Below are 72,089 nucleotides of genomic sequence, written 5' to 3'. Positions count from 1 at the left end.
TCCAGAGGGATCAGGGATGATCGGACTTCTGGTGTTGGAAAGTCCAAGTAGGTCAAAGGGATTGACCGGACACTGGGAGGAGTTCTAGCAGTCAAGGGAGTGACCGGATGCTTGGGATGAAGTACCAATAGGTCAAGGTTGACCGGATATTGGTTTGAAGTCTTGGAACTTGGTTTGGGCAAAACCAAGCTCGGATCGGTCACCGACCGATCGGTGTCTATGTTTGCTCGATCGGTCCGGTGACCGATCGATATCAACAAACTCTCGATCGGTTCTTGATCGATCGGTGACCGATCAGCAACAGAGGCGAAAAGAAAGGCGGTGATCGGACATGGCGATCGGTGCGGGACCGATCAGAGAGCGATGTCAGCGGGCGGATCGGTCGTGGACCGATCAGCTCGATCGGTCCACGATCGATCGAGTACGCTGAAGGTTCGTTCACTAACTGATCGGTCGGGGACCGATCAGGCCCGATCGGTCCGTAGACCGATCGAGGTTCTAGCCTGCGACGGCCTAGTTTCTTCATCTTCTTCGCGGTATAAAGGGGTGGAGGCTGCTGCGCGATAATTTTTCCTCTTCTCTTCGAAAAGAGCTGCGGTGCTTGAGCCGTTGAGCTCTTCTTCAAGCTTCGCGTGAGCTTCTCGACTGGGATATCCTGCTGTTGTAGGTGTTCTGAGGAGCTGCTGCTTCAACGAATCCAGTCGGCAAGGAGGCAAGAAAACCTGTGTTTTTACATTCATTGTTCTTGTCTTCTTGTATCTCTTGTTGTATTCCTTTCTTGCTGTTGCAAGAATATTGTGGCGAGGTTTCTCCACCCACAAGGAGTATATTGTATTAGCCGGTTTTCCGGGGACTCATCCACCGACGGATTGAGAGGCTTCGTCCACCTTACGGACACGCCGAGGAGTAGGAGTATCATCTCCGAACCTCGTTACATCGACGCGTTGAGGTTTGATCTTCTTGTTTTCGTTTCCTTGTTTGTTTTTCCGCTGCGCTGACAAATTGTAGGAAGAAACGCGAGAATTTGGGGTCGGCTATTCACACCCCCCCTCTCTAGCCGTACGAGAGATCCCAACACTTATCACTCACCTTCTCATCTTGCTTGAGTGTGGCATCAATACCCTTCCCCAAGCTGAATTTCAAGGCGATCCATTTACAAGGTTTCTTTATCACCAGCTAGGTGGACAGGCCAACCAGATAGCTGGCACGAAGTCCAAATGGGTCGACGGGCTGACCGGATAGCTGGCACGAAGTCCAGACGGGTCGAAGGGCTTACCAGACGTCTGGCAGGTAAGTGAAGGTAAGTCACTGGAGGGGAGTGACTGTGAGGACGCATTCCCGGGAAGGGAACTTAGGCGCAAATCCGACTTAGAACCATTTCAGAACTCTAAGTCGAGATCTTGACTAGATTCCGGTCTCAGAGAGATGGAATATAATTAATATTCTGTTTAATTTTAAACTGTGCTAATACTTTGTTTTGCAGGATATATATCTTATATTTGCCTCCGGACTAACATTTTCTTGCAGGAAGGAATTTGCTGGAAAATGAGGGTCCGGGCGCCCAGGAAGGTTCTGGGCACCTAGGAGGGTTTCGGGCGCTCGGAGTCAAATTTCTATCCTCAGCGTCACCTCGCCACGTGGAGTGCCCTGGTTGGCTCAGATATTCCATATTCAAGGCGCCCTGAAGGTTCCAAGTCCTGCTAACATTAAGAATCAATCTTAATGTTAGTAACCCCCATTCTTATCTTACCCTATAAATACATACTTTTTGTGTGAAGTATGATACTGTGAGAGAAAAAGAAAGAAAATGAGGGGAGTCTAAGCAAGAAGAGAGTGGTAGTCTCTATCTTGGTCACATAGATATTTAAGGTAACCAATTAGAAATACGGTCTGATTGGACAGAATGAATGTCTGGTCTGATTGAATTCTTTGACTAAAATAGATAGGCCGAGTGAGGGATGAGTCCTTGACAACATTCTATACGTACAATCGACTTGTCCTTATAAGCGATTGTCAATTCGGTCATGGGAAGAGCTCGTTCAGCTTGCCATATAAGCATATTGTAGTTCCCTCAACCTAATGGCCTCATATTCTTTTTTGGCATTTTATGCCACGAAAGACAAAGAATATTCTATATGCAAGTATACATCAAAAGCTTTCTCTCTACCAAATGCAGAGATTGTGAGTCCATTTTGAAAAAAGTGTCAGAGTATCTTTATGATCTATCTTCTTTTGAAAACACTTTGAAATTCATGTACTGATAAACATTAACATTATTAAAGAGGTCTCCATCTACATGTATATGTACGCTCACATTACACGAGACTATATCATTTGGCACATACATCCATTGTTCACTCTATTTACTGTTCATTATCTTCCACCAATCATTGACTTGAGCATCAGATTGTCTTCATCGGAGATCCCTTACCTGACCCAATTATTAACGCTTATTTTAACACACATAATCATTCAGAGTTATCTTTTCTAACAAAAATTGTTTATCTAATTAATATCAAAACTACCTTCTCAGTCAAGCATCTTCTTCGCTCCCACTTTCAGATAGGAGCAAAGTTGTTGTTGTTGGATTTCCGGAGAAAAGAAAGAAAAGATCGTGGTTTAGCTACAAGAAGCAGAGAAGAAGCTCAGAATGCAGCTTCGCAAAATCCAGGTAGCTTTAGGTTCTTAATTACTACGTATATATTATATGATAAATAATTATGTCCTTTGTGAATGCACAACCATGAAATATTACGGCGGAAACTGTTCCTGTTGGTTGTGTATATAAAGTAAAACACATCATTTATTTTTTACTTTGTGAAAATTAAATTTATATTTTGATAGGTGATATATCAATTGCTGACACTATAAATCTTTAAAATTATTATGGACTCTAGCTACAGACTGCTCGAAGTCGAGATGATAATTATGTATCTTAAATTATCAACGTTACGTCATAACACTTCAACTCTTAACCTGATAATATGTGATGACACCCTTCTTCTATTCTTCTCAATAAGATAGAGACTACCACTCTCTTCTTGCTTAAACTCCCCTCAATTTTCTTTCTTTTTCTTTCATAATTTCATATTTCACATAAAAAAATATGTATTTATAAGGTAAGATAAAAGTGGGGTTACTAACATTAATTATAGTGTTTTAATTAAGATTGATTCTTTCTTGATTTTGATCATCATATCAACCAATGTTCTGGACTTTGATCCGACTCGAAAAGCTCATCTCAATCACTGTATCAATAATTATTATTATTTTTTTCTTCTCGGCACTAATAGCAACCATCAGGAGCAGTCCTTTAATCTTTCTTTTCCATCAACAGCGCCAATAACAGCAGGTTTTCCCCTTTCCTCGTGTTAAGTATTGATTCAAAAATCCTTTCTTCTTCCCTTCCTATTTTTCTAATGACAGACCGCTCCAATAAACTAACTGGCTACTGACCTCCTCTACGTTTCTCCCCTGTGTGCATGAGAAGAGCACTAAGTGTCACCGTGGCTGTTGCAGCGTCGTCCCCGTCGCTGCATGGTTGTTGCAGCGTCACTGTCACTGGTTGTTGCTGGAGTCAATCACTGCCATCCCCTTGAGAGGGACACGGCTACCCGCTAGTCGCTGAGTCATCTTGTTCAACGATGCCGTCCAATTTAAGATAAGGATTGATAATTATTTATTTGTTGATATTAAAAATTAATTAATTAATTAGAATTAATTACGATGCACTTTATAGGTTCGAATCCCGAGCACGGTTACTTATTACGTTAATTTGAAATCTCTACTTGATGTATGATGTAACGATTGAACATTCAGATATGTTATAAGTACTTTTTAACTTATTTTAATGATCAATACAAAAATTTTCATAAAATTGAATCGACCATTTAAAATTCAACATTCAACGTTACTCAATCTAATTAATTATTTTTTAAAACTTGAAATCTATCGGAAAACAAAAACATTTATCCCTGAAAAGTCGAACGTTATGTAAGCAACATGAGGTAGAACTTCGAAAAGGCAAACAGCATATTAAAATGGAGCATCAATTTCCAAACTGAATGAAAAAAAAGGCGAATAAAGAGCGGTAACTCTCCAAAGGACAAACTGTTTATAGGAACCCGCTAAGGGAGTGTTGGGAAGAATTCTTATTTATTTAAAAATAATTTTTATAGAAATTATTTTAAAGTTGGTATAAAGTTAAAATATAAAGTGTTTGAAAATTGAAATTCAAAATTAATATAAGATAAAGTTTGTGTGTTTGATAAATAATTATTTTTAAATTTAATTTTAGTTTAAATGATAATAATATCCTTAAACTATATAACTATAATACTTCTAAATTTATTTTTTTTTAATTATCTAAATATAATTTTGATATACCAGAATGTATTTATATTATTATTATTATTATATTTAGAATATTGTATCAAAATTATTTTTTAAAAAACATGAATGTTTTAAAAAATATATAAAATTAGTAAAAATAAAATATTAAAAAAATATAAAATTTAAATAAATATATAAAAATATGTATAAACAATTTTGGAAATACAAGTTATACAAAATTATAAAATATTATTTGAAAAATAAATACTTATAATAAAATATGATCAAAATTTTATAAATGATTTGGAAAATGACATGAATGAGGAGAAAAATTAGTCAAAAGTGTGATGACAATTATATAAAACAATAAATTTATTAAGCACATTAATGTCAACTTTTAATTTTAGACCATAAAAAAAAAATAGAGGTAAAAAAAAGCATCAAATTTTTGTTTCTAATTTTTGAGTAAAAATTATAGAAGCTAAAGTAAAATTTGGCATTCATAAACACTCAAAAATATTTCTATATAGTTAGAATCTATAAAGTGCTTAGTATAAATTCTACCAAACACTTTCTAAGTGACAAGATCTTCCGTGAGCGTTAAATAGGCAAATAGCCAAAAGATATGATTGGAACTTTTAACGTGCTCGGTAAGTGGTTGGTGGAATGAGCCTATGCACTTGCATTGCCACTTAGGAGTATCCAAAATTTAGGATAAATAACTCACTTTATTAAATTTAGACAATCATTTTTCACTACACATTACATCAACTATCTTAAAATTTTCATCATCCTTAATTTTTTATTATTTTATTCTCTTTCTTCTATTTTTTATTATTATATTTATGGAATGAGTGGAAGGAGAGAGATTGAAAAGAATGAGTGGAAGGAGAGAGATTAAAAAAAATATTATTTTATTTTTAGGATAGAAGATTCATTTCCTAAATTTAGAAAATTACTATTCATCAAATCTAAATTTAGAGAATGGATAGGGTAGCTGATGCAAAGATTTTTTTAGCTATCCTATTCAAAATTTAGAATAAACTTTTAGATAAGTTAGCTGATGTGGTTGCTCTTATGATGCGACTTGAATAAGCATGCATGTCATTATGACAATTCCGAGCAAGGCTCTTGGTCGCGGCCACTATTAGAATAATACTCTTTAAAGGCAGATATAAATGTCCCTATAGTATTTTTTAATGACACTAAAGTAATGATGACATTATCGAAAAATATATTGAAATGCGATGTCATCTTAGTCATTCTGGTATTCTTCACATTTGTATAATATCATTATAAAATATCTATACTTACTTCAAAAGTGTCTTAATTCTAAAAATATACTGAGAATCAAAAATGTCAAATAATAATTTATAAAGTTATTTTAAAATGCCACCTTAACTAATTTATAACAACAATATTAAATGTCAATTATAATAATTTATCAAGATATTAAAAATTGTTACTAATATTTATTTAGAATATACAATCTTAATTAAAATTTACGCATCCACGATTCAACCAAAACATTCAATTCATCCACTACATCATCACAATTAATCATAATTCATCACAATTTATCCATCACATGTCACTGGATTTTTATACATCTAACAATCATTTGAGTCAAATTTACAAATGCAATACTAATGTAAAAGTATTGATTCTAAAACTGTAAGGATCTTATGCATAAAAATAACACATAAATGCAGTTAAAAAACGGAGATCCCTCCAGAGATCCATACGAATATAGTATACACGTTTTCTTTTCTACTCTATCAAGATAGAATAATTTCTTTTGTTGCGTAAACATGAACTCCTGACATCAACTTTGTCCTCGGTTGATCTCAGCACGATCAAGTATTCGATCCTCTATGATATCCATATGAACAAGCCCTTTGTTCATCACATGAACTCAGTATTCGGAGAAGAACAACCTTCGTCATGCTAGTGACTACCCAAGGTTGTTTCTTTGGCCAAGAGAAGAAGAGGAAAAAGAAGCAAAAGCCAAAAAGATGATCACCTAAAATGTTACTGTACCTATATAAGGTTACTTCACAAAAGGTTACTTTTCCAAAAGGATTAATTCATCAAAAGGTTACTTTACCAAAAACGGTTACTTCAGCTAAAGGTTACTTTTACAAATGACTTTTGTACTCATCCAATGAATACAAAAGGTTTATGCTTTTTGGTCTCCCTTTTCATAAATGCTTCATTAATCTCTATTAATGGATATTAATCCTCTTTAGTGGGTTGGATGTTAATATATTGGATTAACCATTAACCCAATAAGTCATTAACCAAATAAACCAATGAGTCTAACCCATTAATCTAATGAGTCTAAACCAAATTCATTTGAGTCTAACTCAATGAGTCAAATTCAGATTACACGTAATCCTATAATCTTAGGGTCCATCATATTTTAGTCAAACTAAAATAAACTTATATCCAAATTAACATGTTCTCTGTGTGTGACCCAATAGACTCTTGTAACATTGACAATGTATCTAATATCATTTTAGATATATAAGCAATGAGTGACATCTAGTAATGTATCATTGTTACTCAAGTGAGGAGAATGTCGAGATCCGACTTAACTTTTCTGTGTCTATTATCTTGTATGACTTGGTTCTTGTATCCTTAATATCTAGATTGATTTATGAGGCATAGACCCTATTATCCCCTTAACAATCTTTGTGTTTCTTGATCCCTAAGTAGACACACTCAATTAAATAAACTCAATATCTCATATTGACTAATTTGAGCATGGTCATATATTATTGTGTTCTACTTAATCAAGGGGCCCACAGATATTACTTCCATTATAGAAAGGGGATAGATCTCATCTACATTACTCACATTCCTCCGTAAAACTTATTGCATACCTAGTGATCGACTTTATAATTCACCTTGTTACAAGTGGCGTTTGCCGATACTAAAGTACACAACTCCTTATGTAGGGAACTTTAGTGATTTCAGGTCTAAGGACTATTCATACCAATATTCACTTTGAGAATGTTTATGACACTCATATGACGATCCATGAAACATTCTCATAGCGGGTCAATTCAGTACATATTCTTTAATATATATTCATGTGTCACATAATATCTCATATCCATAACTTGTGAGATTAAGTCATCAATTGGCATGTATGTTAGTTTCAATGCATTAATATTGTCCTTGCATATTAATACTTGACTAGAAATAGTTAAGAATAGTGTCTATATATATCTACAGTCTCCCACTATCAATTTAATCAATAGATATGTTGTAAACTAGAACCTATATCGTAGGACATTATTATACTTATTCATTTAGCATAGATCTAAAGTAAATATAATAACCATTGCATTTTATTAATAAAATATGATATAATATGTTCTAAGTCAATCAACTCTTAATTGACTTTTAGGGCTTACACTAATAATCTCCCACTAGCACTAAAGATAATCACTGAGATATCTAATACTCATTGACCTAGTGTGACCATCATGCTTTCTCTGTACCAAAGTCTTGGTCAAAGGATCTGCAATGTTAGCATCGATCGATACTCTGCATATCCTCACATCTCCTCTATCGATGATCTCTCGAATGAGATGGAACCACCGTAGCATGTGTTTGGATCGCTGATGAGAGCGAGGTTCCTTAGCCTGTGCAATAGCCCCATTGTTATCACAATAGTATTGGGGTTGCTATACTAGAAATTACACCAAGCTCTGTAATAATTTTTCTAATCCAAAGAGCCTCCTTTGCTGAATCTGAATCAGTAATATGCTTGGCCTCTGTATTAGAATCAACTACTATATCTTCCTTTGAATTCTTCTAGCTCACAACACCACTATTTAAGGAAAATACATACCCTGACTGTGATCTAGAATCATTCTTGTCAGTTTGGAAGATTACATCACTATAACCCTTTACAGCGAGCTCATTATTACCTCTAAATATCAAGAAATATTCTTTTATTCTTCTCAAGTACTTTACCTTTCTTCCTTAGAAGAGGGGCATTGAGTCTTCAAAAGACTTACACCACATGACATTGGCAGGAATCCCTTCTTGAAATTTTGTATGGTGAAACAATTAAACACCTTGTCAATATATGTACTTTAACTTAGACCAAGCTCTCTATAGATCTTGATGCCTAAAATATAGGATGATTCACCTAAGTCCTTCATTGAGAAATAATTCCCTAGCCAAGTCTTCAAAAACTATAGTGTAGGGTTATCATTTCCAATGAGAAGTATGTCATCTACATACAAGATGAGAAAGATGACTGTGCTCCCACTAACCCTTTTATAGGTACAAGGTTCATCTTCATTCTTTATGAAATCAAACATTTTGATTGCATCATCGAATCAAAGATTCTAGATTCTAAAAGCTTGCTTTAATCCATAAACGGACCTTTGTAACTTACATAACTTTCCAACATCCTTTGGATCTATAAAACCTTCAGGCAGTGTCATGTACACATCCTCGAGTATATTTCAATTCAGAAATATAGTTTTGATATCCATTTTCCAGATTTCATAATCATGGTAAGTTGCAATAGCAAGCATGATCTATAGACTTATAAGTATCGCAACTGGTGAAAAAATTTCATCATAGTTTATAACATAAATCCACTTGAATCCTTTAGCTACCAATCATCCCTTATAGGTATGCATATGACCATCCATGTCAATCTTTCTCTTAAAGACCCACTTACACCCAATAAATTTAATCCCTTCAAGTGGATCAACAAAAGTCTATACTTGGTTAGTTACATAGATTTCATTTCGAGCCATGAAATCTATAAATTAGGCTATAGATTTATAGGGTTACTTCGATATCTTGATTCTATATTTAAGGTTTTCACATAGATTTCATTGCCATATGTCAGTCTAGTGTCCTGGTCCTGGGTTACTTTGATATCTGCTGACTATGCCCTGGGCAAAACAGATATTCAGTCTCGTACATAGTATTACATACATTAGGCTTCCGATAGCCAAAGCATAAGGAACTGCCTTCATGTCCTTTATCTCCTTTGATGTCTTCGGAGACATTTTTTTAGATAAAGCTACTCCATGCCTAAAAGGTAGAAAACCTTTCTTGGAGTCTTGCATGCTAAAACGAGCAAGGATTGTTTCGATATATGAAGCTTGGAATAAGCACAATATTCTTTTCTTGTGATCCCTTATTACTTTGATCCCAAGAATATGTGCATTCTCCCAAGTCCTTTATATCGAATTTGTTTGGACAACCATACCCTTACTTCCGACAATATTTTGATATTGTTTCCAACTACCAAAAATATCATCTACGTATAGTACAAGAAATACCATCACGTTTCCATCAAACTTCTTGTATACACAAGACTTATCTGGTCTCTGAATAAATCCATAGGTCTGAATTACTTCATTAGACCAGATGTCCAAGACCTTGAAGCTTTGCTTCAGTCCATAGACCGATTGAGCTTACATACTAGATGCTCCTTGCCCTTTTCAATGAACCCTTCTGGTTGCTTTATATGGATATTTTCTTCAAGACTTCCATTAAGGAAAGCTGTCTTGACATCCACTTACCAAATCTCATAGTCCATATAGATAAAAGAATTCGGATAGACTTAAGCACGGCTACCGGCGAAAATGTTTCCTTTTTCAACAAGCCTTGCTTTGAAAATTTCCACCTTCCTGTCTATCCCTCTTTTCCTATTGTAAACCTATTTACACCCAATGACTTTTACACCATTTGGTGGTTCTACAAGCTCCCAGACTTTATTAGAATACATATATTCTAATTTTGTATTCATTGCTCTTTTCAAAGATGTTGCATCTTTATCTTGGAGTGCTTCGTCATATGTCCGGGAATTAGGTTCATGTTCACTAGGGATCAAGTCCAAAAACTCTCCCAAAACATGAAATATTCCCAAAACATGAAATAGACTTATGGTACATCAAGTAAATGTATCCTTATCTCGAATAGTTGTCTATAAAAGAAACGAAATATTCGAAACAACCTCTTACTTGGATAGTCAAAGGTCTACACAAATCAGAATGAACCAATTCCAACATATCTTTGGCTCCATACCCCTTAGATTTAAAAGCTTCTTGGTTATTTTTCCTTCCAAGTAAGACTCGTAGGTTGGAAAGATTTCCACTACCAATGAACCCAAAAGTTCATCGACTATTATCCTTTGAATCCTACTCAAGTTAATATAACCTGGGCTTAGATGCCAAAGATATGATTGGTTCATCTCCGAAGGTTGCTTTCTCTTATTAAAGTTAGAAGATATGTTATTAATTTCCATTTGTTGCATTATGGGAGTTATTGGATTTTTAAATTGCCAACCAACGTACCAGAACAGATAAATTTCCTCTTTTTCTTGATAACAACTTTGTTATTAAAAGAGGTAGAATATCAAGTTCTTTAAATAGTTTAGAAATTGAAAACCAGTTCTTTCTAAACTTGGTACGTAAAGATAATTTCTCAAAAAACCCATGTTTTATTCCTCTCGGAGGAAAAACACCTCCCACTGTAACAGCTACTACTTTTGCAGCAGTGCCCATGTAAACGGTGATTTTCCTTTCATATAGTTGTCGGGTTTCCTGGAACCTCTGCAATAAATTGCAGACATGATCAGTGGTTCTCGTATGTACACACCAGGTACCGGTAGATAACTCTACTAAACATGTAATAACTAATGAATAAAATGCACCTTTATTGTTCTTAGTTATAAGAAGACAGTCCACCTTAATGTCCAAGTCTTATTTCCAATCATTATAATTGGGACCACTAAGTCTATCCTATAGTATAACAGCTAGGGAATTGACCAATATTTTAAATCCTAAGAATCACAATAATATTTGATTAAGACCAACTCCTTAAAAATCTCCATGAATTTTGTATGTCACGTTAGTGTGGCCGTATACAAATTCAAAGAGGAGATTTTATCCATTAATTTTATTATCTCGTCATCCTTACTTTATGACGAATAAAATTAATAGTTGGTCTTATCTTTGGTCAAATATTTGGTCAAAACTTTGAATTTAAAATAACATTGATTCCTCAAACAATATTATTTAAATTCACCAACACCTTTAACACCGTGAATTTTGTATGTCACGTTAGTATGGACGTATACAAAATCAAACATTTGTAAGAGGAAGGTCTTACCCATTAATTATCTTGTCATCCTTAAATTCCCTCAAACGCCATGAATTTTGTATGTCATGTTAGTGTGGACGTATACAAATTTATTTGTTTGTAAGAGGAGGTTTTATCCAATTTATTTTGTCAACCTAACTTTATGACAAAATTACCTCAAACAGCGTGAATTTTGCATGCCACGTTAATGTGGACGTATACAAATTTAAGCATTTGTAAGAGGAGGGTTTCACCTAGCTTTATGACAAATTAATAGTTGGTATTGTCTTTGGTCCCGCAAAACAATAGCAGTGACTCCGTTGGGGAGGATACTATTGAATGTGTCTAAGTGTATACCATTACTTGATACTTAATCCATTAAATAGGATTATGCCCCTTCAGTTGGAGAAGATCACACGCTCCTAAATAATTTCCTATAACCATCCATAAAGGAAGTTTGATCTAGTGATCCGCAACAAACCCATCCGTTGTGGAGGGATGCACTCAGAGCCAACACACAAGCTTGTTGCATTACTTACAAACCAGTAATAGAGACCGTGGAATTTATTTAAAAATCCCTCTCCCACTTAGTTTTTAAAGTGAGAAATTTTAACCTATGCTAGCATACATCACATACACATCACAGTAAATAAAAGCAATAAATATGGAAATTAATTTTCTAACTATTATGGCTTCTTCCATCACTGTTCTTTGTGTATTCCAACCCTGGCTGCTGCCATCTTTAGCCACCACCATTGGGTCCATGTCGTTGGGTCCATCGAGCTTCCTTTTCTGCCGCGCCTCTGGTCCTCCAGTAGCACCACGCTTCACAAGGATACGATCCGTAACAAAAATAGAATTTAAGGAATATAGGATCCTATATAGGAATATAGGATCCTATATAGGAATATAGGATCCTATATAGGAATATAGGATCCTATATGTAATATAGGATCCTATATAGGAATATAGGATCCTATATAGGAATATAGGATCCTATATAGGAATATAGGATCCTATATGTAATATAGTTAAGGAATGTACATGTAATCTAGATCGAAACAAAAATGTAAAATCCTAATAACTAATACAGCTCCTGCTTTATTTAATATTACAATCATGCACACACAATAAAATGCCCTTGACATGTCCAAGGGTCCAATCACACACAATATCTATATGTCATAATAGTTGGAGCCTGCAACCACAAATTTAGCACATCCTACTATTATCCTGCCTAAATTATGTATGACATGTGCATAATCTATTTGAAAACCAAACACACAAAGGCAAACCCTAACTCTGATACCAATTGTTGGTTGGTCCAAGGAAGATCGTACCGATTCCACTATATAAAAATTATGTACAAGTGTCGAACCTTTCCTAAACAACCTATTGTGTTCTTTAGAAGTTGAATTAGGAATCGCAAACAGAACTTAACATTATTGATTCCAAATTTAACTTATATGTTCTTAATGGTTTAGACTTGGATCGCAAGCAGAACTTAACACTATTGATCCAAATCCACCTATGTTATAAATTTAATTAAATATTAATTTCTAAAATTAGCTTCCAGGTTAAACATGGCGAGGCACTAGGCCTTCTTGGATATGGGAGCAACCACCACTTCCTAGACAAAGCCTTTTAAGGAAAGTTAATATTTAATTTCCTTATATAACTCTAGGTTTAACCAAAAAGAATAATCGAATCATAAATTCAAAAAATAAAACAAAAGAAACACAAATTCGAAACAAATCTGAAAACTCTAGAATCATATGCCTCTTGTGTTTGGTATTTCCAAAAATAACTATACAAAGAAAACTAGTATGATGCGGAAAATAATTACTAGTTATAACTTTCTTTGTAAGCAAATAACCTCTTGATCTTCTACCGTATTCCTCTTCTTATCCCGAACGTTGTGTGGGCAACGATCTACCGAGACGAGAACCACCAAAGCTCCTTCTTCTCCTTGCAAGATTCAGCCACCACAAGTACTCCAAGAATAGATGTGGTTCGGCCACCACCACCAAGCTCCAAGGGATACTTCCTTTCTCTCATTCTTCTCCAAGCTAGAATCCGGTCACCTTCAAGCTCCATGAGATTATAAGGTCCGACCAATGAAGAAGAAAGAAAAGGAAGAAGGAAAAATAATAGGGCCGACCACCACCAAGGAGGAAAAGAGAGGAAGAAAAATAGAATAGAGTCGTTCTCTTTGAAGGCACCTCTACCCCCTCTTTTATAATCCTTGGTCTTAGCAAATAAGAAAATTTAAATAAAAACTTTATTAATTCCTTTGCCATGAAAAAGAAAATTTAATAAATTAAAAAACAATTTCCTTTTCTCACATAACATGGTCAGCCACCTATATTTCCTTCAAGGAAAGTTTTTATTCACAAAAATTAAAACTTCCTAATTTGTTTCCGGAAATTTTTAATAAAAATTTCTCTAATAATTTTTCCCTTCAAGGTGGATTATAAAAATAAATTTTATAAATTAAAATCTTTCTTTTAAACATGTGGATGATTTCCAAAAAGGAAAGTTATCTCTAAAATTAAAATCTCCTTTCAATCAACAAATAAGGAAAGATATTTATTCTTTTCTTAATCTTTTGTAGAAAGGAAATATTTAATTTTTAAACTCTCTTTTAAATCATGAGTATGGTTACAAAAAAGGAAAGTTTTCTTAAAATTGAAATCCACCTTTCAATCTACAAATAAGAAAGATTTCAAATCTTTTCTTAATCTTTTGTAGAAAGCTATAAAAGAAAATATTTAAATTTTAAACTCTCTTTTAAAATCATGTTATCCACATAAGAAAAAATTTAAATAAAATCCCTTTTATATTATATGTGGCCGGCCACACCTAGCTTGGCCTCCAAGCTAGGGTCGACCACTAATCTTGGCTCAATCCTTGGGTCTTGGCCGACCCTAGCTTGGGTTCCAAGCTAGCTTGGCCGGCCACCAAAGAGTAGGTAAGAAGGAGTGTATAGGTGGGTATAATTCTCTATATACAAGAGGCTACGATAGGGACCGAGAGGAGGAATTAGTTTTGGTCTCCCGATGAAAATAAGCTTCTCATGTTCCCCCCGAACACACAACTTAATTTCATCAATAATAATTCATACCACTAAAGAATTATTATTAAACTACCGCACTAATCCCAAATTACATTTTGGGATCCTTCTTATTATGAGTGTGTTAGTCTCCCTGTGTTTAAGATATCGAATGTCCACTAATTAAATAAGTTACTGACAACTCACTTAGTTAATATCTTAGTCCAAGAGTAGTACCACTCAACCTCATTATCATGTCGGACTAAATCCACCTGCAGGGTTTAACATGACAATCCTTATGAGCTCCTCTTGGGGTCATTCTCAACCTAGATTATTAGGACACAGTTTCCTTCTATAATCAACAACACACACTATAAGTAATATCATTTCCCAACTTATCGGGCTTATTGATTTATCGAGCTAAATCTCACCCATTAATAAGTCAAAGAAATAAATACTAAATATATGTGTTTGTTATTATATTAGGATTAAGAGCACACACTTCCATAATAATTAAGGTTTAGTTCTTTTATCAAGTCAGTATAAAAAGAACTTACCTAAATTGATCCTACTTAATAGACTTAGAGTGTACTAGTGTAATTTATTAGTCAAGATAAACTAATCCCTAATCACACTACGACTTTACCGACGGTTTGTTCCTTTCCATCTTAGTCGTGAGCAACTGTAATGCCCGAAAATTCTCAAACTTGCATTAGAATTATTCTATGATTTTTCTGGAATTTTTAGATATTTTTCCGGAATTTTTCCGAGTAGCGGAAGTAGCAAAAATAATTAGAACCGCAAAATAGCTTAGGCGGGAATCGAACCCGAGACCTATGGTGTAAGGGATAATGCTAGTAACCAGTTGAACCCAGCAGGACCGTGCTGAAAGAAGAGGGAATCAATTATATTTATAATTGATTTTTGGATGAATTAATCAGTAAATATAAATAAGGATTTAAGTGAGAAGTTTTAGATTATTTCTCACCGTAGTTTTTCCTCACCCGAAACCTAAAACCGCCGCACCTCTCTTCTTCTCCTCTTCCTCACGCACGGCACACCAAGCCAAGGGGCAAGGGAACATCTTCCAGCGACGACTCCAACACGAAAAAGGTTCTTCTCCGCGAGAGGAACGCGAGGACGTAAGCGGTTCGTCGAACGGAGCAGTTTTCTGGAAAACCTAGCGGATAGAATCGTAAGAAAACCTTGCGATTGAGGTAAGAAACCCCTCACCTGCAGTATAATTGCTCTCTCTTGTTAGTTTCGGTGTTAGTTCAGTAGTTTTACAGTTTTCAGTTATAAGGTGTGCTCTCAGTGCACACCAAGCATTCGGTAGAATGCCCAGTTCAGAAGGATGCACCAGTAGGCGTCCTAACAGCATGTAAAATGTAATAGAAACATTTTATTCAGTTTATTATCAGTTATTACAGCTATATGGATCAGATATCCATTGGGTGGGCTCCCACAGTAGCCTCTAGGTTCAGATAACCTAGCTCTAAGTTCAGATAACCTAGAACATTGTATTTGGATCAGATATCCATGGGCTGGACTCCACAGTCGTCCCTAGGTTCAGATAACCTAGTAACCCTGCTGGATTCGAAACTTGCAATCCCGGGTCTCGTAGGGATGCGCGCACAGTAAGTACAGTTGCCAGGGCCCCAACAGCATGTTTAGTATTTTCATCTATTATATGTATAGTTTTCAAATTTGAAACCAGTGATGAGAACACTAATTTAGCTTTCAGTTCAGTTCAGGTTCAGTTTACATGATTTGAGTTCATGTACAGATTTAGATATATGCATGACTAGTTCAGTTTCATGCTCAGTTTATAAGTATGCCATGTTCAGTTTTAAGCATGTTTAATTTATATGTTATGTCGTGTTTCAGTTCCAGTTTATGCTTTTATATGCCATGCCATGTTGTCATGCTCAGCTCGGTTTTCAAATAGCATGTTTTAAAAGTCATGAAATGCATCGTTGCATGTTTTTGTGAGGTAGATGGTTTCTTACTAAGATTAAAGCTTACAGATACTATTTTCCTTATACTGCAGATACAGGAAAAAGGAAAATGGATTAGCAGTGGAGGCTGGAGGTCAATGCAGATGAGGATGTGTGTGGAAGGAACTGGAATAAAAGACCCTCTGGGGATTTAGCATTCACTTTAGCACTTTTCAGTTTATTAGTTTAGTTTCATGTTTTAAGCAATTAGAACTTTTAGAAATTCATACCTTCATGCACTTTAAGTTGTTAAAATGTCATGAACTAGTAAACCTTGCTTTAGCTTAAGTTTAGAATTGTTACTACATGTTGCTAGAATGTTTATTATGCATTAGATAGTGGTAGTGTGAGGTTTTGGCACGAATCAGTGCTGGAAATCAGAAATTCTGATTTCGTTTCAGACTATCAGAACCTGGATCGGTACCGATCCAGTGCCATTCCTTCTCCTGGATCGGTCAACCGACCGATCCAGATGGATACAGTAGCCTACTGTATCTCCCTGGATCGGTCAGCCGACCAATCCAGCATCGAACAGAAGGTATCCCAGCGTCTCCAGGTGCCTGGATCGGTCTGCAGACCGATCCAGACACACCTGGATCGGTCTGGCCGACCGATCCAGCCTCTGCTGGATCGGTCCGCAGACCGATCCAGCAGGGCACAGAAGCAGGGCAAGTTGGATCGATCCGTGGATCGAACAGCAGCTAGCTAGGAAGTTAGATTCGAGTTCTAGCTCAGATGGGAGGTCAAGTATCCTCCTTAGCATATATACCCCAACCGGAAAGGTCTTGAACCCTTCCATATAACAGCATGGGTGTACCAGTTGTCAGTTTAATAGAGTCAACTAGTGAAATTTTATTTTACCCAGTTTCCGCACAGTAGCATCAGTAGTTAATGTAGTGATCCGGCTCACAGCTTAGTACCTAGGAGTTGGGTCGTTACAGAGTGGTATCAGAGCAGTGTTCCATACTTCCTACACACACATCAGCATTGTGCCTACAGCTTCCAAGTAAGAACATCTCTCACCCAGTTTTGTTTCAGCTTTCATATCAGTTATATATGCTGTCATGTTTGCTTTCATGTTGATAGTATTTAACATGTTACCCGTAGTTAACTATAACATGATAACCTAGTTATATATATGTGTTCTCTGCTATTTAGAAAATGGTACGAGGACGTCCAGCTAAGAAAGCATCAGCGGCTGAGCCCCAGCATGAGGCAGGTAGTTCAGTGCCTCCCCCAGACCTTACAGCACTAGTGGCTCAGCTACAGCAGCAGTTAGCTGAACAGCAGCAGACTACTCCCCCAGTCACTCCAGTACCGAACCTCACGACTCCAGTAATCACAGAGGTAGTACCAGCTCAGCCTGCAGTACCAGTCCCAGTAGCCCCAGTAGCAGGGGCTAAGAGAGAAGCTTACCTTATCCAGTGGCAGAGAATTAAGCCCGAGAACTTCTCAGGCACCAGTGAACCATGGGATGCTCAGGCATGGTTTAAAACACTGGAAAGCACGATGGAGCTTCTAGACTGGCCAGAGCACGAAAAGGTGAAGTGTGCCTCCTTCTGTTTAACAGGAGACGCACGCATGTGGTGGGAGCGGATTAAATCGAAGTGGCCAGTAAACCAGATGACATGGGCCAACTTCGAGAAAGAATTCTTCGAGGAATTCTTTCACATGCAAGTCACGAACCGACACTATGACGAGTTTACAAAATTTCGTCAGGGCAACCTATCGGTTCAGGAAGAAATTCAACAGGTTGGCCCGTCTGTGTCCAGAACTTGTCAACCCAGAGAAGGAACGAGTACGGTTGATGCTGAAGATGCTCAGACCAGAGATCACAATGAATGTGGCTGGTGGCGTTCATAGGCCACAAACCACAGAGGAGCTAGTGAGTAGTGCTCTGATCACCGAGCACTATCAGCACAGCATCACCCAGCAGAAGCAGGTTTCCACAGAGCCCAAGGGACAAGTTGGCTCGGTACTCAGCAGAAACAACAGGACATAGCTCCAAACAAGCGCAAAGCAGCGGTGACCCAAAAGGAGGACCAGGTGGAAAACATTCTAGACATCCCAAGTGTGCTACTTGTGGGAAACATCATCAAGGGTATGCGAGGTTGTTTTGAATGTGAGCAGGAAGGGCACATGGCTAGCGGTTGCGAACAAAACGATCTTCCTCGGCCTCGGCCGATACAAGTATGGAGCTCGGCGGTAGCCTACACGAGATGTCTTGCCTTAGATGGTCCATGATCGGTCGAGCAGATTAGAAGCCCCCACAGCTATCACGAATGCCAGGATTTTCTCACTGACCAGAGAGGAGGTAGCAAATGCCTCGACAGTTGTCACAGGTCAGATCAGTATTTTACAGCATAATGCAACTGTCTTATTCGATACTGGGGCAACCCACTCTTATGTATCCAGGGCATTTGCCGAGAAATTAGCAACACCTCCAGAGGTACTCAATAGTCAGTTTCTGACAACACTACCCTCAGGAGACATTATGACATCTATGTTAGGATCTCTTCGTACGGCTAGAGAGGGGGGTGTGAATAGCCGACCCCAATTTTTCGCGTTTCTTTCTACAAACTAGGGTTAGCGCAGCGGAAATAAAAACAAGAAACGAAAACAAGAAGATCAAACCTCAACGCGTCGATGTAACGAGGTTCGGAGATGAAACTCCTACTCCTCGGCGTGTCCGTAAGGTGGACGAAGCCTATCAATCCGTCGGTGGATGAGTCCCCGGAGAACCGGCTAATATATATACTCCTTCTGGGTGGAGAAACCTCACCACAATCTTTGCAACAGCAATAAGGAGTACAAGAAGAACAAGAAAACAAGAACAACAGGAATGTAAAAACACTTGCTTGCCTCTTGTTGTCGATTGGAAACCAGGTGAAGCAGCAGCTTCTAGGATCCAAACTCAGCTAGAAAACCAGCAGGAAACTCACGCAGAGCTTCAACACAATGAGAGCTCAGCAAAGCTCAAATCAAAGTCTCGTGAGGAAGAGAGTTGTTCACTTCTTCGTCTCCTGTAGAGGTCTTATACCTGCACCTGCGAAGAAGACACAGAAGACACAGAATCTAGCCGTTGTCTTGCAACGGCTAGTGTGTGGACCGATCAGGCATCACCCTGATCGGTCTGGGGCTGGTCTGATCGGTCGTGGGGACCGATCAGGCTCTATGCTGATCGGTCCCCAGACTGATCAGTAAGTTCACAGAGGCACACTGATCGCTTTCTGGACCCAGTCTGATCGGTCATGGGGACCGATCAGGCCCCAGTCTGATCGGTCCCCGGACCGATCCCACCTCTCTGTACGAGAGGTGACTGTGTCTCTGCTCAACTCTTCTGATCGGTCTCCAGACCGATCAGATGTCTTACAGAACCCTTCTGTTTGTTATCTGATCGGTCACCAGATCGATCAGATACACAAACGTATCGCTGGATCGGTCTGCAGACCGATCCAGAGCTTGGTTTTTGCCCAAACCAAGTCCCAAGTCTCCCAAACCAACATCCGGTCAACCTTGACCTGTTGGTACATCATGCTTAGCATCCGGTCAGTCCCTTGACCTGCTAAGACTCTCCACCAAGTGTCCGGTCAATTCCTTTGACCCACTTGGACTTTTCTCTACACCAGATGTCCGATCATCCCTGATCCATCTGGATTTTCCCTTACCTGGCTTCACTCACCAGGACTTTCACCTGGCTTCACTCACCAGGATTTCCACACTGCCTAACATCCCAGTTAGGACTTTCTCACTGCCTGGCTTCACTCACCAGGATTTCCACACTGCCTAACATCCCAGTTAGGACTTTCTCACTGCCTGGCTTCACTCACCAGGACTTTCACCTGGCTTCACTCACCAGGATTTCCACACTGCCTAACATCCCAGTTAAGACTTTCTCTCGTGCCAAGCTCCCTGCTTGGACTTCTCTGTGCCAAGTCTCCATACTTGGACTTTTCCAGTGCCAAGTCTCCATACTTGGACTTTTCCCGTGCCAAGTCTCCATACTTGGACTTTTCGCGTGCCAAGCTCCCTGCTTGGACTTTTCCAGTGCCAAGTCTCCATACTTGGACTTTTCCAGTGCCAAACTCCCTGCTTGGACTTTTCAGGTCAACCAGGTCAACCTTGACCTACGGTTGCACCAACAATCTCCCAAGTTTGTATTCTTGTCAACACATCAGAATACAACTTTTCTACTCTCGTCAAACATTGTCAAACATCAAAATACAACTCGAGTCAGGTCACCCTTGACCAACTCGAGTCAGGTCAACCAAGTCAACCTTGACCTAAGGTTGCACCAACAATCTCCCCCTTTTTGATGTTTGACAAAATCCAAAATCAAGTTAGGTTAACCCGATAACCTAACTTAGGTTTCTCCAATAATTCTCCCCCTTTTTGACACACATCAAAAAGAATTCCAATGTTCTTCCTCGAACATTCCTTGACATTCTTCCCCTAGCTTAGGTTAACCCGATAGTCTAACTTGGGTTCTCCAATGAACATTCTCCCCTTTTTGACACACATCAAAAAGAGTGAATCAAGGTCAAGAGTTTCTTCCTAATGAAAGTCTCATACCTTTCATTTAAAACTCTTAATTTCCCCCTTGATACAAGAGTCAACAATTAACTTAGTGATAATCTCATGTCACTCAAGTCTTTAGGAGTAAACACTCCCCCTAAAAGTCAACTCCCTCTTGACTAATAGGTAAAACTCCCCCTAAAGGTCAACTCCCCCTTGACCATTGCACCAACAATGTCTTGGAGAGTTTCAAACCTTTGGAAATCCAAAGCACCAACTTCCCGAGCTGAAATTTCAGACAACCAGTCGAAAAATAGCAAGTTGGCACGCCCTGATCGGTCACCAGACCGATCAGGGATTCCCTGGATCGGTCACGGTGACCGATCCAGGCACCCCTGGACCGATCAGGCAACCTCCTGATCGGTCCACAATTCTGATATCAGAATTTCTGATTTTCCTTCCGAAATTCAGAAACTCCTAGAAAATTCCAGAAAATTCGAAAAATTGTGAAATTTTGAGGATACATTCCTCATAACATATACTATCATGGAAAAATAGTTTTCTATGAAAATAACTTCCATTTTTCAATTTTGATACAAAGTTCAAAAACTTTGAAATAGTTCAAGTTTAACTAACTTTGTATTACAATGTTCAATGATGAATGCTATCACTAGGAAAGCTTCATCAAGGTTTTTCAAATCAATTTTAAAATGCTTTTAAAACCATTTGAATTTGGGACCATAATCTTAGGGTTAGATGTACATGACTTGTACACAAGCTTTCCCTATGATCCTCAATTTCTTGAATTAGGGTCATCTAGGTACAAGGACTATGCACCTTGATCCTAACTCATGATCCTAATATCTCACACACATCTAAGGTGTATCAAACCACATCAAAGTCAATTTGATGTGAGATATGGGTTAAGGTATCTTAGACTAAGGTCTCATGCATTTTCTAAACACAAATTTGATCTCAATATCAAAATGTGTTTTTCATCCTTAAATCAATTCAATTGATTATTAATGCAAGAGATGATGACATGACATAAAATGGTATCATAAATGAAAACATGTGCCAATGTCATGATGTCATGGCATAAAGTTTGAATTTTAACTAAAGCATGACATATAAATAACCTAAGTATTATCATGACATTTCAAATGATCATAAATTAAATATGATGTCATGACATGGCATATGGCAAACAATCATGGTAAGTTAGCACAAATGAAATACCTAGATTACCTATCTAAGTATCCTTAATCACTTAGCTAATTTAACAGCTAATCCTAGATTGCCCTTATATCCCTAAGAGAAACCAAAATCCCAATTATGGTATTTCTCTAGGTTTTCCTCAAATTGTGCCACTTAAGATTAAAAATGATATTTCCACCATTAGGCACATTTAGCTCTTCAAGGAGTAACTAGTAATTCTATTTCATTTTCAAAGGTTAACAAAACCTTGAAAATGCTCCTTGAGTGTCAATTTCCTCAAAGTTGGGCTAACTACCCTTCTAATCGGAGTTGACACTCTCTAACCCATCTATGGGATAGAGAAGATGCTCCTAGGAACCCAATACCTATTTGAGCTCATTGGGTTCACTAAATATTCACTAGGGATGACTTCCCTAGCAACCCTCCTAATGACCCTCTTAGGCTTTGAAGCCTTGGTCATTTGGGTCTCATCAAGGTCAACTATAGGGGTGACTCCCCTTGTAACCTTGGTAATGATCTTCCTAGCCCTAGGTTTTGTTCCATAATCGAATGGAACATTATGATAAGTGGGCTTGACCATTTGGGACTTAGGTTTGTGACCCAAACCTTTCTTGTCCTTGGACTTGAGTTTTTGACTCTTAAACCCTAGAGATGACTTCTCCATGTTCTTAAGAGTCTTTTCCAAAGTATCAAGTCTTGACTTCAAGACTTGATTCTCCTTCTCTAATACCTCAATTTTTGATTTATCACTCTTCCTTGAGGTATTCCTAGGCATATGTCTAGTTGATTTAGGATTCCTACCTAGGTTATCCTTAGCCTTAGATGGGTTGATCCTAGGGTTAGCCCTTCTAGAATTATCCTTATCTAGATTCACATGTTTAGCTCCTAAGCACATGTATTGATTCCTAAGGTTATCATGCTTGTTATTATCGACAAGTGCAATAAAATTCCTAGCATGCATCCTACTACAATTGCACGAATGAGCCTTAAAAGATACCTTAAGGTTTGCCTTAGCTCCCCCTATCGATGTGCATCCCTTGTCCTTGTGAGGTTTCCTCCCCTTCGGACATTGGCTCCTATAGTGTCCCCGTTGCTTGCATTGGAAGCACACCACGAGCTTCTTGCTCTTGCGTGTCGGGACTTCGGCTTCCTTGACCTTTGGTGCCGGTGGAGTCTTCCTAACTCTCTTTGGACATTTGCTCTTGTAATGTCCATACTCCCTACACTCAAAGCATAATATATGTAATTTGCTCGAAATTAAAGTGTTTGAGTTACCTAGGTTTGTGGATGGAGATGAGCTTTCTTCTTCATCCCTTCCGGAGGTAGAATCTTCTTCTTGCTCCAATCTTGAACAAGAGGAACTCTCCTCCTCTTCTTCCTTGGATGTTGAGTAGCCCTCAACTCCCAATTCGCTCCCTCCATGATGTGAGCTACTTGGCTCACTAGGCTCCTCTTCATGGCTTGAAGTGGAGCTCTCCTCATGGTACTTGGCCAAGTTATCCCACAACTCCTTGGCATTGTTGTATTTACCTATCTTACACAAAATATTAGTAGGTAATGAAAATTCAATTATTCTCGTTACCTCTTCGTTGATTTCGGATTTGTGAATTTGTTCTCTTGTCCACTCCTTCTTCTCAAGTGGTTTTCCTTCCTTATCCACCGGAGGAGTAAAACCTTCTTGTACACAAAATCAATTCATTATGTTAGTCATAAGAAAGTACTTCATCCTTACCTTCCAATACGCGAAGTCGCCGCATTCGTAGAAGGGTGGAATGGTGACGTCTTCTCCATAGAGATCCATTCTCTAGCTTTGCTCCCACGGGTGTTGATCCGATGAAGAGCGACCTCGCTCTGATACCACTTGTTAGGATCTCTTCGTACGGCTAGAGAGGGGGGTGTGAATAGCCGACCCTAATTTTTCGCGTTTCTTTCTACAAACTAGGGTTAGCGCAGCGGAAATAAAAACAAGAAACGAAAACGAGAAGATCAAACCTCAACGCGTCGATGTAACGAGGTTCGGAGATGAAACTCCTACTCCTCGGCGTGTCCGTAAGGTGGACGAAGCCTATCAATCCGTCGGTGGATGAGTCCCCGGAGAACCGGCTAATATATATACTCCTTCTGGGTGGAGAAACCTCACCACAATCTTTGCAACAGCAATAAGGAGTACAAGAAGAACAAGAAAACAAGAACAACAGGAATGTAAAAACACTTGCTTGCCTCTTGTTGTCGATTGGAAACCAGGTGAAGCAGCAGCTTCTAGGATCCAAACTCAGCTAGAAAACCAGCAGGAAACTCACGCAGAGCTTCAACACAATGAGAGCTCAGCAAAGCTCAAATCACAGTCTCATGAGGAAGAGAGTTCTTATCTTCTTCGTCTCCTGTAGAGGTCTTATACCTGCACCTGCGAAGAAGACACAGAAGACACAGAATCTAGCCGTTGTGTCGCAACGGCTAGTGTGTGGACCGATCAGGCATCACCACGATCGGTGCAGCTGTCTCGATCGGTCGTGGGGACCGATCAGCTCTATGCTGATCGGTCCCGAGATCGATCAGATAGCGAGTTGCCACGCTGACCTGATCGGTCCGTGGACCGATCAGCTTCCTGCTGATCGGTCATGGGGACCGATCAGGCCCCATTGATCGGTCCCCGGACCGATCCCACCTCTCTGCGAGGTGGCGTGTCTCTGCTCAACTCTTCCGATCGGTCTCCGGCCGATCAGATGTCTCTGAGAACCCTTACGTTTGTTATCGATCGGTCACGGATCGATCGGATACACAACGATCGATCGAGACCGATCCGAGCAATTTTGCCCGAACCAAGTCCCAAGTCTCCCAAACCAACATCCGGTCAACCTTGACCTGTTGGTACATCATGCTTAGCATCCGGTCAGTCCCTTGACCTGCTAAGACTCTCCACCTGTGTAATCCGCATTTGGTCACTCCTTTGACCTGCTAGGACTTCCCACCAAGTGTCTGGTCAATCCCTTTCACCCACTTGGACTTTACTCGTCGTGCCAAGTATCCGGTCACTCTCTTGTCCTACTTGGACTTCCACGAGATGTCTGATCATCCTTGATCCATCTGGATTTTCCCTTGCCTGGCTTCACTCACCAGGACTTTCACCTGGCTTCACTCACCAGGATTTCCACACTGCCTAACATCCCAGTTAAGACTTTCTCTCGTGCCAAGCTCCCTGCTTGGACTTCTCTGTGCCAAGTCTCCATACTTGGACTTTTCCAGTGCCAAGTCTCCATACTTGGACTTTTCCCGTGCCAAGTCTCCATACTTGGACTTTTCGCGTGCCAAGCTCCCTGCTTGGACTTTTCCAGTGCCAAGTCTCCATACTTGGACTTTTCCAGTGCCAAACTCCCTGCTTGGACTTTTCAGGTCAACCAGGTCAACCTTGACCTACGGTTGCACCAACAATCTCCCAAGTTTATATTCTTGTCAACACATCAGAATACAACTTTTCTACTCTCGTCAAACATTGTCAAACATCAAAATACAACTCGAGTCAGGTCACCCTTGACCAACTCGAGTCAGGTCAACCAAGTCAACCTTGACCTAAGGTTGCACCAACAATCTACACACTGGCTCAGAGCAGTGCCAGTCATTATAGTAGACAGAGAACTTTTTGGTGATCTGATAGTGCTAGAAATGACTGACTACGATGTCATCTTTGGAATGGATTTTCTGATCAGATACGGCGCTTCTATAGAGTGCCGTAAACAGAAGGTCATATTCCAACCTGAAGCAGGAGTACAGTTTGAGTACATGGGAAAACTAAAGAGAAAAGCCAGGAAGTTTCTCTCAGCACTGAAAACACAGCAGCTAATGGATTCAGGATGCATGGGATTTTTAGCAAATGTAGTCAACACCAGCCAGGACAAGAACCAACAGCTATCAGAGGTTCGATTCAGTTGTGACTACCCAGCAGTCTTCCCTGAAGAGTTACCAGGCTTAGCACCAGACAGGGAGATTGAATTTGAGATAGAGCTCATTCCCGGCACAAATCCAATTTCCAAGGCACTGTACCGCATGGCTCCAGCAGAACTGAAGGAACTTCAGGAGCAATTACAAGAGCTTCTTGACAAGGGTTTCATACGCCCTAGTCACTCACCATGGGGAGCACCTGTGTTGTTCGTGAAGAAGAAGGATGGAAGCATGCGCCTATGCATAGACTACCGTGCCTTGAACCAGGTCACAATTAAAAACAGGTACCCTCTCCCCAGGATAGATGACCTGTTTGACCAGCTAAAGGGAGCCACAGTGTTATCTAAAATTGACCTCAGATCAGGATATCACCAGGTTAGAGTCAAGAAAGGTGATATACCTAAAACAGCTTTCAGGACCAGATACGGACATTATGAGTTCGTAGTCATGCCTTTCGGCGTAACAAATGCTCCAGCTACTTTCATGGACCTCATGAACAGAGTATTCAGAGAATACTTAGACAAGTTTGTCATCGTGTTCATCGATGACATTCTTATGTATTCAGGCACTCAGGAGGACCATGCAGAGCATCTGAAGACAGTTTTGCAGATCCTTCAGCAGAACCAGCTGTACGCCAAATTCATGAAATGTGAATTTTGGCTAGACCAGGTAGCCTTTCTAGGTCACATCATCTCCAAGGATGGTGTTATGGTAGATCCCAACAAGATAGAAGCAGTAAGTAACTGGAAGAGACCCAGGAACGCCAGTGAAATCAGAAGCTTTCTGGGATTAGCAGGCTACTACAGGAAATTCGTAGAGGACTTCTCCAGGATAGCCTCCCCACTGACAGCTCTCACCAGGAAGAACAAGAAATTTCAGTGGACAGAGGACTGCGAGAACAGCTTCAGCGAACTAAAACGGAGATTGACCAGTGCTCCTATTTTAGCTATACCAGAAAACACAGACAGCTTCGACATCTACAGTGACGCCTCTAAATTGGGATTAGGAGCAGTACTGATGCAACAGGGCAAGGTGATCGCCTATGCCTCTAGACAACTCAAGGATTATGAGAGGAACTATCCTACTCACGACCTTGAGCTTGCAGCAGTGGTGTTCGCTCTCAAGATTTGGAGACATTATTTGTACGGAGCTCAGTGCAGAGTGTATACAGATCATCAAAGTCTGAAGTATTTCTTTACTCAGAAGGATCTGAATATGCGATAGCGCAGATGGTTAGAGCTGGTCAAGGATTATGACATAGATATCCTCTACCATCCAGGGAAAGCTAATAAGGTAGCAGACGCACTCAGCAGGAAGTCCAGTGCTACCTTATTATCTTTAGCAGCTATGTCACCACCCCTAAGGAAGGAGATTACAGCTTTTAGTCTCGAGCTTATAGTCGGGCAACTTTCCGCTATGTCCTTAGCATCTACTTTGCTTGATGATATCCAGACAGCTCAGGAGCAGGATCCTGAAATCCAGAAAATCAAGCAAGGGTTAGCAGAATCAGAAAGTGGAGAGTTCAGAGTGTCCGCCAGTGGGGTAGTGTATTGTGGTGACAGACTTTGTGTTCCAGATCAGGAGGAACTACGAAAACAGATTCTAGACGAGGCTCACAGGACTCCCTATGCGATGCATCCTGGTTCCACCAAAATGTATCAGGATCTAAAGAAACGATTTTGGTGGCCTGGGATGAAGCGAGATATCGCCAGATACGTCAGCATCTGTCTAACCTGTCAGAGGGTTAAGGCAGAACATCAGCGACCAGGAGGAGTTCTGCAGCCGATCCAGATTCCAGAATGGAAGTGGGAGGATATCTCTATGGACTTCATAGTGGGATTACCCAGAACCACGAATGGTTTCGATGCCATCTGGGTAATAGTCGACAGGTTGACTAAATCAGCCCACTTCTTAGCTATCAGAATATCCTATTCCATGGAGCAGCTAGCTCAATTGTATCTCAAGGAGATTGTCAGGCTGCATGGAGTCCCACGAACCATTATATCAGACAGAGACAGCAGATTTACATCACACTTCTGGAAGTGTGTACAGACAGCTATGGGCACCCAGTTAAAATTCAGCACAGCCTTCCATCCTCAGACAGATGGTCAGACGGAGCGAGTAAATCAGGTACTCGAAGATATGCTCCGGGCTTGTGCCCTAGATTTCAAGGGAAGTTGGTGCAAATATCTGAGTCTAGCAGAATTTGCATACAACAACAGTTATCAGGCCACTATCGGCATGGCACCTTATGAGGCACTCTATGGGCGGAGGTGCAGATCACCAATCTGCTGGTATGAGAGTGGTGAACAGAAGGAACTAGAGCTTCAGACAGATCTAGTAGCAGATACCACAGCAGCCATACAGCAGATTCGCCAGAGGATAGAGACAGCACAGAGCCGTCAGAAGAGCTATGCTGATACACGACGCAGAACCCCTAGAGTTTTCAGTTGGGGATACAATTTTCCTCAAGGTAGCTCCCATGAAGGGAGTCATGCGTTTTGGGAAGAAGGGCAAGCTGGCTCCCAGATATGTGGGACCATACCTTATCACGAAGCGAGTGGGCAAGGTATCATATGAGCTAGAGCTACCTCAGGAGATGTCAGCTGTCCACAACGTATTTCATGTCTCCATGCTGAAGAAGCATATTCCAGACGTCACCCAGGTGATTGAGCCCCAGTTGGTACAGGTCCGTGATGATCTCAGCTATGACAGTCGACCTATTAAGATAATAGACCGAGCAGTAAAGAAATTACAGAACAAGGAAGTACCATCAGTCAAAGTCAGCTGGCAAAATCACACAGCAGCAGAGGCGACTTGGGAGACAGAGGCCAGCATGAGACAGAAGTACCCAGAATTGTTTTAAGTTCGGGGACGAACTTTTTATAAGGTATGGGGGATTGTAACGCCCGAAAATTCTCAAACTTGCATTAGAATTATTCTATGATTTTTCTGGAATTTTTAGATATTTTTCCGGAATTTTTCCGAGTAGCGGAAGTAGCAAAAATAATTAGAACCGCAAAATAGCTTAGGCGAGAATCGAACCCGAGACCTATGGTGTAAGGGATAATGCTAGTAACCAGTTGAACCCAGCAGGGCCGTGCTGAAAGAAGAGAGAATCAATTATATTTATAATTGATTTTTGGATGAATTAATTAGTAAATATAAATAAGGATTTAAGTGAGAAGTTTTAGATTATTTCTCACCGTAGTTTTTCCTCACCCGAAACCTAAAACCGCCGCACCTCTCTTCTTCTCCTCTTCCTCACGCACGGCACACCAAGCCAAGGGGCAAGGGAACATCTTCCAGCGACGACTCCAAAACGAAAAAGGTTCTTCTCCGCGAGAGGAACGCGAGGACGTAAGCGGTTCGTCGAACGGAGCAGTTTTCCGGAAAACCTAGCGGATAGAATCGTAAGAAAACCTTGCGATTGAGGTAAGAAACCCCTCACCTGCAGTATAATTGCTCTCGCTTGTTAGTTTCGGCGTTAGTTCAGTAGTTTTACAGTTTTCAGTTATAAGGTGTGCTCTCAGTGCACACCAAGCATTCGGTAGAATGCCCAGTTCAGAAGGATGCACCAGTAGGCGTCCTAACAGCATGTAAAATGTAATAGAAACATTTTATTCAGTTTATTATCAGTTATTACAGCTATATGGATCAGATATCCATTGGGTGGGCTCCCACAGTAGCCTCTAGGTTCAGATAACCTAGAACAGCGAAGTAAAATAAAACAGTATTCAGTATTTTACTTTTATTCAGTTGGCAATGTATTTGGATCAGATATCCATGGGCTGGACTCCCACAGTCGTCCCTAGGTTCAGATAACCTAGTAACCCTGCTGGATTCGGAACTTGCAATCCCGGGTCTCGTAGGGATGCGCGCACAGTAAGTACAGTTGCCAGGGCCCCAACAGCATGTTTAGTATTTTCATCTATTATATGTATAGTTTTCAAATTTGAAACCAGTGATGAGAACACTAATTTAGCTTTCAGTTCAGTTCAGGTTCAGTTTACATGATTTGAGTTCATGTACAGATTTAGATATATGCATGACTAGTTCAGTTTCATGCTCAGTTTATAAGTATGCCATGTTCAGTTTAAAGCATGTTTAATTTATATGCTATGTCATGTTTCAGTTCCAGTTTATGCTTTTATATGCCATGCCATGTTGTCATGCTCAGCTCGGTTTTCAAATAGCATGTTTTAAAAGTCATGAAATGCATCGTTGCATGTTTTTGTGATGTAGATGGTTTCTTACTAAGATTAAAGCTTACAGATACTATTTTCCTTATACTGCAGATACAGGAAAAAGGAAAATGGATTAACAGTGGAGGCTGGAGGTCAATGCAGATGAGGATGTGTGTGGAAGGAACTGGAATAAAAGACCCTCTGGGGATTTACCATTCACTTTAGCACTTTTCAGTTTATTAGTTTAGTTTCATGTTTTAAGCAATTAGAACTTTTAGAAATTCATACCTTCATGCACTTTAAGTTGTTAAAATGCCATGAACTAGTAAACCTTGCTTTAGCTTAAGTTTAGAATTGTTACTACATGTTGCTAGAATGTTTATTATGCATTAGATAGTGGTAGTGAGAGGTTTTGGCACGAATCAGTGCTGGAAATCAGAAATTCTGATTTCGTTTCAGACTATCAGAACCTGGATCGGTCAGCCGACGCTACTGTATCCTCCTGGATCGGTCAGTCGACCGATCCAGCATCGAACAGAAGGTATCCCAGCGTCTCCAGGTGCCTGGATCGGTCTACAGACCGATCCAGACACACCTGGATCGGTCTGGCCGACCGATCCAGACACACCTGGATCGGTCTGGCCGACCGATCCAGCCTCTGCTGGATCGGTCCGCAGACCGATCCAGCAGGGCACAGAAGCAGGGCAAGTTGGATCGATCCGTGGATCGAACAGCAGCTAGCTGGGAAGTTAGATTCGAGTTCTAGCTCAGATGGGAGGTCAAGTATCCTCCTTAGCATATATACCCCAACCGGAAAGGTCTTGAACCCTTCCATATAACAGCATGGGTGTACCAGTTGTCAGTTTAATAGAGTCAACTAGTGAAATTTTATTTTACCAGTTTCCGCACAGTAGCATCAGTAGTTAATGTAGTGATCCGGCTCACAGCTTAGTACCTAGGAGTTGGGTCGTTACAGCAACTGTTTATAATTTATAAAGAACTGATAACATGATCTTCTGTGTGTGACACCACACATCGTGTTATCTACAATATAAATTAATTGAACGACTACACTTAGTATATATAAATATAGATACTTGACCAATGTGATTATTATTTCTAAATAAATGTTTATACAAAAGCTAGGCTTTTAGTATACACTCTAACATGTTACATGTATTAATGCCCCTTAATGGGCATAAGTTACTTACATCTCCCACTTGCACACAAGGACATTAATTCATCACTAGATCACAACTCATGTGACCTATTATATCACCATACTAGGCTTCCATACAGGGTTGAACGTTGTGTGACTTGCGAGTACACCTGCATACAAAACTACTCATTGCATCTGCTAAGATGATTGAGCAGTCACCATTGTATCATAAGATACAAAATCTCACTGTACTCTAGGTCCAAGACTTAATACATCCATCAAGCTACTTTCCTCATCAAAAGTAATCCCCAAATGATGGTCGATTTTATATTCACTAATATGTTTTAATCTCAACATAGATAAACATAAAAGACTAGTCGGTGAATATTATATAATGATGTATTGTCAATTGGTCTTTCTTTTCCCAAACTTGAATTTATCAATCTTAACTCAGCTGCTTTCCTAGACTTGTCCCTCAGACCTCAATTTATTTTTTGGGCCATCGGTAAATAGACTAAAGTATCAAACACTGAATCATGACATCAAGAAAAAAGTCGAAAGTAATAAGGGCACAAGAAATCTCATCTAGCGGATTTTGGATCTCACACAGTGAGGCTCGAGGATATATAAAGTTATTATCTCTTACAATATGGCTCCCACTATCTCAGTCATCATATCACACGTGGTATGAAACACATGCGACAATGTTAATCCCTCATCTCTTAAAAAGGACATATGTCAATTTTCTCTAACATTGTGCAAGTATGAGACTCAGTCTACATATAAGATTCTACCTAGAGATCTCTGGAAGAGTACCTCAAAGATATCACAATTCGTATGTGATATCTGAAATCTCAAACTTGGCTTCTTACAGGCAATATGGATGTGACTATGCCCATATCAGTAATGTCACACAGAATCTCATTCTGAACACATATCAGGGTGACTTAAGTTCTAATAGGGCTACTCTCAAAACCTCTTATAGCTAGAAACCGTCTTATCCCCACTCTTGGAGGTGGTCACTCGTGTGATAGAGTCGACCTAGCCTGCCTGACATATCTATTATATCACAGAACATATATATAACAAGACATTACAAAGACACTATATATACAAGTATGACCAATCAATGCACAAGAAGTTATATATATACCATTAAGCATCATTATAGTCAAGTTAATTCAAACTAAGACATGTTATAAAGAACACAAACCCAATGACTCTCTATGTCCCATAAAAGAGTCTCTACTAATAGGTTTGGTTAAAGGGTCGGCAACCATTCTGTGTGTTGAAATGTACTTGATAGTCACCTCATTCTTCTCAATGATGTCTCTTACATAATGATATATGGTATCTATTTGTTTGGTTCTACTATAAAACTTAGTTATAAAGAACACAAACCCAATGACTCTCTATGTCCCAAAAAAGAGTCGCTACTAATAGGTTTCGTTAAAGGGTCGGAAACCATGCTGTGTGTTGAAATGTACTTGATAGTCACTTCATTTTTCTCAATGATGTCTCTCACATAATGATATATGGTATCTATGTGTTTGGTTCTACTATGAAACTTAGAGTCTCGTGTGTAAGCGATAGCGGCTTGATTATCACAATAAATCATTACTGACCTCCCACTATCCACTACAATCCCTAAGTCATCTAATAGTTTTCGAAGCCAAATACTCTCTTGAACTGCTAATGGGCAAGCCACGAACTCAGCCTCCATCGTAGATAGAGCAACACATGTTCGCTTTTTACTACTCCAATAAATGGCACCGCCATTGAGCAAGAAAGCAAAACCTAATGTAGATTTGCGTTTATCCAAATCACCTCTCCAATCGACATCTGAGTATCCCATAAGTCGCAAATCACCTCCTCCATAACATAGAGAGAAGTTTGCAGTTCCTTTTAGATATCGAAAAATCCTTTTCACTACTCTCCAACGAGCCTTTCCAGGATTTTCTTAATATCTACATACCAAATCGATTGCATAACACATATTTGATCATGTACATAGTATTGTGTACATTAGACTTCCTACTGCACTGAAATAATGTACTTTACTCATTTCCCTGATGTCTACTTGAGTTTTAGGACACATATCTAAGCTCAGACCTTCACCTTTAACGATTGGAGTATCAATGAGATCGGATTACTATCACTCATTCTAAAGCGTTGGAGATTTTTTTTTTTTTAATGTAGGTCTCTTGTGAAAGAGCCAACACTCTTCTCGAGCGATCCCTCTGGATCATTACTCCAAGGATGAACTCAGCTTTACCCATGTCTTTCATATCGAAGCTAGATGACAACCATGTTTTAATAGTTATAAGATACACAATGTTGTTCCTAGCCAATATTATGTCATCCACATATAATGACAAAATCACAAAAGAGTCATCTAACCTTTTTAAATAGCCATAATGATCCTCCTCGACCATTGTAAAATCATAAGATATTACCTCCTCGTGAAATCTTAGGTACCACCGCCTGGATGATTGCTTTAGGCCATATATCGACTTTTGTAATCGACAAACCTTATCTTCTTGACCTACTAAAATGAACCCAGAGGATTGTTCCATGTAAATCTCCTCATCCAAATTTCCATTAAGAAAAGCGGTCTTACCGTCCATCTGGTGTAACTCTAGATCTAAACTGACGACAATTGCTAAAAGTAAACGGATCAATGTAAACTTGACTACTGAGGAAAAAGTCTCCTCATAGTCAATGCCCTTTGTTTGTGTGTAACCCTTGGCTACTAGGCGAGCTTTATATCTCTCGATCGATCCATCGGCCTTCCTCTCGATTTTGAGAACCCACTTATTCCCAATGGCCTATCAACCCTCAGGTATGTCAACTAAGTCTCAGACCTTGTTGACTTTCATTGATTCCATTTCTTCTTGCATAGTCATTAACCATTGGACTTTTTCAGAACCCTCGAGAGCCTCTCCAAAGGTCCTTGGTTCATCATCATCCTTTGGAGTCACAATGAGAATCTCATTTTCAATCGGGAAATGACGATGAGGTATATTTCCCCGACCACTCCTATGAGGAGAAAGAGCCTCCCTACCTTCAGATGGACCACCCACACTAGAACCAAGATCCTTAACTAGGTCTTGAATCCCGCTACTGGGCTGACTGTACTATTAGGCTCATCCATCTCATAGAAGGTGTAGTCTCGATTGATTTATCCTCTATTAGAAAAATCATTTTCAAGAAACATAACATCACAAGATTCAATCTCAGTTATTGTGTCGTCCATATATTCTCCTAGAAACACATATCCTTTGAGTGTTCAGAGTATCTGATGAAGATACACTTCATTCCTCGTGGACCTAACTTGTCGTACTTGTGCGAGGAATCTCTAACATACGCAGCACAACCCCATGGCCTAAGATGCCTAAGGATAGGCTGCCTCTTTGTCCAAAGTTTGTATGGGGTGCTAACCATGGACTTTGTTGGAACACGATTAAGGACATAGACTACAGTTAATAACGCATCCCTCCAATGAGAGATTGGTAAATTGGCCTGTGTCATCATGAACCTTACCATTTCCAATAGAGTCCTATTCCTTCTCTCAGCAACTCCATTCTGCTGAGGAGTAACTGGAATAGTCAGCTGTCGTATAATGCTTTTTCGCAACAGAGCTCTCTAAACTATTCAGACAGATACTCGCGCCCCCGATCGGTTCTGAGAGTTTTGACTCTCATGTCTAGCTGATGTTCTACCTCGCTAATAAACCTTCTGAAGCACTCTAGTGCCTCAAACTTGTGTGAGATCAGGTAGATGTAACCAAAATGTGTGAGATCATCTATAAAGGTAATAAAGCATATGGCTTCATTTCGAGCTCTCACATTCATGGGTCCACAAATGTTAGAATGAACTAACTGCAATGGAGTCTCAACCCTTGTTACTTTTCCAAATGGTTTTCTTGTAGTTTTGCCTTCTAGACAAAACTCACATAAGGGTAACTCGACCTTGGTTAGCTGGCCTAACACGCCACATATTGCTAACTAGCACATCCTCTCTTCCCCTATATGACCAAGTCTGCTATGCGAAATATTAACATCATCCACTACACTATCGGATGTAAAGGCAATGATAGATGTAGGACAAAATTCGTGAAAAGAAATCAAGTTTAATGCATATAGTCCCTCATGTACTAAACCGGAACATAGCAAAGTATTGTCATACGAGATGGAAACCTTAGAGTTTCCAATTACAACACAATATCCTAACTGGTCTAGACTACGAACAGAAACTAGATTCTGCCTTATTTTTGGAGCATATAATATATCATGGAGATATAAGACTTGATTATTTTACAGCAACAGCTTGCATGTGTCAATCCCTCTCACCTCCACAAATGCCCCATTTCACACATTCTTCTTGCATGTAGGCTTAAACGACGGAATTCCACAAATGTATTCCTATCACGAGTTACATGGTCTATGACTCCTGAGTCTATAATCCATAAAGGAGATGAGTTAGCGAACATCACACTAGATGACACATAACTCATACCATGTAAAGAAGAAGGATATACCTTTCGCTCACTACACTCACATGTGAAATGCCCTAGCTTACGACATACGTCGCATTGGACATTGCTCTTTATGAGCTCCTTTTTCTTGCCTTTCTATGCTTGCCCTTTTTCATCAGTCTTTACTGCCACGACCTTTGGTCTTCTTCTCATGCTTGTGTCATTTGCGCTTTGTACCCCGGGAGCCCTTACTCGACTCCGCAAAGTGAGCATAACCTGAAGCAGACTTGGTCACCTCCTAGCGCTCCTCCTTGAGTTCACAATGCCTACTCACATCCATGAAAGTATGAATACATTCAATGTGCATGAGATAGGCCTTAACAGTATCCCAAAAGTCAGGGAAGGACTGTATCACTCCTAATACTTGAAGTTCATTTGACATAGGCTCCTCCATATTCTTCAGAGAGACAATCATGCTCGACATATGCATTAAATGTTGCTTCATAGTATGATCAGACCTCTTCTTATAAGTTATGAACTTATAGGTCAACATCCTCAACTTAGGAGCTGACGGGGTGCCATAATGCTCTTTAAGAGCATTCCAGACTGACATAGTTGTAGTATACTGCTCATAAATTGGAATTAGTTGATCATGCATGCTACTGAGAAGAATTACCCTAGCTTGGCCATCCTTCTTTTTCCAAGCACAATATACCTTTTGATCCCGTCTTGCTTGTGTTGTGGTACCTTCCCGCGGTCCACCATCTCGTGCTTAAGAACCTCCCCGAGTTCTTGTTCCTCGAAAACAAACTGAACCTTCCGGTGTCATATTTCATAGTTTTCACCATTCAGTTTGTCTCCCTTCACGAGATCCAGTATAACATTCTTTGTTGCAGCCACATCTCTGTTACATAAAATAGAGAGACTTTAGTGACATTTGATACTTAATATATTAACTTTGTGTACCCTACAAATCATCTTAATTCAAATGGCTAGAATACAAATTTCAAGATGAGAATATGAGTCAACAGATGTCATACACCACAATCTGAAATTGCCTCTTACCATTCGGGTTAAGATGTTGTACACAAGTAGTCAATTTAAACTCTTAAGGCAAACCTACTCGTCGTTGTGACTCCACACACTGCCAAACACCGACAACGTTATGTTGCACTTCTCAGAGTTGGACCTCTTCATCTTACCTCGTGATACTTGGTTCAAGCCAAGGTCAAGTGGTTGACTTCCACTCTAAGTTATAAACTAAGTGTAATTCGGACAAGTGTCGAGCAATGTGTATGCTGCATAGCACTTCGTGCTGAGCACCTCTACATGTCGAGCACTTCGGACCTATGCTCCTAAGAACTGCACTCGTGTGTCGAGAACCCGAGCACCATAGTTCTTCCTCAAGCACCACGACTTAGTAGCATTCTCGAGCACTTGTGCTGAGAGCACGAATGAGAAGTTTTGTGTGTAGCTTAACATGCGCACCGAGCATTTCTTCTCCGGCTTCCTAAGCATCACTATATCCCGGACATCCTGAGAAAATTTTGCATGCGCGATATTCAACCGAGTCCACGAGTTTCTCACTCGTAGATTCGTTGATCAGTTGGTCAATGAAGTGCATCAAACCAACTTCGCTCTAATACTAATGTTGGTTGTGTATAAAAAGTAAAACATATAATTTACTTATACTTTGTGGAAATTAAACCATGTACCTTGGTTGGTGATGCACCAATCACCGACACTGCAAATCTTCAAAATTATTATGAACTCTAGCCACGGACTGCTCGAAGCCGAGATGACAGTCACGTATCTCGAACTATCAGCATTATGTCACAATGCTTCAACTCTTAACCTGATGATGTGTGATGACACCCTTCTTTTATTCTTCTCAATAAGATAGGGACTACCACTCTCTTCTTGCTTAGACTCCCCTCCTTTTCTTTATTTTTCTCTCACACTATCATACTTCACACAAGAAGTATGTATTTATAGGGTAAGATAAGAATGGGGTTTACTAACATTAGGGAGTTACTAACCTTCATGTATTAATGCCCCTTAGTGGGCATAGGTTACTTAATATAGTAATGCCCCTTAGTGGACATAGATTACATGTAGTAATGCCCCTTAATGGGCATAAGTTACTTACATGTAGTAATGCCCCTTAGTGGACATAGGTTATATGTATTAATGTCTCTTAGTAGTCATAAGTTACTTACAGTTCCACAATGGGAACAACAAGAAATCAATTATTTTGTTCATGTTGGAAAGGTGGTGAGTAATTTAATTATTATCATAGCACTTAGGGTTGTAATTAAATACTTTTAAATAAGTTTAGTGCTCAGCTTGATAAAAAAATTATTTATATTAATTCAATACACATAAGATCAATTAAATAAATAAGTTTGAATAACTCGTTAAACTAAATAAATAAATTGGAACCACCACAAAAAAACCATGAATAGCGATGAACATACGACGAAATTGTATTCCATCAGTAAAACCCGATGAAATTGTGATTCCTTCGATGAACCCCGATAGAATTGTGATTTCGTTGGAAACCCTCGACGGAAATGGGGTTTTGTCGGTAATTCCGTTTGGATCCCCGAATCCCCCGACAGAATCGAGATTCCATTGAGAAGGGAAGAAGAGCTATGCGTGTCAAAGCCCTAATTATTGATCCGGGGTCTACCGACAGAATTATTATTCTGTCAGAAATCCCCGACAAATTTACCAATTCCATCTGCGTTTACCAACAGAATCAAAATTTTGTCGATATATCGATGGAATTTTGATTCCGTCGATAGATCCAGGATGACACACACACATATTCTCTTCTTCTCGACTCCTCTTCCAATGATGATCTGACAAGTTGTGGTTTTGCCTCTGGCTTCTTAAGAAGGAACTTAAGTGCTGCATGGTCAGAATAAATCACCACATGAGAACAAAGTAAATATGATCTAAATTTATCTAAAGTAAAAACTATGGCAAGAAACTCCTTCTCTGTGGTAGTGTAATTTACTTAAGATGAGTCTAATGTTTTTGAGGCATAGTAGATCACATGCGGAGCTCCCTCAACTCGTTGTGCTAAAATTGCCCCACTACAAAATTAGAGGCATCACACATAAGTTCAAAAGGTAGTGACCAATTAGGGGATCGAATGACAGGAGTAGAGGTAAGGGCTTCCCTGAGTTGATCAAAAGCTTCCTTGCATGATTGATTGAATACAAACTCCACCTCCTTTTACAACAACCATGAAAGTGGAAGGGCTACCCTGTTAAAATCATGAATAAAGTGCCTATAGAAACATACATGACCAAGAAAAGTTCGAACATCCCGCATGCATGCAAGGTAAGGCAAGAATACAATAATATCAATTTTTATAGGATCTACCTTAATACCTTCCTCAGAGGCTATATGCCCTAACACTATCCCTTAATCAACCATAAAATGATATTTTTCAAAATTCAAACCAAGACCTATCTCAACACTCTAGATAATCCATCCAAGCATGCATCAAAAGATAAAGCATACACTGTGAAATCATTCATGAATATCTCTATGCAATTGTCCAAAAGATCAGTAAAAATACTTATCATGCATATTTGAAATATACCTGGAGCATTGCACAGACCAAATGACATCCTCCTATATGTAAATGTGCCGAAAGGACGAGTGAATGCGGTCTTCTCCTTATAAGTACCCTGTAGTAGTTTTGGTGTGATCAACCAAGTCAAGTTAGATCCTGTTGTATTTTGATCTTTGTGTCTAAGTGCGTAGGAACTTAGGAGCATAAGAAGTCGAGTGAAAGACACAACTAGCGAGAAGGATGGCACGGGAAAGAGTCGATGGGTTCGATGCGTCTGAGGTACGAGGTACTGCAGAAGATTACGTTGGCAGACGAGAAGAAAGTGCGCGAAAATTTCAAGGGACGAGAAGCCAGAGCAAAAGATTGCTCGAGGAGAAGGCCAAAAAATGGATTCATGTGAGCCCCATTCTGAATGGCCAAAATTACTCAAGCGAATGGAGCCAGAACAGAGGAGCAATAAGCAATCAATAGAGGTTGACTGCTATAGGCGCCCAGGCTACTCCGAGCACCCGGGCTGCTCCGGACGCCCTGACTACGGACCCCTGAGGCAGCCCAGAGGTGCCTCCCTTGACGAGACTTTAAACGAGCCACGTTAACACGATCTAGTCGCCCGAAGAGTTCCAAGCGTCTGGACCAGATAAGGTTGATTCATTGCGAGCCATTGAGAACTATTGTGTTGTGGATAAAGTTTTATACACACCCAGGTGCCTAGAGCCCTTCCAAGTGCCCGGAACTGTCACGTCAGCAAATGGTCATATTTGATCAGTAGGCTATATTTAGAGCTCTAGTCTCAGTAGTAGAGAACAACACTTGTACTCGAATTACTTTTCTGTTCTACTATTTTAATTGTAAGCTATCAACATTGTAAGAGGCTACTCCGTTCGAAAGAGAATTTTAGTGAGCTTTTAATAGTCTTGGATTAGCAATCTTCTGATTGCAAACCAAGTAAATTATGTGCCTCTGTCTTTCACTAATTAGTTTATTTTAATTCTTTTACAAGCAAATATTTCTATAATTTAGTTTCAAAAGGATGAGAAAGGTTTGATTTTATTGTGCAGGGTGATTCACCCCCTCTTGCTGGCCGCATAAGACCAACAAGTAGTATCAGAGCCCAATCGCTTAAGAATGACTAACTGTCGACCAAAGCACAAAAGACGATGGTCGGAACAAGCATCCATTCGTCAAAGTTCAAGGGAGACTTCGCTCATTGGAAAAAGAAAATGGAGGTATATTTCAAAACTAATTTTGATATCTTTTTAATTTTGAAAAATGGTTTTATAGTGCCCATCAACAACAACATCAAACTAAAGAAAGAAGACTACTCGACAAAGAAAGAACAAGTCGAGTTGGTTGCTAAAATTTTTTTGATTAAAACTACCATGAAAAAAATGTTCCTAAAATTTTTTTGATTAATTAAGTAGGTAGAAACTTATATTGAGTTCCAAAATCATATTTATATTAAAATCTTTATGCATATTTTATTTTTAATTTTTTTTGTACTTAAAAAATGTCTAACATTTTGAATAAATTGTTTCATATAATTTATGTTCAAAATTAATTTAACCTTAATTTTTTTGAGAAAGAAGATTTCATTACTTATATGTAGAAAAATTTTAAAATTTTGTTGACCGTTCTATTATATTTTTTTCCATTTTTAACAAAAATCATATTTTTTAAATTTAAAATTATTTCACAAAGTTATTTTTAAAATATTTATTTTTTATGATAGAATATTGTTTTCTATGTCAAAAAAAAAAAATTAAATTTTTTACTTTTATTAAATTTTCTATGAATTTTTATCAAAATGGTAAGTTTTAATATTAAAAATTTTCAAAAATTTAATTTTTAAAAATTTATTTTTTCTGCAATAATACCTGTTATATTACATTCTCAAAAAAAATTTCAAGATTTTTCGAGCTTAGAAACTATTTTTAAGATTTTTTTTAAAAAATATACTTCTTCCTCTAGAAAATAATTTATTTCTACAAATATTAATTTCGTTCATTTGTGAAAATTTTATCACTATTTTTGATATGCCTGTTTAACTCTTACAAAATCTTTTAGAATTTGTTAACAATTAAAAATAATTTTAAAATTATTTCTTTTAAAACTAGTTTATAAATAGCAAAAATTCAAATCTTCAAAATTTAAATTTTATAATTTTTATCACTGTTTCTTTATTCCTTAGAATTTATTTCAAATCTCTTTTCAAAAAAAAATCCTATTTTTTATGTGATTAAATGAAAAAAAATTTAGAGATTATATATATATATGCATTACATAACATGCTTATTAATTACAAATGATTTACCTATCATTTCACTATTTATTTTATTTTATTTTATTTTACCCTAACTTAATTTGGATTGCTTACATAAAAAAAAAAGAGATTGTAAGCACTCCGTGATAGTTTTGGTATGATCAACCAAGTCAAGTTAGGTCCTGTTGTGTTTTGATTCTTGTGTCTAAGTGTGTAGGAACCTAAGAGCACAAGAAGTCGAGCAAAAGATGTAACTAGCTAGAAGGATGGCACGGGGAAGAGTTGATGAACTCGGTGCGTTCAAGGTATGAGGTGCTGTCGAAGAGTATGCTGGCGGAAAGAAGGAAGCGCGCGGCAGTTTCGAGGGATGAGAAGCTAGAGCGGAAGATTGCTCGAGAAGAAGGCCAAAAAATGGGTTCAGGTGAACCCTATTCCAAATGACCAAAATCATCCAAGCGAACGGAGGAGAAACAAGTAGCCAACAGAGGTTGACTGCTCCAAGCACACAGAAGCTCCGGGCGCTCGGACTCTCGGACTGTTCTGAGCGCTCAGACCCCTAGGGAAGCCCAGGGGCACCTCCCTTGACGAGGCTTCGAACGACCCAAGTCAGCACGGTTCGAGTGCTCAAAGTGTTTCGGGTGCCTGGATCGTTCCGGGTGCCTAGAGCAGATAAGACTAATCCATTGCGAGCCGTTAAGAACCGTTGCAACATGGATAAAGTTTTATCCATGCCCAGGTGCCCGGAGCCCTTCAAGGAGCCCAGAGCTACCACATCAGCAAATGGTCAGATCTGACCAACACACTATAAATAGAGCCCTGGTTTTAGTAGTAGAGAATAACACTTGTACTTGAATTGCTTTTATGTTCTACTACTTTGATTGTAAGCTGTCAACGTTGTAAGAGTCTACTCAGCTCGAAAGAGAATTTTAGTGAGCTTTTCATAGTCTTGGATTAGTAATCTTCTGATTGCAAATCAAGTAAATTTTGTGTCTCTATCTTTCATTAATTAGTTCATTTTAATTCCTTTACAAGCAAGTGTTTCTCTAATTTAGTGTCAAAAGGATGAGAAATGTTTGATTTTATTGTGCAAGATAATTCACCCCCTCTTGCCGGTCACACGGGACCAACACTCCTAATCATCTAGAGCTATGTAAATCTGGAAGTAACCGGAATAGCCATCCAAAAATAGTAATGTGTCCTTCCTTCCAACCTCTCTAGCATTTGATCAATAAAGGGCAATGGATAATGATCCTTCCTGGTAACCTAATTCAACTTTCTGTAATCTATACAAACTCTCCAGCTATTCTGCACCCTAGTTGGAATTAGCTCATTCTCTTTGTTCACAACCACTGTCATACTAGATTTCTTTGGCACTACTTGCACAGGACTCACCCACTCACTATTTGAGATCGGATAGATGATGCCGGCTTGCAATAACTTGGTCACCTCCTTCTTTAACACATCTAAAATCAAAGAGTTAAGTTGTCGCTAAGGCTGCCTAACCGGCCTACTGCCTTCTTCCAAAAATATCCAATGCATAGAAGTAGATGGGCTAATACTAGGGATATCTGCCAGTGTCCACCCAATAGCCCTTTGATACTACCTCAAGATATCCAATAATCTCCTCTCTTGATCAGGAAGAAGGTTGTTGGCAATTATCACAAGTAGTTGCCCTTTTCCGTGCAAGTAGGCATACTTCAAGTGTCTAAGAAGAGTCTTCAATTCTAGCTTGGGTGGTTGCACAAGTGAAGGACATAGTTCTTCTGCATCTGCTTCCATTGAATGGATGCCTGCGTACTGATCAATAGCAACCAATGGTACATCACTCTTATCATCTACTTCGGGGTCACTACCATCAATTGAGTCAAGTAGATGACCAAAGTCTATCATCAAGTCATCCAAAACCTCACTATGCAACTCCTCTAGCACATTAACTCCAAGTATAGAATGATCCTCAACAGATACTTCATTGCATCTAGAATATTAAAGTGCACCACTGTATCTTCAAACTCCATTGAAAGAGTACCGGTATGAACATCAATCATGGTCCTAGCTATCTTTAGGAATGGCCTGCCAAGTATAAGCGGAACCTGACCAGATAATGAGTCCCCCTCCATATCTAAAATATAGAATTCGGTAGGAATGATTAAATCCTTAACTCTAATCAACACATCCTCAATCACTCCTACTAGATGGGTAAGACTCCTATTTGCTAATTGAATTACCACTCCTGTCTGTTGGGTAAGACTCCTATTTGCTAACTGAATTACCACTCCCGTCTGTTGTAATGGACCAATGCCTAGTCTCTGGAACATAGATTTTGGCATGACATTTATAGATGCCCCTAGATCAAGCATAGTATCCTTAAAGATATTGTCTCCAATAACACATGGTATAATAAACACTCCAGGATCTTTACATTTAGGAGGCATAGACTGAATCAATGCTGCCACACTCTTCCCCATACTAATCATCTCATTCCCCTTCAACTTCCTTTTATGAATACACAACTCTTTTAAAAACTTGGCATACTTGGGAATATGCTTGATCACCTTCAACAAAGGGATTCCACTTTGCTAAATACCTCTACTAATTCCTGATTCTTGAAATTCCCTAGCCTTTTCTGCATCAACACTCTTCCTTGGCTGCATTGGCCTCTAAGGAAATGGCAATGGTACATGCAGTCTAGGACTCTGCTGTGACTGTGGATCCAGTTCTGGATCCGAACTCTGATCTGCACCATTAGAATCTGGAACTAGATCTGCTGCTATAGGATCTGCAGTCATTCTCCCACTCTGAAGTGTAATGGAACTAACATTTCCTTTGGGATTGGGAATAGTCTGAGAAGGTAATTGACTTGACCCATGTACTTGCATCTTACTCATGGAGAATTAGATCTAACTCAGCTTCCTCCCCAAGTCTTGCACAACTGCATCATTCTTCTACTGGTTTTGTTGCATGGCAACTTGTTGTTGTTAAAGCTATTGCTGAATAAATCTCTTAAGTTCTTGCAACATCGCATCCAATGAACTAGGCCCAAAAGCTAGAATAGACTAATGAACTTGTTGAAATGGTTGCGCTCTTTATTGACTTGCATGATTCTGAAACCCTAGTGTCTTCTGGGATGCCTGTGGCGATTGGTTGGGCAATTGTGATGAATTTCCATAACTCGGATTGGGATGATCTCTCCATCCTGGATTGTAAGTAGCCAACATAGGGTCATATTTACTATTTTTATGCTGGTATTGGGGTCTGGAAGGAAACATACTTGCTGCTACTACCTGATCTGAGGTAAGGAACTGTTGGTTGCGTATAAAAGTAAAACACATAATTTACTTCTACTTTGTGGAAATTAAATCTTGTACCTTGGTTGATGATGCATCAATCGCCGACACTGCAAATCTTCAAATTGTTGTGAACTCTAGCCATGGACTGCTCAAAGTCGAGATGATAGTCACGTATCTCGAACTATCAACGTTATGTCACAACGCTTCAACCCTTAACCTGATGATGTGTGATAACACGCTTCTTTTATTCTTCTCAACAAGATAAAGACTACCACTCTCTTCTTGTTTAGACTGCCCTCCTTTTCTTTCTTTTTCACTCTCTAACATACTTCACACAAGAAGTATGTATTTATAGGACAAGATAAAAATGGGGGGTTACTAACATTAGGGAGTTACTAACCTTCATGTATTAATACCCCTTAGTGGGCATAGGTTACCTACATGTAGTAATGCCCTTTTGTGAGTATAGGTTACTTACATGTAGTAATGCCCCTTAATGGACATACGTTACATATAGTAATGCCCCTTAGTGGATATACGTTACATGTAGTAATGCCCCTTAGTTGGCATAGGTTACTTACATATAGTAATACCCCTTAGTGGACATAGCTTACATGTATTAATACCCCTTAGTGGGGATAAGTTACTTACAGGAACCCATCATCTAAGTATAGAGTCGGGCAATAGTCAGTAGGATGTGCCGAACTTGCACAAAATCCACAAGTCTTCAATGCCTGAACTGACTGCGCAAGAGGCTATTGAGACTAACTGATTGTCATCTGTCTAATCAAAGTTGCTATCTCATCCAATCTATTTTGCATTAGATTTTGCTCTCACCCAATGTCCGAATCTCATGCACAGCCCTAGCAACCACTGGTCTAGTACCAAATTGCCGATAATTCGCGGCCATAATCTCAATGAGATTTCTAGTCTGAGTTAGTGTCTGGTTCACTAGAGCCCCTCTACTAGTGGCATCAACCATGCTCCTATCCATGGGAGGTAATCTCTCATAGAAGTATTGGATCAATAGTTGGTCGCTAATCTAGTGTTGAGGGTAGCTAGCACACAATCTCTTAAACTGCTCCCAATACTCATACAAGGTCTCTCCAGTCATTTGTTGAACTCCACAGATGTTCTTCCAAATTGCTGCTGTTCTTGATGCAAGGAAAAATTTCTCCAAGAAAACTCCCCTCATGTCATTCCAGCAAGTAATGGTACCGGGTGGTAAATAATAGCTCAAATCTTTAGCTACATCTGCTAGAGAAAATGGAAATGCCCTAATCTTGATATCTTCTTCTGCTATATATTGTGGCTTCATTGTAGAAAATACCACGTGGAACTCCTACAAGTGTCTATTCGGATCTTCACTAGAAAGACCATGAAACTTGGGCAGCAAATGGATAAGATCGGATCTCAACTCAAAAGCCACCTCCAACTCAAGATATTGAATACACAAAGGCTGGTATACTCCATCTGGTGCGGCAAGTTCTCTATGAGTTCTATTATTTAGTGCCATATCTTCAATGCACACTAATGAACCAGTGATAGTGCTGCTAGATGTGGCTCTCTGAGCTCTCCGTCGAACGTGAAATGTCCTCTCAATCTCGGGATCAAACATAGATAAATCTTCCTCGGAAGCCCTGGTCATGCACTGCGCACTCAAACACAAATCAAAATGCACAATGGAAGATCACAGTAACAAATGAGTGATATAAAATTTGCAAACACCACAAAAAATGGTTCTTGACAACAGCGGCAAAATTGACAACGCCCAATTTTGTTATGAATGAGTGTCAATTAAAAAGTAAACCCAAACCCCCCTAACTTATGAAGTATAGGATAACTCAGGTCCTCTCCCTAAGACCATAGTGATGTTCTGGTGATAGTAAAATCAGATTGTTTTAGGGGTTTACTTTCTAAAGCTACTTCTAACAATTAGGAACATAGAACTTTAATTCTATGCTAGGAACAAATCTAAATCAATGATACTATAAAGATCACTCAACTGCATTTAATTATAATGTAGAAAGCAATTGGAAACAACAAGCTAACCCTAGTAACGTCTATCAAAATCCTAGCATGAACTATAGTAGCAATAGCACACATAGAAGTTGTATCAAGGGAATTAGACCCCAGTTTAAACACAAAGACCTCAGTAGATCAGTTCACACCAAAATCGATCAGTTCACACCAAAATTAGTGCATAAAGAGGTTCAATGAGGAAGAAATGCTCACTAAACAGTACAGGCTCTTCCAGTGTGATGGATCTAATGAACTGGAAGTGATCTGTGTTGATGAAAGAAGTGATCGACCGGATTTGGGGGGCACTTGATATGTAGCTAAGAGATGACTAAGAACTCCCTTGATTTCTCCTAGCAACGAGACAGAAGCAGATCGGAATAGAAATGCAGAATAGGCAGAAATGCGTGGCGCCGGCAGAAATCAACAGCAATGATGGATGGAATGATCGATGGGAGAATCTGGGAACTGGAAAGGTAGAAGGAACCCTTACCCCTCGGACAAATTCCACCATGGATGACAAGAATCGCCGGAAAAATCCACCGCTTCGAATGCACTGTCTGAATTATCTTTATCTAACTCAAATTGTTTAGATCAAGCCTCTTTTGAATTGAACGACTATGATTCGACAGATGTGACCCCTTTTGATTAGATTGTTCTTAATCAAGATTAAATGCTCAGATCACACCAGAACTACGCTCTCCTTCATCCTAGCTTAGCTCGGACCGAACATCTACAAATTCCTATTCGTACCAATTTAATATAAATCCATAAATATAGAAAGAATTCAATTCTAGTCCAAAAATCAAGTCTCGCTTGTGAAACATATTAATACCCATGATTTACAAGAATTAAAATTTGCAAGTTTAAGTCTAAACACTACATCAATATGATGATTTATCAGTAGATAACCGAGCAGAAAATGGAGAAGAACTACAATAGAAAATGAGTGAGCGTAGTAAAGAATGATGCGTAATAATTTGTTAAGCATACTTGACTAACGGAGAGAACCACCTTTATATATCATCCTTCATAACCTCTTTAATCATGAGGTGGCAGAGAATGTCGGGTGTCAGTATTTGTCGAGTAAAAGAAGACACACAACTTGTGAGATGTTCAGTCACCGTCTAAGAAATCTTCTGTTACACATGTGCATCTTTTTTGTAACTTACACTATTATTGAGACGGTTAAGAGAATATTCTGTCGGTTGATGGAAGATGCATAATCACCTTTGAAGAAGATTCTATTGACTGCATCTGTTATAATAGATGAATATTCTTTGATAAATAGTTGTTACTCTCTAATAGGTTATTGTAATTCTCTGAGAATATTTAGTCGACCGGTTGTATATTGGCAAAGTACTACATAAATAGAATACCCAGTGTAGTAGGGCCGCTAGGCCTATTGGTTACTTAGCTATATATTATGTAATGTTGAAGCTTTGATATTGAAGCAATATAGAGCTAAGTCCCCTAGGTCCGGTCGGTTCTATGACTGACTGGCCATATGCTGGGATACTTGCTTGAAGAATGGAAAGCCTAGCCCCGAGAGACCCAATCATCCATACGTTGGGAGGTTCGCCTATGAGAAAATAACTTGAAATCTAGAAGTCCGACCGTGTCTATAATGAGAATTGCCTTGTACATTTATCTTCTATACATATAAGAGGCGGTCATGTTGAGCTGTGTAAACCTAACTGACTTTTTTACCGACCAGATTCATAGGAAGCTGACTATCTCTTACACTCGATTGACTATTGACTGATTAGGTATATAATAGGTGTCTTCTCATAGAAATGAAGTACTATGTCCCTTGGGTCCAACTGGTCTTTAGATCGGTTGTTCTCATATTGAAGGCCTTAACAGACGGGGAGTAAAGTTCTGTTGAGAGTGACTTATTGGTTGTCACATCCCCTGATTTTGACCGCCACCTCATGTTGACTTTTACTGTCACGTGATATCTAGCTTTGCCCGTAACATTCCGTTGCAATTTATAACTTTTATATATTAAAAAATTAAGGGTGCATTTGATTTGTGTTATTTTTATTTTTATTTTTATTTTTTTAGAAAACTTACGTTTCTGAAAAATAGTGTTTGATTTATATTTTTCATATCTGGTTTCTAAAAAAAATAGATAGTATTTTTAAAAAAAAATGGAAAATATCTAAAATTCATTTTTTATTTTTTTAGAAAATGTATATTTTTCAAAAAAAATAAAAATAAAAAACATGTAAATTAAATGTACCCTAAAATTTTAGTGATGAACTAGGGCTAATTTGTTAGCCATTTCAATTTCATTTTTTATACAAATATTTTTTTAAAAAAAATCATTTTAATTTTTTTAAAAAAATTAGAATTGGAGCTCTCTTCCACTGGTCCCCCTATGTCCAGTTGGAAGCTCGGATGTCGTTTCGCTGTAGACATGTGAGTGGGATCCCCTTTGTTGGTAAAAGATAGAACATGTCACGTGGTCTCTGCTTCTACCCGTGTCGTACGCGGGAAGACAGACCACGTGCAAAAAATAAAAGGCATAAGATAGGACGTGCTGATTTAATTCGTGAATTCCTCTCCCTTAATCCGCGTCCCTTCCCCTCTAGTTTAGCTCGTGTGGCAAAATCGCGTTCCTTCCCCTCCTTTAGTTTATCTCGTGGGGCAAAAGATTAATACACTCGTCAATTTACATATGTTACAGAGATTTACGCTCCATCAACTCTAAGATTTAACCTAAAATCTCATATGATAATTAATTTATTATTTATCAACTCAGCTAAATTCATAGGGGATTATTTTATTTTAGCTGCCATAAATTTCTCTTGCATCCTTTATCAATGTCATTTTCCTTATTTTTCTCTCTGTTTTGTTTTTTCAATGTTTGATCCATCTATACAAAAAATTAACAGGGAATGAATCACTTATAATTATAATTGAATTATAGTCACGATTCAGTCATAATTAATTGTGTTTATTTCCTAGGTTCATTGTCCCACATATTATAGTTTGGCTCGGCACCTGGTAGCTTAGTCAACCCACCTCTGACGGCCTTTGACCATCAGCCTTGGCTCAAACTATAATCTAAAAAGAATGATAAATAAAAAAATCATAACTGATACTGTCAGGAATCTGAGTCAGATGAAAGCCGGATGAGCTGTTGCTGGATGATCCGGCGGTTAGAACAGGGGACCCTCATTCTGAGGGGTCAATGCCACGTGGGAGTCAAAGGGCTAGGTGGCCGACCGGAGAAGGATGGGCCGACCTCCCGGCTGGCCGACCGGCGAATAACCGATGGCAAAGGGCGCCCCGACAGAAGTCGGGGTTCCGGCGCTCAATTGAACAGTAGCGAAGGGCCAAGCGGAAGGTCGAAGACAAGGTGACATACTGCTAGCAGTCCCCACAGCATCTTACCGAGGATCTACCCAGCATATCGATGCAAACGGCAGGCCGGACGTGATGTGAGCGTCGTCCGGTCGGCGCGTAAGATGAGGGCCGGACGGACGGACCCCCTGTCCAACCGGCCGGACGGACGCCCCGGCCTATGGTGGGTAGAGAAGGACAAGAACATCTTATGACAGCTGTCAAATCCTAGGGCTAGGCCATACTCCAAATCTGACAACGAGGTGTTCTGTTGTCCCATCGAAGGCGTGCTTGGACTATAGCGGTATGGCGTCAGGTAAGCTTTCTGACAGACACATACCGAAGTATGAGCTGCGGACACGTATACGCCTCGATGGACGTGCGTGAGCTCCTGCACCACTCTATATAAAGAACCTTATACTTCGCCGGAGGTACGCGTTCAACACCTTTGGAGCCACTTTTTTTGCTGCTTGCTTGCCTGACTTGAGCATCGGAGGGTCGCCGCCGGGAACCCCTTCCCGGCCCGACTTCTGTGCAGGTTCGCCGGAGGTTCGTGCAACCAGTCGAGGATCCACTTCAGCAGCCGGGGAGCGCCACGTGCCCAGCGTCCGTTGATTCAGCATTCGGACAGGATCAATTTGGCGCCGTATGTGGGAACGCTCCTGCATCCGAACGGAAACAATGGACGAGGCTGGACGACAACACACGGTGACGCTTTCCTCGGAGGAACTCGACGCTCTGATCGAGTTGAGGGCCGCCAAGCTTGTGGAGCAAAAACAGAAAGCAGCAGCCGAGCGGCCGGAGCAGCAAGCAACGTCCGTGTCTGGTGGCTGAGCAGAAGCACCGCAGGCCACCGTTGCATTTCATCGGGCCCTATTCCGCACCCCCGAAGCTGCAGCAACCAATAGAGATCGGGGATCTTCTTCGGATGAAATGCCTAGAAAAGACAGAAAAGGAAAAGCCCCTCGAGCGGACTCATCGCCCGAGCGGAGTAATCGCCAATTTTCAGAGACTATTCTACGAGACCCTCTGCCCAAGCACTACGTGCCTCCGACGATCGGCGAATACAATGGAACCATCGATCCGGATGATCATTTGGGCAAGTTTGATAACACGGCAACCCTGCATCAATACACAGATGGGGTCAAGTGTCGGGTTTTCCTCACCACCCTCTCTGGGTCGGCTCAACGGTGGTTTCGGAGATTGCCGGACGAATCTATCTCAAGCTTCAAAGACTTCCGAACGGCCTTCCTCCACCACTTCACCAGCAGTCGACACTACCAGAAGACTAGCGTGAGCCTATTCGCCATCAAGCAAGAGGCTCGCGAGCCGCTCAGAACTTATATCCAGCTGTTCAATCAAGTGGCCATGGACATTCCAACGGCCACCTCAGAGACAATGATGAACGCATTTACACAAGGCCTAGTGGATGGAGACTTCTTCCGCTCACTCGTTCGGAAGCCGCCTCGAGACTACGACCAAATGCTACACCGGGCCAACGAATATATCAACGTGGAGGAAGCCCAAGCGGCTCAAAGAAAGGAAACTCCAACTGATCGGGCTCCCCCTGCCGAGCGGAAGCCTCACACCGCTCATCAACCGCCGAGAGGACCGAGGGCTGAAGCAATCCGCTCCCCCCATGGGAGGTCCCACGTGCAAGAAGTAACGGCCGAGCGGCCCAAGCCAAAGAAGAAATGGACTCCCATGTTCTGCTCATTCCACCGCACGGACACCCACAATACCAGGGACTGTCGGAGTCTGCCCCTGATTGCCCATCCTGTTCCCCGAAGTGGTGGTCGTCGATCACCATCGTCTGACAGGCGACAGAGGCCTCGGGTATCCGAGCGGACAATACCCGACAGGCAGCAAAGGCAAACTCCCGAGCGGCATCATACACCGAGACGAGAAGACAATCCCCGGCAGTCTAGGGAGCGGCCCAGACCGTCCGCCCGGGAGGAAGAGAATAAAAACAACACTTCCCGGGGCGAGATCAACATCATAGCTGGTGGGCCGACCGGAGGTGACTCTAACTGAGCAAGAAAGGCTAGCGTCCGGCAGCTCCAAATCCATGCAGTCGGCTGCAGCCAAGAGCGGGCGAGCGGACCTGAAATCAGTTTCGGGCCCGGGGACTTGGAAGGAGTTGAAGTACCCCACGACGACGCACTCCTCATCAAAGCGGTAATAGCCAACTACACTATTCACCGCGTATTTGTTGACACAGGAAGTTCAGTCAATATCATATTTAAAAAGGCGTTCGACCAACTGCAAATTAATCGGGCCGAGCTGCTACCTATGATAACCCCCCTATACGGGTTTACAGGTAACGAAGTTCAACCGGTCGGACAGATCCGACTGACTATCTCGCTGGGAGAAGAGCCGCTCAGGAGGACGAGGACATCAAACTTCGTGGTGGTCGACTCTCCCTCGTCATATAACGTCATTTTGGGACGACCGGCGCTCAGCGAGTTCCGAGCGGCCGTCTCCACCTTCCATCAGAAGATCAAGTTCCCCGTGGAGGATAAAGTGGGAGAAGCACGGGGAGACCAACTTGCAGCTCGGCGCTACTACGTCGAGATGGTCCGAGCTGAAGCCAATTCCGCTCAGAAATCGCCACGGATAGAGGTGAACGCTATAACTGAAAAGCCTCCCTCTTTAGTTTATGAAGAAAAAGAGGAAGTGCAGATACACCCGACCCGATCGGAGGCCACGACATTCATCGCGTCCGATCTGGAGGCGAATCAGAAAGAGGAGGTGGTCCAATGCCTCCGAAGAAACCATGATGTCTTCGTCTGGTCGACACATGAGCTGCCCGAAATTTCACCAAGTATAGCACAGCAGAGCTCCACGTCCGACCGGACGCTCGGCCAGTAAAGCAAAGAAAAAGGGACTTCAGCGCCGAGCAGAATGCCATCATCCGAGCGGAGGTGGAGAAACTCTTGGAGGCCGGCCATATACGCGAGGTCCAGTTCCCGAGCTGGTTGGCGAATGTGGTGCTAGTTTCCAATCCCGGCAACAAGTGGAGAGTGTGCATCGATTTCCGAGACCTTAACAAGGTGTGCCCAAAGGACTTTTACCCCTTGCTCCGAATCGATCAACTGGTGGATTCTACGGCCGGCTGCGAGTTGATATGCATGCTTGACGCCTATCAGGGATATCATCAAGTGCCGCTCGCCCGGCAAGATCAAGAAAAAGTTAGCTTCGTGACGGCCAACGGCACCTACTGTTATAATGTTATGCCGTTCGGATTGAAGAACGCGGGAGCCACCTATCAACGCTTGATGAACAAAGTTTTCAAGGAGCAGATCGGGCGGAATCTAGAAGTTTATGTGGACGACATTCTTATCAAGTCCGTCTGAGCGGCAGATCTCTTCAAAGACATAGAGGAAACCTTCCGAACGTTACGGAAATATGGAGTCAAGCTAAATCCTCATAAATGCCTGTTCGGAGCAAAAGGAGGGCATTTCTTAGGGTACATAGTGACCAAGCGGGGTATCGAAGCAAATCCCAGCAAGGTGAAAGCTCTACAAGACATGCCGCCTCCGCGAAATACGAGGGAAGTGCAGCGTTTGACCGGTCGGATAACTGCTTTGTCCAGATTCATATCCAAAACCGCCGACCGGAGCCTTCCTTTTTTCAAAATCTTGCGCAAGGCCACTAAGTTTCACTGGGACGAAGAATGCGATCGGGCGTTCGAAGATTTGAAGGCATATCTGAACTCTCTCCCAGTATTAGCCAAGCCGGCTGTGGGCGAGCCACTTTGTATCTACTTGTCTTCAACAGAGCAAGCAATCGGCTCGGCACTAGTGATGGCGAGCGGGGAAGAGCCTGTGTATTTTCTTAGTCATATTTTAAAAGATGCTGAATCTCTTTCGCTCTGGTCCTCGCCGCTCGACGCCTTCGTCCCTACTTCCTGGCGCATACCATCATTGTCAAAACCAATAGCCCGCTCGGGCGAGTATTACTGAATCCAGAAGCGTCCGGGCGACTCATCAAATGGACGACGGAGTTGAGTGAATTTGACATCCAATACCAGCCCCGCTCGACAATCAAAGCGCAGTCCTTGGCGAATTTCGTGACTGAGGTGCAGAATTCAGAGCCCAAAGCTATGTGGAAATTATTTGTGGACGGGTCATCCACTCGGCTCGGAAGCGGGATTGGAATACTGTTACTCTCCCCTCAAGAAGAAAAGATGCACTTATCCGTCCGGCTGGATTATAAAGCTACCAACAATGAAGCAGAGTACGAGACCCTCATAGCCGGCTTGCAGGCAGCATGGCATGTGGGAGCCGGTCGGGTAACGCTTCATTCGGATTCGCAGTTGGCCGCTCAGCAGCTCTCTGGCACCTTTGAAATCAATAGCGCTCGGCTCAAACTCTACGCTGCAGCCTTTGAGAAGCTCAAAGCCAATTTTAGAGAAGTCATTGTTCGGAAGATACCCAGAATGGAAAATCAAGCGGCCGATGAGTTAGCCAAACTCACAAGCTCAATAACGCCGGTTGCCATTCTGCAGCCGATTGAACAAGTATTGTTGGTGGCGCACATCGATCGTATGGAGGGTCTCACGTTTCCGAGCGACTGGAGGACACCCATCATGGAGTTTCTCCGCTCGGGTTCTACGCCGTCCGATCGGGATGAGGCCCAGCTACTAAGGAGGTGAGCCGGTCGGTTCACGCTCATTGGAGATCAGTTATACAAGAAGGCTTTCTCCCGTCCGCTTCTGAAATGCGTGAGTTCAGAAGATGCGGCATACATCCTTCAAGAAGTGCACCAAGGATCGTGCGGGGGTCATCCGGGCGGGCGATCACTAGCTAAAAAGATACTGCTGGCCGGATACTTCTGGCCAACTTTACAAGCAGACGCCGCTCGGACCGTCGCGACGTGCCTTTCTTGTCAAAGGTATCATAATTTCTCTCACCGACCGGCGGAAGAAATGAAGGCCACTACTGTCTCCTGCCCGTTCGACCAATGGGGAATGGATATTGTGGGTCTGTTTCCTATGGCCACCGGACAGCGGAAATTTTTATTGATGGCGGTTGATTATTTTTCCAAGTGGGTGGAGGCCGAGCCGCTAGCCAGGATCGCCGCAGATGGTCAAGAAATTTATTTGGCAGAACATCATCTGTCGGTTCGGCATCCCCCGTCGACTTATCTCCGATAATGGGCGGCAATTTACAGGAAAGTTGCTCGAAGATTGGTGCAGAAGCTATGACATCGAGCAACACTTCACGTCCGTGGCATATCCCCAAAGCAATGGTCAAGCCGAAGAAGCCAATCGGGAGATTCTTCGTATTTTGCAGGCTCAGCTCGATCATATGGGAGGAAGCTGGGTGGATGAGGTGCCAGGCGTCTTATGGGCCATCCGAACGACCCCGAAGGAAGGAACTGGCGTCACGCCTTTCCATTTGGTGTATGGCGGCAAAGCGGTTATTCCTGTCGAAGTTGGAGTTGAGTCCGCTCGGATCCAAAATTATGATGAGGACAACGCCGAGCGGAGGAACATGGAGCTGGATTTGGTCGAGGAAGAAAGAGCCAAGGCATCCGTCCGGCTGATGGCGTATCGTCAAAGAATGAAGCAGAATTACAACCGGCGCGTAATCCCCAGAGCATTCCAGGTTAGCAATCTTGTCTGGAAGAAAGTAAAGACGGTCGGCGATGTCAGCAAGCTTGAAGCTCCTTGGGCAGGCCCCTTCAAAATCATTGAAAAGCTCCGCTCGGGCGCTTACTATTTGGAGGATGAAGACGGGCGGCAGCTGGACCGACCTTGGAGCGCGAATCACCTCCAGCTTTACCGGGCGGGGTGAAAGGTGCGCCAATTTAAATCATCCTGTATACTTTTTTCAGCTGTATACTTGAAATGCAGAAATTAAAAATCGCGAGACTAAAGCAAGTATAAGGCATCGTCAGCAAAAACGAAGGCCCCGCGCCGTTTGGCCGGAGGTAAATTATCCGAGCCAAGCGCTCAAAAACGAAGGCCCCGGACCGCTCGGACCGGAGGTATATTATACAAGCCAAAGGCTCGATGCCGAAACCCCTGCGCCATTCGGCCAGGTAGACATCGTCCAATTTAGGCTTAGAAGACCGTCGAGCTCCGACGTTAAATATCGAGAGACGAGCCGGTGTCTATAAACGCTCCGAGCGGAAGACCGTCGAGCTCCGACGTTAAATATCGAGAGACGAGCCGGCGTCTATAAACCCTCCGAGCGGAAGACCGTCGAGCTCCGACGTTAAATATCGAGAGACGAGCCGACGTCTATAAACCCTCCGAGCGGAAGACCGTCGAGCTCCGACGTTAAATATCGAGAGACGAGCCGGCGTCTATAAACCCTCCGAGCGGAAGACCGTCGAGCTCCGACGTTAAATATCGAGAGACGAGCCGGCGTCTATAAACCCTCCGAGCGGAAGACCGTCGAGCTCCGACGTTAAATATCGAGAGACGAGCCGGCGTCTATAAACCCTCCGAGCGGATAGCCATCTACGTGATACATTCCGGCGGTAAGAGCCGATCGATGACAGAGCCTGTTCTTTAAGGCCAACATACGACCGAGCGGCTCGCTTAGCAAAAATAGATGAAAAACCCCTTTGAGGTAAGGTGCTAGGCAAAAGATGGTTAATAAGAATTAAAGATGGGAGCGCATGAACGAATGACGTTCGCGCGCCGAGCGGCTATGCAGTCGCATGGCGAAAGGCGTTTTTTGAAAACAATCGGCTTGAGCTCATGTTAGAGTATGAAGCCGAGCGGAGGAGTTCTAAAGAACACTTTAAACATGATGAAAGAAAAATTTCTTGCCAAAACAAAAGTTGCAAGAACAGAAAGATGATGATCTATTTACGCCAAACGTTGGGCAAACAAAAGAAGTTACAGCAAAATAAGTTGTGCCGAACAGCAAGAGTACAAAAACATGATCACTTCTCATGCGTCAAAATCAAAAAGAGCATCAGGAATGGCGCCCATCACGGTAGCTAAATCCGCTGGGGGGATGGTCAGCTCGGCGGGAAGGTGGCCTTTAGTCTTCAAGTAATCCACCGCCGCCTTGATCGCCTCTTCGAAAGTGAGGGAAATCTTGTTGGTGAATTTCTCTCCGAAGTCGTCCGAGCGGACAAATGCTTTCCTCACTTCGTCAGAGCGAGCCGACTCCCCATCCTGATACCCTTTGAGCGCGGCTCGGGAAGCATCGTTGGCAGTCTGGAGATCCTTTAAATCCCCTTCAAATTTAAGCCGATCGGCCGATCGGCCGAACGGCTCTCCTTTTCGGTGGCCAGAAGGGCATCCAGATCCTTGATGCGTTGCTCTAGCCCTCTGATCTCCACCTTCATTAGGTCCATGTCGTCGATGGCCTTGCGCTTCCGAGTGGTCACCGTCTTGACCTCTTTATCCCGTTGTTTGACCACAGCTTCAAGCCGAGCGACCTCGCTCGCCAGATCGGAAGCTCATTTCCGTTCGGCTTCCAAAAGCTTTTTGCTTTTCTCCAGAGCAGCCGTGGATTGCCCTTGGTTTGCCTCCGAAAGTTTGAGTTTTTTCATTTCTTCCTCCAGCTCAGCCAGTCGATTGCTGACCGCAATCTGCTCTACCCAACTCTGCGAACGAAGGCAGTTAAGTTAAAAGCTAAAACAAAAAATATCGATAAAGCAGAAAGGCATACCCCAGTCGCCTGCTGCAGGTTACTGTCCCCTAGCTGACTGGAGGACATGAGCGCGACGCGTACGCGCGCGTCCTCCCAAACTTTGGCGAGCAGACCGGTGATCTGCTGTTCGGGAACCGATGGCCGATCGGCTGCCAGTAGGTATTCCTCCGAGGGAAATCTTAGGACAGTTTTAATCACCCTCGGGCCGCTCGAGTCATCTTGAGATGCAGCAGCATGGCCAGAGGACTCGCCGATCGGGACCGGACGGTCGCCCAGTCGCTTAAGACGACGTAAAGTCCGAGAGGTGGAAGGTTGCGCCTCAGGGATGGTCGGTGGCAAGTCAAGCTGAGTCGGAGTGTGCTCCGAGGAGACCGCCTCAAAAACCGCATGAGCATCATCGCTCCGCTCAGAAAGCTGCTCTCCTGCTGGAGGTTGTTGAGCGGCTTGCTCTAGCCGACGGCGCTTTCTAGTCACCAATGGTACCTCGTCAGCCGATCGGCCTTCCTCCTCGGCCTGGGCAGATGTTGTGACATCGACCGCGGCCTCGTCGGTGAAGACGCGGGCGGCCGATGCCTCGGGAGCAACTTGAGCTCCCTCACTCCCTTCAGTTGCAGGGCTGGTCAGAACCAAACCCCGTTCGGCTACCTCTTTGTCCTTCACCGCCTCAATATTGGCGGCTTTCAGCTTGAGCTTTTCGGTTGCCTTAGCACGCCACATAAATTCAGCTGCAGAAACAAAGAATAAATCAGTTAGCACAAAAGAAAAGGGGGGATAAGAATCGCTTACTCATGCTGTAAGGCAGATCGGCTTGAATGGGAGATAAGCCGAATATATACATTACTCCAGGAAGGAGCAACTTGTCGATATCGTAACGTTGGCCGACCAGCTGGTTGGCCGCATGAAGATACGCCGGATGGCTCTTGAATTTGCCAAGACCCGGTTGATTCGGCACCGCCGTCTGCCACTTCGTTCGGAAGGCCGGCCGCTCGGGGAGACGCATAAAAAAGAAATGCTCCTTCCAATGCTTATTGGAGCTCGGCATGTTGGTAAATAGGATGAAACCCGACCTAGATTGAAATATGAAGGTCCCCCACTCGGATTGTTTTAGGTAGAAGAAATAGTGGAAGATTTGGGGGTCCAAGGGGACATCGTTCAACTTGAAAAGGACTATCACCCCGCTCAGCAACCTAATTGAGTTCGGGACTAGTTGGTCGAGCGGGAGGCGAAAGTGGTTGCATCTTTTGATGATGAACGAATGTGGAGGAAAGCGCAGCCCGGCCAAAAATTGATCACGGAAGAAGCAAATGGTGTCGGGCGACGGATCATTAGGCCGATCGGAAGGAGTAGCCACAACTATCTCATGGTCAGCCGGAATTTCATACGTCCGAATGAGACGCAATGCGTCTTCTTCATCGAATCGTCTCTCCATAGTCGTATACCAGAGACTAGGAGCGCCGACTGTAGGCATAGAAGTACTCGCCATGGTCGAAACAGAAGAAATATTGACAGAAAAACTAAAAGAAAATGCCGACAGAATGAAAAAGAAAGCAATACAGGAGGCGGGGAGCTGAAAAGGAAGGCTTACGGGTACGAGAAAGATCGAGGAAAGGAAGAAGATGGCGAGCCACCAAACAAACGGGGAATAAGGATCGCCGGAGCAGAAAGAGCAGCGTGGAGAAGAAGGTCGATGAAACAAGAAGGCGGCGGAGAGAAGTGGCCGCGAGACTTATAACGTTAGCGTCGAACGGCCGTATCCATCCGATTCAGGTCGCGAAGAACGAGGTCATCATCCGGTCGTTCATTTCAAACGGCGGATGTCCCATCGGAGGTGACGCCACCGCCATACGCTGACAAGAGCAGGATCGCCACGTGTCAACAGGACATAGGTCGCATTTAATGAGCGCACCTTACCGTGCGCAGCGCACGTGATTGGCAGTAAGGGAAAGGATTTGATAGGGATTTCAAGGGAATACAAGGCACGAGCAAGACACCGCCGACCGGATGAGCACCTCTATGCTTGGCCGAGCGGACTAGTGTAGCGGCCGTTATCCAGTCAGATCGGCAGTCCAGTCAATCGGACTTCGCCTCCTTCGACTAGACTTGAGGGGGAGGCAAGTGATCCGGCGGTTAGAACAGGGGACCCCCATTCTGAGGGGTCAATGCCACGTGGGAGTCAAAGGGCTAGGTGGCCGACCGGAGAAGGATGGGCCGACCTCTCGGCTGGCCGACCGGCGAATAACCGATGGCAAAGGGCGCCCCGACAGAAGTCGGGGTTCCGGCGCTCAATTGAACAGTAGCGAAGGGCCAAGCGGAAGGCCGAAGACAAGGTGACATACTGCTAGCAGTCCCCACAGCATCTTACCGAGGATCTACCCAGCATATCGATGCAAACGGTAGGTCGGACGTGATGTGATCGTCGTCCGGTCAGCGCATAAAATGAGGGTCGGACGGACGGACCCCCTGTCCAGCCGGCCGGACGGACGCCCCGGCCTATGGTGGGTAGAGAAGGACAAGAACATCTTATGACAGCTGTCAAATCCTAGGACTAGGCCATACTCCAAATCTGACAATGAGGTGTTCTGTTGTCCCATCGAAGGCGTGCTTGGACTGTAGCGGTATGGCGTCAGGTAAGCTTTCTGACAGACACATACCGAAGTATGGGCTGCGGACACGTATACACCTCGGTGGACGTGCGTGAGCTCCTGCACCGCTCTATATAAAGAACCTTATACTTCGCCGGAGGTATGCGTTCAACACCTTTGGAGCCACTTTTTTTGCTGCTTGCTTGCCTGACTTGAGCATCGGAGGGTCGCCGCCGGGAACCCTTCCCGGCCCGACTTCTGTGCAGGTTTGCCGGAGGTTCGTGCAACCAGTCGAGGATCCACGTCAGCAGCCAGGGAGCACCACGTGCCCAGCGTCCGTTGATTCAGCATTCGGACAGGATCACTGGCGTTGACAAAGAGACGACTGAGACATCCTTCTCGTATATGTCTACAAGAATGAACCCCCACGTGGTGCTGAAGGATGACGATGACTAGATCGGTGGTACTTGAACTCTGCACATACTTAGACAAGCACATGGAACGTTAGAGGCCAGAAACCAAGGAAAAAAGTCCCCGGAGCAAGCCCTCCGACGCTCAAGTCAAGTACTTTTCCCCCAAAAGAACAGTGTACTAAGGAGAAAGAAAAGTAGAAGGCAAATACAAATGTGCGAGAGAGTGTATCTGCACAAAGGAGAGGACCTCCCTTTTTATATAATAGTGTGTACCTCTGGAAGCTGACCGATGTCAGAGAATGTCGGGTGTTAGAACTTGTCGGGTGATGGAAGACACGTGACATCCTCCTATAGACTGGAGGAAGTTTCTTTCGCAGATGACCATAGACCGTTGGAATATTCCTTGACATTCAACAATTATTCTCTGATAGACGATTATGATTCCCTGACCTTGTTGTCGTGTAGCACCTTCTGCCCTGACTTTCTGGCCTGACCAGGTATGAATAGGGCAGCTCAGGTTGATCTGTCGGGTATAACACCTGGCCTAAACCTTGAGGTGCCAGAAGCTATGGTGAGATCGTCCAAGAGCCGACCGGGAGTTGGATGACCGGGAGTTAGCTTACTGAGAGAACCAGGCCATGTCTTAGACCAGGGTGTCTCAGATCTGGGGTCTTGGTTTGTGAGAACCCGACAGGAAACCATGTTACCGATATCGTCACACGGTCCTACTTCTTTTTCCCTAACTGTTGACTGTCACATCCTCTTGACTTCTGACTGTCACGTCTCCGTGACTTCTAACTGCCACATCTTCTTAACTTCTAACTGCCCAACTTTATCAGACCCTACCATTATGCATCGTATCATAAGCCTCCCCCCAAGTCTAGTCGAAGGAGGCTCAGGTCTGACTGACTAGACTCAGACTCTGGTTTACTTATTCCACTATGACGTCTATAAATTCTGCTCCTTTTCCCAGATCCTTGGATGTGTAACCTATTTAATTACCCAATCAACCTCAGGGGAAGGGCCTCACAAACCCTTCAAAGCCGACTCTTCACATCTTCCTCTTTAAAAGGGGTTGACTCCCTTTACACCATTGTGCTTTTCTTGTTGATTTCTCCTGACCATGGAATCTATCTCTAAGTCTGATGAGGTATCACTCCTACGCTAATAACTAGCCTATCTGACTCAGTTACTTGCCCAGAAGGATACTGCTTTAGCCAAGATGACGTAGGACAGGGATCTTCAGTCTTCTCTCCGCTGAGACATTGAGGAACTTTGGTTAGCCGCTAAATCTCGGGCCCAGGCTGAAGCAGCGTTGAAATAGAAATCTTATGCAGACCTAGAGAGCCAAGCCCAATTCTTGATCTATTTGAAAGATAAACACGCCTCTTCCATAACCCTTCTTCAAGAATAAAATTGGCTCAAAGAAGAAACCATTGTTGGTTGGTCCTAGGAAGATCGTACCAGTTCCATTGTACAAAAATTTTATACAAGTGTCGAACCTTTCCTAAACAACCTATTGTGTTCTTTAGAAGTTAAATTAGGAATCGCAAACAGAACTTAACATTATTGATTCTAAATTTAACTTATCTGTTCTTAATGGTTTAGACTTGGATCGCAAGCGAAACTTAACACTATTGATCCAAATCCACCTATGTTATAAATTCAATTAAATATTAATTTCCAAAATTGGCTTCCAAGTTAAACATGGCGAGGCACTAGGCCTTCTTGGATATGGGAGCAACCACCACTTCCTAGACAACGCATTTTAAGGAAAGTTAATAATTAATTTCCTTATATAACTCTAGGTTTAACCAAAAAGAATAATCGAATCATAAATTCGAAAAATAAAACAAAAGAAACACAAATTCGAAACAAATATGAAAACTCTAGAATCATATGCCTCTTGTGTTTGGTATTTCCAAAAATAACTATACAAAGAAAACTAGTATGATGCGGAAAACAATTACTAGTTATACCTTTCTTTGTAAGCAAATAACCTCTTGATCTTCTACCGTATTCCTCTTCTAATCTCAGACATTGTGTGGGCAATGATATTTCGAGACAAGAACCACCAAGCTCCTTCTTCTCCAAGCTAGATTCCGCCACCATCAATTCTCCAAGAGAAGTAGAGGTCCGGCCACCACCACCAAGCTCCAAGAGATGCTAGAAACAAAGCCTCCTTTCTCTCCTTCTTCTCCTAGCTAGAATCGGCCACCATCACCAACTCCAAAAGAAAGATGAAACTGGCCACTAAAGAAGAAGAGAAGAGGAGAGGGAGAACCTCTAGGGACGGCCACACCAAGGAGGAAAAGAGAGGAAGAAAAAGAATAGAGTTATTCTAATGAAGGCACCTCTAACCCCTCTTTTATAATCCTTAGTCTTGGAAAATAAGAAAATTTAAATAAAACCTTCCTTAATTCCTTTGTCATGAAAAGGTAAAATTTAATTAATTAAAATTAAAATCCTTTTCTTAATTATAATGGCCGGCCACTTTAATCTCCAAAACAAAGAGAGTTTTAATTAACACAAGAATTAAAACTTCCTAATTTATTTCCGGAAATTTATAAAAAATTTCTCCAATAATTTTTCCCTTCATGATAGTTTGTAAAAAGGAAATTTTATAAATTAAAATCTTTCTTTTAAACATGTGGATGATTTCCAAAAAGGAAAGTTATCTCTAAAAATTAAAATTTCCTTTCAATCTACAAATAAGGAAAGATATCAAATCTTTTCTTAATCTTTTGTAGAACCTTATAAAAGAAATATTTAATTTTTAAACTCTCTTTTAAATCATGAACATGATTAAAAAAAGGAAAGTTTTCTCAAAATTAAAATCTACCTTTCAATCTACAAATAAGGAAAGATTTTAAATCTTTTCTTAATCTTTTGTAGAAAGCTATAAAAAGAAAGATTTAAATTTTAAACTCTCTTTTAAAACCATGGAATCCACATAAGAAAAATTTATAAATAAAATCCTTTTAATGTGATGTGGCCGACCACATCATGCTTGGATTCCAAGCATTGGCCGGCCACCAACTTGGCTCAACCACTTGGTCTTGGCCGACCCTAGCTTGGGTTCCAAGCTAGCTTGGCCGACCCCCTTGGGTTGGGTAAGAAGTGGGAATGTGGTGGGTATAAATCTCTACATACAAGAGGCTACGATAGGGACCGAGAGGAGGAATTGGTTTTGGTCTCCCGATGAAAATAAGCTTCCCGTGTTTGCCCCAAACACACAACTTAATTTCATCAATAATAATTCATACCACTAAAGAATTATTATTGAACTACCGCACCAATCCCAAATTATATTTTGGGATCCTTCTTATTATGAGTGTGTTAGTCTCCCTGTGTTTAAGATGTCGAATGTCCACTAATTAAATGAGTTACTGACAACTCACTTAATTAATATCTTAGTCCAAGAGTAGTACCACTCAACCTCATCGTCATGTCGGACTAAATCCACCTACAGGGTTTAATATGACAATCCTTATGAGCTCCTCTTGGGGCCATTCTCAATCTAGATTACTAGGACACAGTTTCCTTGTATAATCAACAACACACACTATAAGTAATATCATTTCCCAACTTATCGGGCTTATTGATTTATCGAGCTAAATCTCACCCATTGATAAGTCAAAGAAATAAATACTAAATATATGTGTTTGTTATTATATTAGGATTAAGAGCACACACTTCCATAATAACTAAGATCTAGTTCTTTTATCAAGTCAGTATAAAAAGAGCTTACCTAAAATGGTCCTACTCAATACACTTAGAGTGTACTAGTGTAATTTATTAGTCAAGATAAACTAATCCCTAATCACACTATGACTTTATCGACAGTTTGTTCCTTTCCATCTTAATCATGAGCAACTGTTTATAATTTATAAAGATCTGATAACATGATCTTCTATGTGTGACACCACACACCGTGTTATCTACAATATAAATTAATTGAACGACTACACTTAGTATATATAAATGTAGATACTTGACCAATGTGATTCTTATTTCTAAATAAATGTTTATACAAAAGCTAAACTTTTAGTATACACTCTAACAATCTCCCACTTATACTAAAAAGCTATGCTGCCCTAAATGCTGCCATACATCTGATTCCCAACCATTCAACATGCCCATCAAAAGCTCTTGCCTTAAGGACCTTAGTGAAAGGATCTACAAGTCATCACCTGATGCAATCTAAGCGGCAACAACTTCTCCTTTTTATACGATGTCTCGTATTGGGTGGTACTTGCACTCTATTGTGTTTGCTTGTCTTATGGACTTATGTTTTCTTCGAGTTTGCTACTGCACCACTATTATTACAATAAATTGTAATAATTTTTGGACAAATCAGAAATCATATCTATGTCCATCATGAAGTTTCTGATCCATACAGCTTCTATGGTTGTCTTAGAGGCTGCCACATACTCAGCTTCTATGGTAGAGATCAAAAAACATCTATGCTTAACACTCCTCCATTATTATGGCTTTACCTCCTAAAGTAAACACAAAACCCCGGGAACAAACCTTGGAAGAGGCCTAGTTAGAGCTTGGCCATCTCTAAGATGATAAGAGCAGGCTTGAAGTTCTCCTACAAACATCTGAGGCTAAGTGTCAAGAGTATCAATCAGAGCTAACTCAACAATCTGCAGCTCTGGAGAACTTCAAGCTTACACATAAGAAAGAGATGGATCGTATGGCCCAGGAGTTGAATTCCAAGGACCTGCTTATTATGGACCAGAGATGGGATATGGAGTCTCAGGCAACAGAGCTAGGCTCTTTGCAGATAGAGCTGTCTCAGGCTCAGTCTGCCTTATCAAGCTCTGTTAGTGCCTTGGAGAAATATAAGGCTGGGGAGAATGACCGCCTGCAAGCGAGCCGGGAAGAATATTTATGCTCTTTAGAGTTTGGCGCACAGATGGGAGATCGCTTCATAAGGTCGGTAGCTTATGGTGCAGTAGGGGCACTTCAGCAACATCAATAGAAAGGGTATCTATCCCTTGATCCTCTTGATGACTTCCTAGATCATCGTCGAATCCTTAGAGAGATGCTCGACGATGTATTTGCATAATTCAAATAACCCCTCTTATTGTAATGAACATCCTCTTATTGTACTCTATTAATTTTTACTGTTGTTGCTACTCCTTCTTTTTAGATTTTATACCTTCTCCTTAGTCCTAACTCAGTGGAGCCTGAGCTGTTTATCCCGAGCATGGGGGCCTGATAAGGTCTTAAAGAAGATTTGTGAGTGTTCTAAACTAAGTTACCCTGACCGGGCATTTCATGCCCGATCGGTCATTTCCTCCCGATCTCAAGTCTTACAAATGGCTAATTTAAGTACAATAGGGCTAGAGATAGTTAGCACTTCAAGGACGGTCTAGCTTCTTACCCTGAGCGTCTTGCAGGTAGTAGGCACCTGACGCTAACATTTTAACAACTTTATATGGACTGTCCCACTAAGGTGCCAATTTGGTTACCTCCCCTACGGGCTTTATCCTCTTCCACACTAAGTCCCCTTCTCCAAAGAACCGGGGAATTATTGGATCCAAAGCGTTAGAGGGGGGTGAATAGCGCTCATGACTTTCACTTTCGTTTTGGAACACTATGAGTAAAACGCAGCGGAAAATTAAATAACATTTGAAAACACAAACACCAAGATTTACTTGGTTCGGAGCCTATGGCGATTCCTACTCCAAGGCCCATGCTCGTTGAACGTTTACTTTGGAGAATCACTATATACTCAAAAATTTACAACTTGAAATACAAATTAAAGCAGTAATGAAATTATACCAACAATAGGAAATACATAATTTAAAGCTTCGGATTGTCGGTGTCTTGTCATAGCTTTGTCGGATCGTCCTTTAAGCATCACATAGAAGAATGGTTGCACGTTTGTTGTTATTTCTAAGCTGTTGCTCGGAACTTGCTTATAAAGCCTGTGGAGGCGCCTCCAAGCCCATGGAGGGCCCCTCAACCCCGCCGTTTCCGCAGCGTGGATAAGTCTTGACTTCTTTGCCGCTTATTCGCCTGAGGGCGCCTCCAACCGCATGGAGGGCGCCCTCCACCTGCGTTCAGGGCGCCCTCAGCTCCATAGAGGGCGCCCTTTGCTGAGCGTCCAGAGCACCCTCTACCTTGTTGCATGGAGGTGTTCGGCTAGTGCACTCGAGGCACCTCCAAGCTCCATGGAGGGCACCTCGAGTACTGTTCATCCGAGGCTTTATATCTTTTTTGCTCCCTGCAAGATGTGTTAGTCCAAAATACAAATCATACCCTGCAAAATAAAGTTAGGACAATATAGACATGATAAATAACATATTTGATAATCTTCGGACTATCCGGTTCTAACTTCGGATTTTCGATCGAAAACCCTAGGTCGAACCGACACCTACTGTTCCCTCACCGGGGAACGCGTCCTCACCTACTCCACTCAGGAGAGTTTACCTGTTGCCAGACTGATCCTCTAGACCGACTGGACTTTTGCTCAACACCCGAGGCTCCAGGACTTTCTGCTGGACTTCCGCTCCATGCCCCATCCAGTCTTCCACCTGGTTCACTACACCAGGACTTTCCATCTAGGGTTACCAACCCCTAGGACTTCTGCTTGAAGCCCTCGACCCGCCAAGAATTTCTGCCTAGGGTTACCACCCCCTAGGGGTTTTCCACTTACCTAACCGTAGCTAGGACTTTTGCCTAAGTACAATTAGGACTTTCCTGCAATCTCATCAAACTTGTTAGATAACGAAACAACTTAACTTTGGACCCTTTGACATAATCAAAACACAGGTTTGACTGTAAGATGCTTCCCGCACGAATAGGAATCACTCTTTTATCATAGTTCTGATGCATCCTTTGTTGATGTGCAATTAATCGAGCAGCTACTCGCTCATGAATTTCACTGATAAAATCCAACTCTGAAAGTCGCTGCTTGACATTTCCTTTGTCATATAGCATTCTTCTGATTGATGGCACTACGACCTCTATAGGCACCACAACCTCACTGCCATAGACCAGGTGAAATGGGGTGAGTCCTGTTCTCTCTCGTGGAGTCGTGCGGTAGGCCCAAAGGATGCTGGGCAGCTCTTCTATCCAATTGCCTCCAACATGATATAACTTGACTTTCAACCCTCGAACTATCTCTCTATCAGTAACCTCTGTCTGCCCATTTCTTTGAGGATAAGCTACGGATGTGAAGGTCTGGGTTACGCCCAATCCTTGACACCAGGCCTGGATCTTGAGGCTTTGGAACTGTCTTCCGTTATCTGAAACCAACTTGTGTGGTATTCCAAATCGATAGAGGATGTTCTTCCATAAGAATTGAATAATGGCTCCCTCAGTAATCCTAGCCAGTGTTTCTGCTTTCACCCATTTAGAGAAGTAGTCTACTGCTACGAGCAAGAATCGTTTCTGACCTGGTGTCATCGAGAATGGTCCCACAATATCCATGCCCCATTGGTTAAAGGGGCATGAGACTATTGAGGTTTTTAGCGTGTCGGTCGGCCAATGGGTCAGGTTCTGATGCTTTTGGCAAGATAAGCAAGTATTCAATAGTCGTTGAGCATCTTTCTATAGAATGGGTAAGAAATACCCGGCCAGCAATACTTTTTGAGCCAGCATCCTCCCCCCTGCGTGGTTACCGTAATATCCATGATGTACTTCCTACAAAGCATACTCCGCCTCGTCCATTCCTAAGCATTTGAGCAGCGATCTAGAGAATGCTCGTTTGTACAGCTGGTCCCCGATCAGGGTATACACATGAGCTCTTTTTTGATCAACCTGACTTCTTCTGGATCAATAGGCAGGACACCCTGTTGAAGATAAATGATTATTGGGGCCATCCAGTCGATTGAACCTCCATCAAGAAATCTGCTAGAGCTTGTGCTTTAATTATCGTTCGGGGCTGATACTGTATGTCATATTCTTCTAGTTCAGTGGCCCATTTGATGAGACGGTCTGCTACCTCCACATTAGTAAGAACCTTACCCATGGTGCTATTGGTCAGGACTATGATGGGGTGTTCCAGTAAATAAGGTCTTAAGCGGTGAGCCATGAGTACCAATCCATAGACCAATTTTTTCAAGGTCATGTATCGGGACTCGGTCCCTTTCAATAAGTGGCTGAAGAAGTACATTGGACGTTGTACATCATCCTGCTCTTTTACCAACACCGCTCCCACGACCTCAAGGGTGGCTGACAGATAAACCCAGAGCGGCTCTCCAGCAGTAGGTTTGAACAGTGAGGGTAAGGTCTCCAGGTACTTTTTTAATTCCTCAAAGGCTTGGTTGCACTCTTCGTCCCATTGAAACTTGGCCGCTCTCCTGAGCACTTTGAAGAATGACAGGGCTCGATCTGTAGACCAGGAAATGAACCTGGGCAGTGCAGTTATTCTTCCCACCAACTTCTGAGACTCCTTCAAATTCTGAGGTGCTTTCATATCTCGAAGTGCTTAGACCTTCTCCGGATTAGCTTCAATTCCTCGCTCGATAACGAGGTATCCCAAGAATCCCCCCGCCCCTCCCTCTAGCTCCAAATAAGCATTTCAATGGATTTGACTTCATCCCATATTGTCGTAGTGTGCTATAGGTTTCTTCTATGTCAGCAATCAAAGGATGATGGATAAGATCTTGACTTCCTCCACATTCCGCCCTATCTACTCCCAGAAGATCTTATCCATCATCCTTTCGTAGGTGTCTCCTGCATTTCACAATCCAAAAGGTATGATAGTATAACAGAAAGTATCATCTGCCATGATAAAGTTGACCTTCTCCTGATCTTCCTGTGTCAGAGGGATTTGGTGGTATCCTTGATAAGCATCGAGCATGCAAATCCTTTCATTACCTAAGGTCGAGTCCACCATCTGATCAATCCTAGGTAGCGGGTAGCAGTCCTTCGGGCTGGCGTGGTTAAGATCTCGGAAGTCGATGCAGACTCTCCACTTATTATTGGGTTTAGCTACTAGGACCACATTAGAGAGTCAGGACGGGAATTGTACCTCTCAAATGTGACCTGCTTTCCTGAGCTGATCCACCTCAGCTCAGATGATCTTATTTTGCTCGGCCTAGAAGTTCATCTTCTTCTACTTGACTGGTCGGGAATCAGGCAGAAGATGTAATTTGTGCTCAGGCACTTGGGCTTGACCCTAGGTAGCTCTTCGAGAGACCAAGTGAAGACATCCCTATTGTGAGTCAAGCATTGGATCAGATCCATCTTGACTTTGAAAGGCAGGTCGCTTGATATACGAGTGTGGCTTTCCGGGCGTTCGGGGTAGAGCTAGACCTCCTCCCAAGGGATGAGCTCCTCTGCTATTGGCAAAGGCTCCTCTTGGATGACGTGGATCCTACCATCCTGGGTTCTCTGAGCCTTGCAAGCCTCCAGCTTCACCATGTTGATGTAACACCTGTGAGAGACCAATTACTCACCTTTAACTTCCCCAACCTGGTCTCCCACAGGGAATTTGATCTTCTGTTGAAAAGTTGAGACTCCGCCCAGAACTTGTGAAGCGTCGATCTCCCCAAGATGATGTTGTACGAGGACGGTGAATCCACCACTATAAAGGTGCTCATCTGTGTCCTCACCAGGATCTTGTTACCCAAAGATATGGCTAGCTTGATCTAGCCCATGGGTCGTACATCATTACCGGTGAAACTATATAATGAAGTAGCCACGGCTAGAGTTCACTGGCATCAATTTGCATGCCCTCGAATGCACTCTTGAATAGCACGTTTACAGAGCTTTCGGTATCAACAAAAACTCTGGTCACGCGACTGTTGGTGATGACAACTTTGATTATTAGGGCATCATCGTGAAGAAGCTCCAACCCCTCTAGGTCTTGCAGCCCAAAGCTGATGATGGGCCCTGCAACTTGCTTTGACTACATCCTACAGCGTGTATCTCCAAGCGACGCTTATGAGATTTCTGAGCCCTAGCGGAATCTCCATTTGTGGGCTCTCCGGGGATCATACCAATCTCATGAATGACCGTGTTTCCCCTGTTCTCCTCTTCCCGTGCTTCTCCTGGCTCCTGGTTACGATCAAGCTGCTGACTTCCTTGTCCTACATTATCGGGCAGGGGTCTAACAGACTGACCTGCCATGAGCTGTTGGTCGGCCAGCAACCTCTGAATCTTGGGTGCAATCTCATGTGGGGGCAGGCCCAACTCAGCTGCGCGCCGGGAGCCACGGGCGAACTAGAAGCAATCACTTGTGGCATGGGTGTAGGACCTACAGTACGTGCAATAACACGACCCCCACTGACTGAGCCTTGGGGCTTGGATAGCTGCCACACGTTGGACCGGCCTGGGTTCCTGACCAGGAGAGAAGGGCGGTCGAGCATCCTGGGTGCATGGAAGAGGCTGAGCTGGTGGTTGGGGTGGCCTCTTCTCTAGTTTATTGGCGGGAGTAGGCGCCTTGTTCACTTTCCGCCGAACCGCCTGAGCTTCTTCTACATTGATATAGCTAGCGACCTTCCCTAGTATCTCATCGAAGTTCACAGGCTTTCGGAAGAGATCTCGGAAGAACTCCCTTTCTACCAGTCTATGAGAGAAGACGCTCATCAATATTTCAGAGGTAGTGGACAAGACATCCTGGGCCACCTGGTTGAATCGTTTGATATAACTCCTCAAGGGCTCGGCAGACCTTTTCTTGAAGGCAAAGAGACAGTGGTCTATCTTCTGGTACTTTCTACTGCTGGCGAAGTGGCGCAGGAAAACAGTCTTGAAATCATGAAAGCAGGTGATGGACTCGTTTAGCAATCCATCAAACCATTTCTGTGCTGAGCCAGACAGAGTATTTAAGAACACTCGACACTTAATGGCGTCGCTGTATTGGTGCAACAGCACAGCATTCCAGAACTTTCGGAGATGATCTTCTGGATCCTTACTATTATCTCCAATGGCTGGGGGCTTGTATCCCTTCGGTAGCTTCTCCTTGAGTACCCTCATAGAGAAGGGCACTTGCTCATCAGGATC

Source organism: Zingiber officinale, chromosome 3B, assembly GCF_018446385.1.
Source record: "Zingiber officinale cultivar Zhangliang chromosome 3B, Zo_v1.1, whole genome shotgun sequence".
Lineage (NCBI taxonomy): Eukaryota > Viridiplantae > Streptophyta > Magnoliopsida > Zingiberales > Zingiberaceae > Zingiber > Zingiber officinale.
The sequence above is the reverse complement of the archived record's forward strand: the minus strand, read 5'-3'. Positions refer to the sequence as shown.